Source organism: Pteronotus mesoamericanus, unplaced genomic scaffold (assembly GCF_021234165.1).
Source record: "Pteronotus mesoamericanus isolate MK-2021 breed Mesoamerican mustached bat unplaced genomic scaffold, CSHL_Meso_final contig_186, whole genome shotgun sequence".
In the NCBI taxonomy this organism is placed as follows: Eukaryota; Metazoa; Chordata; class Mammalia; order Chiroptera; family Mormoopidae; genus Pteronotus; species Pteronotus mesoamericanus.
In genome coordinates this window covers 142,989-211,413 of record NW_026555081.1, presented here as the reverse complement: position 1 = coordinate 211,413, position 68,425 = coordinate 142,989, and the positions used below count along the sequence as shown (strand labels likewise).

The window sequence follows — 68,425 nt, the reverse complement described above, 5'->3', positions numbered from 1 at the left end:
TTTGATGATTGAATATGGAGGGGAGGGAAGGAGGGATGGAGGGATGTTATTGTTTGGAAGAAGAGTCCCCTCCATAAAAACATCAGGTAGCTGTTCCTCTGGGGTCCTTTCTTTTGTCTCTTTGTTCCACTACAACTTGTTTTTTGCATGGTTTACTACTTCTTTATCAGGGTGACACTTTTCAGTAACACTTTGCATTTCTCCCTGTTTCCCAAGCATTTCCTGGAATATCCCCCCTCCCTCCTCCTCTGAAGAGAGCCCCTCAGCTGTCTGTTGCTGTTCTGTCTGCAAGTCTGGGAGCTCCTCGGTGCTCAGCTCAGTGCTGTGGGCCTCCACCAACTCCTCCACATCATCACCATCCACCTCCAAGGCTGTGGACATGCCCAGAGACACAGTGTCCTCCACAACAGACACAGGCTCATCCTCAAAGCCCTCAGATTCTCTTTCAGCAACAGACTCAGGCCACACTTTCTCCCAGGCTGATTGCCTGGTCCTGGAAGACACTTCCCCCTGTGCCTTGTCTGTGGGTCTCAAGCAAGTGAGGATATGAAAGCGTTCCTTACAGAACTCCCTCAGGGTTAAAGTAGTTTCAGAGGTCACCTCAAAACATCTCTGACACAGTGCCTTTGTGTAGAGCTTCTTAAAATTAGAAATGGCCTGCTGGTCCCTGGGCTGGCTGAGAGGAGTTGTGTTAGGTGGCAGGACCTAGCAGTGATGAAGCAGTACTCCTGTGCCAAATGGGCCTCCCAGCCCAGAGGGTGGGCAGGAGCACTGCCCATTACAGGAAGTGCCCTGAATGATAATTGTTTTTCCTGGAGGTATTTCTTCACACTTGGAGCAAACATTTCATGAATCCACTCAATAAAAAATTTCCTGCTTACCCAACCTTTGCTATTCACCCTCCACCTCCCATTCATGTTTTTTTTTTTTTTTTTTCCTATAACATTGTTTTTCTTGATAACTCATGGGTTTTCATAATGGTGGATGAGTAGAGGCTTCAATTTAAAGTCCCCACTCGCATTCCCTCACAGCAGTGTCAGCTTGTCCCTCACTGGCTTCTGTTCTAGCAGTGACTTCTCCTCCTGTGTGATCTAGGTCCTCTTTGGCCATTTCTTCCAGAAGAGGCCTGTCTCGTCACAGCTGAACACTTGTTGGGCAACAGATTCCTTAGTCTCTGTGTGTTCTTGAAATTCTGTCATGAAATTATCAGAGGCTACTTCTTAAAACTAGTAGCCTCCCCATGCCTCGGTACTCTATGAATGCCACTTCTCTCCTTAAATTGATCAAACCACCCCATGCTAGCCTTAAATGAATCACTCTCAGCACTCAGTCCAGGGAGGTCTTTCAGGAGGTCAACATGCAGCATCTGCGCTGTTTCACATATCATTGTCTCCGAAATGCTATCCCTGGCTAATTGCCTTTTGTTTATCCACATAAACAATAATTTTCCTACCTCTTCAGTTGCCCGTGATTGTTTCCTGAGCACTTTCACACCCTCAGTAACACCAGCACTCTTGGGGGCCTGTGTATGTTTTAAAATTGTGCTAATCATGGATTTTGCCACCCCATACTCGATGGCCAGATCAGACACGTGAACACCTCTATCATACTTTGCAATTATTTCTTTTAAAAGTTCTATTGTGTTCTCACAACTCTCCTTTTCACCTTGCTGCTCTCACTCACCTTCTTTGGACCCATGGTGACTTATTGTACATATTTTGTAATAACAAGCAGCAACAAAAGCAAAACAAAAAAACCATGAGAATATATTCACAGCTAATTTTCTGAGATGTTAACATGAGGTTTAGCGGTAAACTGACTCATACTTGCTCATTTATCCTTTGTTTCCTGAGAGACTCATGACTGATCATACAGTATCAGCATGAAAGGGTTGTTGGGCCAAGAACCAAAGTTTTGTCTGAAAACCAAGACTTTTTTTCTGTGAAGAACTTGGTTGAGAACAGGATTTTTCGAGGCGGTAGATGTTCGAAAAGCGGCGTTTGGTTGTACTCAGGGTTGGCTGAAGAGAGGATGGCACGGTCTGTTCCCCTTCGGTGTGCTCCCGCCCCATCCTTGGTCCACTGTCAGCCATAGTGTGTTGTGCTTGGGAACTTGCCCTGTCCTCACTTTGTTTACGGTTTCCTCCATTTCACATATGGTGGGAAGCAGGGACTATTCTCTCTTGTCAGAAACACTGGAGTGGTGGGTTAGACCAGGCCTCCTTGTTGTTCATTAGGAAGGCAGCTTAGTTCCTCCAGCCTAAAGGAGAGGGAACTGGGTTGAAGACCCCCAGGACTTCAGACCCAAGAGGGTTTGAGAAACAGGAACCACAGAAGGGAAGGTGTTTGCCCAGGCCACTTGGACTCTTGGCTGCAAACCTTGTTTGACAATAGCCTAAAGCAAAAGAACTACTACTACCTAGGGTAAACATTAAGGATTATAGCACATTAGCATTTACCTTGAGTCATTTCAGAGACTTTAGGAAATGTGCTCAAAGAAAGAGGAGAGGCCAGGCTTGAATGCTGGGAGACACTTACAGGGGCCAGGGGAAAGAGAACAAGGAAGCCTCCAGCAGGAGGGAGAAGAGACGGTATGACTTTGCTTCACCTCAGAGGAGGGAAGAGGCAAGGCATGAGTCAAACCCTTTTCGATTTTTTGTTTGATCATTCCTACCTTCTCAATTTTCAGATTATCCCTGCCTAGTGACATGTTGGAGAGTTGATCATAGTCTTTGCTACTACAAAGTTTATAAATTGTCTGCTGGGGGCCAGGCACTGTGCTAAGTGGTGGAGATGGTTCTCTGGTTGAAGGCTAGGGCTTGGTCTGATAAAAACTGCTGATGTGGTTTCTCTCTGAAAAATTCTAACAATGGTCCCTATCCTTAGGAGGCTCAAATCTAACCAGGGAGAGGACATACACTTCATAAAACCTCTCTAGTGGAACCAAATTTCACAAGTGGCGGGAGTTCAGTGTGGTCTGAGAGTAGCTCAAGGAACCCTGGGTCAGGTGGAACTTGGGCTGGGTCTCACGGGGTGGGTGGGATTTGGGTTGGTGGAGGGCAGAGGGGAGGGCAGTGCAGAGAACGAGCATGAAGCTAGTTGGATGGGGGTCTTTGAAGGCAGGGGTTGTTTATTATTTGTTTTTGTGTCCTGAACTTATATGGGGCCTGGCACTCTGGGAGTGTCCTATAAATGTTTGTTGAATTGAGTGATATTTTTGTAACACTTTAACTAGGCCTGATATGTTAGAAAGCATGTGAAAGTGCAGTTCATTACCAGAAAGAAATTTCTACTGACAAATGGTCATGCATACACGTGGAAACTGATGGGGGGTTCTTTACTTTTCCCTTTGAGTTGTGTCAGCCCAGTCCTGGGCTGCTGCAGGATCAGGGGGCCCCTCCTCAGACCTTCCTTCCTGTCCCTTCTGTCTGTTTACTCCTCTGCTTTCCGCCTGTTGTGGCTCCCACTCAGTTCACTCTGATTTTCCCCTCCATGGACTTGGGGTGGCCCGTAGGGTCCTATGTGCCACAGGAAGGGGCTTTGGATCCATGAAGTCCATTGATATTGACAAGGAAAAAAATTCTGAGATGTTTTCCATTAAAATTACAGCAGCCAGAGAGTAAGAGAAAGAGACAAAACAGTTAGCCTGTTAATAGCCATGGACCAGCTCTGACAAAAGACTACTCACATTCTTGTATATCTGTTGGAATTTAGGATTAATTTACAGGTGACTATTTCCAAGGTTATCCAAAAGGGAGAATAGCCGGGCACCAGTAAGCCTGAGGAGCCTCTGCTTATTTGCACATGAACTTTTCAATCTGCTGCCCACAGCCAGTCCACAAGAGAGGACACTTCTTCCTTTTGGGCTCTGCTGAGCCCACCCCAGAACTAGCCCAGCCCCTTTGTCTAGAGCTAATGTAAATCCTTACATCTTTCAAGGCTTAGATCTTTCTCCTTCCTACGTGGTGTATGAAAATGCTTGCAAAACTCAGGGATGGACATGTCTTTTTAAAACTGCCTGCTGCTGGTTTAGATTCCATGCCTGAAGACCAACCTCCTCTTCCACCTCCTCCTCCTCCTCCTCCTTTGCTAGCAATGGCAAACCCTTTCTTTAAAAGACTTTCAGCTATGGAATTGAAAGTATTTTTTTTGGTTTAACAATTTAAAACACCCCTAAGACAAACAAACCTTTCTCTTGTTAATATCGATAGCTACTTAAAGCCTATCTCGAAAACATTATTTGTGTCAACACAGTCTGATTTCCAAAGGCCTACATCCAGGAAGGAGGGAAGGGGAAAGTGGGGAAAAATACCATTCTGCTACGTTATTTGATTTTCCCCTCTACAGTGTACTTAGTGGACATCTAGAAATATTTGTTGATTGAGTCTATGGTTCATGTTGCTCTAATAACAGGAATTCATGCATACATTCTGAACATTTGAGTGCCCATGTTTTCTGGGTGATGGCTCCCAAGAGGAAGAAGCTGCAGGACTGTCTCTGAGGAACTCTCACTCTACACGTAGACCCATGGAGAGCTAATCCAACTGCTCCATTTTACAGAAATGGAAATTAAAGTGCAGGGAACAAAGTAGAAGCCACAGGACTAGCACTGGTTTCCTGGTTTCCTGACTCGCTAGAATTTCTGTTAGTTTGCAGCTGCCTGGGGGCTGCACGTGCAAGTGTGGCAAGCTCTACAGGAGAGGGAGGACTTCAGAATGAGGTGGCAGCCCACAAACACCTTGGATGAACAAGAAGCAGATGTCCAATCCAACCATGATTGCAAAAAGCACCGTCGGGGACAACTGCATTCTTTTTTTCCCTTTGAGCTTGAAATTATGAAAACTGAGCCCAGAAAACCAAAAGTGGACATTTTCACAAGGGATTTATCAGACGGGGCCAAAAATAGGCCTGTTTACCTCTCTCTAGGTATTTTTCACTGAACTATGCTGGTCTGGCTTTTAATTGGGTTCCCTCTATAACCTAGCGCTCATGGAGGGCATGGACCAGGTTTGATTCATCTTTGTCTCTCCAGTGCAAGCTACTTATTTCTTTAAAAAATGTGGACATCTACACAGGTATGGGGTGACTGAGCAGCACAGTAGAAAAAACCAGCATCCTCAAATCAGCTGATGCGGTGTTTGGCTTTCTAAATACAAGTGTAGTGCCCAGGGTGGGAAATGGCTGAGGGAAGATAGGAGATACTCATGGTGGTTGTTCACAAATATTGGAAAGTCTGTTGTGTGAAAAGGTATGAGACCTGTTTTGATGCCTGCAGAGAGCAGGACTAGGATTGTGAGTATTCATCAGACACTTTTTGGTTCAGGATGAGAAAGAACTGTCACAGTAAAGTAACTTTCACTGAAAAATTATCAGTTTACTGGCAGAGTTCAGAGAGGGGCTGGATGTCTGAAAATAAATCACAGTGATTTTTTTTTTTTTGTAACCCAAAGGTTACTAGGGCAGAGCTTGGTCTGGAACCTTGGCTTCCCACTAATATCACATTTTATTAGGTATTATAAAAACTGCCCTTTGAAAGGTGACGTAACTCCGGGATGCAGGCTGAGCTCTCTCTGACATTACTTCCAGGTATTGTGGGTGGTTGTGATCCTCTAATCTGTAACTTGGACTTCATCCATTCTGCCAACCTTCCCGCCCCCCACCTTCGCCCTCACTGGTAAGAAGGCAAAATTTAAGTGCATTTACTAATTATGGCCACAAGGTGGCAGCACTGCCTCACTGATGTTTCCTAAGAACTCCACGGGTGTGGGGAAGTCTGAGTCGTGCTTAGGACTGGGAAAATGGCATAGATGGCAAAAGCTACATTTTTTTCTTTTTTACGTCCCCTGTGAAGTGAAAGTTAAAGTGAATCTGAAACTATTACATTTTAGAACTTGGAGACACTTAGAGAAGTGTCTCAAATTTGAATGTGCTTACAGATTGCCTGAGGATCTTGTTTGAATACAGATCTGATTGGGGGGGGGCGGGGGGAGGGGGCAGGGGGAGGGGGGCGCGGGGCGGGGTCTTGAGATTTTTGCATTTCTAATACGTTTCTGGACAGTGCTGATGCTCCTTGCTGGTTGGTGGTTTACTACTTTGAGTAGTAAAGCTTTAGAGGTCATTTAGAGATTAATTCTCACTTCACCTGACTTACGAATGAAGAGAAACTGAAGTCTAGAGACAGAATGTGACTTGCCTAACGTAGTCATTTAAGTTTGTAACTTTCTGCATTTAAACCCAAGCTTCTGACTTAGTCCAGCTCTTGCTCCACTACATTGTGTGGCCTCCTTTATTCTTGTTAGTGGCATCTCTTTAGCTTAGGAACCCAGAACTCCCATTTTTTCCACCATCCCTTTTGGTTACTCAGAATCTGCAGTGGCTTCTCTATAACCACAAGATCGAGTTCAAATGTCTCGGATGAGTTTCCATGGCTGTACAACAAATTGCCTTACTTCAGTAAGCTTACCTAATGTTCCTGTTTTTTAACCGTCTTTCTTTTGTAACTGTCACCACTCCTTCCTGTCCTCTATACACATTGTGTTCGGGCCTCTCTCAGTGGTAATGGTAGTGGCATGGATTCTGGAGTTAGACATACCTACTTTCTAATATCAGGTCCACGACCGACCTTGGCAGGTTATTTCACCTTCTTGAGGATCAGTATCTTCCTCTGAAATAATCCATGTGGCCGGTGGCTGAGAGGGATAAATAGCATATGCAAGCCCACTCTCATTCCTGAAACCACCTGCAAAATCAATGTCTACTATGGCTCATGACACCTGGTTCCCTGTGCTTGTGTTTCTTCTTGTCTCTGTTTCCCTGAGACTTAACGTTTCAAAGGCCTAACCTGAATCCTGTCTCATGAAACCTTTCCTCTCCATTCTTGATCTAGTTGGACCCACTCTTCTATAAACTATTTTACCCATGTATTGGCATTTAATTATGTGCCAGCCTGCTTGGTGATACCTGTTCATAAGGCTTGAGGAATTATTGGCTGTGTAATAATTGAGGGAGAATTGAGTTGACTTTTAATTTTAATTTTATTCTTTTATTTTTTCTATCACCATTTATCCCCCCATACTCTCTCCCATCTTCATCCCCCTCCCCCCACAATCACCACACTGTTGTCCGTGTTCATGAATTCTTTCTCTCTCTTTTTTCTTTTTTGTTCAATCCCTCCACCCTCTCAGACCCCCTCGCCATTTACATTTTTTTTTTAAAAATCCTCACCTGAGGATATGCATATTGATTTTAGAGAGAGAGGAAGGGAAAGAGAGAGAGAGAGAAACACTGATTGGTTGCCTCCCATACACAGCCCTACCAGGGATCAAATCCAGCAGCCTTTTGTATGTGTCCTGACTGGGGACGGAACCCTGCAGCCTTTTGGTGTAGGAGACGACCCTCCCACCAACTGAGGCACTGGGCCAGGGTGAGTTAATTCTTTTTTTAGTACTCCCTGAGTGTTTTCCTTCTCTTTTGTCACATATTGCCTAGCAGCAGCTCCTCCTGCACCAGCAGCTCCAGATCCTGGTAGTTTGTGAATACTTTAGGGCCTGTTCTCTTCAGGCTCCTTCCTCCCTCCACATTTTGGTTAAATTGGTGTGCATGTTACCAGATGACCCCTCTGAGGCAGGGGCTGATGAAATCTCTTTATGGAAACCACAAATAAACAACACTAAGGAGGTTGAACACATTATCATTGCTTCAGCCTGGGGGCAGGAGATGTGTCCAACTTTCTATTTCGTAAAATTTACAGATAGGTCCTCACTCTGTTATTTCTGAAGAGACTGAGGACAAAAAGACTACGTGGGGAGGGAAAGGTTGTTTAAGGGAGATCACATACCTTTGACCTATGTTCTGTGATTTATTCAGTCAGCTGCACCTAGAAGTATTTATCTTTGCATGTGTGGTTGTATATTTTATCATATGATCTGTGATTCCCTCCCTCAGTGGCAATTAGGAGCTCATGTCAGGCTCATGACAGTAAAATGATATGGTGTGTGCATTCACTGCAACAAAGGTTTCTCCGAGGCGTGGAGCTGAGGTAGATCAGGAAGGCTAGACTCTTTAACTAGGGTCCTGCCTTCTCTTTTTATTGGACGGCAGTGTACTCACTCATCACTTTCTCAGTCAGGGGATTTTTGGCCTTTCCTTTTCCCTACCATGGGTTTACACCAAAGTCCAGATGTATTTATCTGTGTCTGAAACTGACTTTTTTTGAGAGGCTCAAGGAAGGGATTCCTTGCATATTTCCAGGATTTTAATCTTCATTGTCTAAGTGAAAATCATCATCACTGATGATTTTCAACCTTGGATGCTGGTTAGAATCACCTGCAGGGCATTTAAAACCTACCAATGCCTGTGCCTTATCTCCAGAGAGCCTGATTTGATTGGCCTATAATATGACCCAGGCACTGGCAGTTTAAAAAAGCTTCCAGGTAAAATAGTCATTTTAAGTGGAGAAACCTGAGCCAAGTGTTCAAAGTTAACATTGCCAGTAATGAGCATATCACGGGCCTCCTAATATGATGGACTGAGAAAGCACAGCATTCCCTCTGTGGTATTCTTGCTAAAAATGCGTTACCTAAGTTCAATCATGAGGAAATATTAGATAAGTCCAGCCTGAGGGTCATTCTACAAAATAACTGACCAATATTTTTAAGAAATGTTAAAGTCATGAAGGAAAAAGAAATCCCGAGGAACTGGCCCAGGTTACTGAGGAGGCGAGACAATTAAATGCAACGTGCAAGCCTAGACTGGGTCCTTGTCTGGAAGAAAGATCAGTGAGAAGGTCAGTAGAATTCGAGTAAGATCTGTAGATTAGCTCATGATATTATATTGATAATTTATTGACTTCAATTGTTGTATTGTGGTTATCTACAGCATTAATATTTGGGGAAGCTGGAAACTTTGAGTGTTTTTGGAACATTTTTGAATATCTGAAACTATGTTAAAATGAAAAGTTAAAAAAAGAAAAAGACAAGTAATTATTATAAGATAATTAAAGAATTGCCAGAGTTGAGAACCACTTCCCTAAGTCATCTTGCCTAATATTGGCAGAGTAAGCTTCTTGAAAATGCTATTTTGTCATGTTTCTGACTTTCTCAAAGCGTTTCAGTTACTCCTATTGCCTGCCAGATAAAGTTCAAGTCCTTCAGGCTGCCATTTAAAGCCGAAGCGTGGCTCTAGTCTGCTCCCTTAGTCTATGTGAACTGAACTGCATTTTACTTTCTTAGGTATGAGTTTATTCTAATTCTTTCCCTTCTTTCTATAATACCCTTGCCTTCCTGCTCAGCCTCCTGCTCAGTTTTCATTCTCGGGCCCATTTTAGGTTCTGACTTTTCACTGAAGCCTTTTATGAGGACTTCTGTTAGAAACAGTCTCTTTCCTGTTGTTGAAACCTGATAGGCAGGATGGTGTGGAGTGAAAGCAGGAGCCTGGAGAGGGACAGGTGGGGCTGCTACTGGGAGTGCATGCTTTCCCTCCACACCGTTTGGGAATGAGTCTAAATCCTTCTTCCATTTTTTACCAGTTCTTGGATAAGGGACAAATTAATTGAATTCTTGGAGTATTGGTTTCTCACTTGCAAAACAGAGATAAAGTACCTACTTCAAAGGTTACTGTGAGCATTAGATGAGGTGCAGACATAAAGGTCCCTACATACAGATGTTCCTCCTCCTCTTGTTTGTTTGTAGCCCAGTGGTCCCCCAAGGGATTGTGGGTGGCACAAAGGCTCTTGTCAAAATTTCCTGCAGAGCCTTTAAAAGATATATGTGTTTGATCATCATAATTAGACACTCTTGAATTTAGTGCTTGAGGTTTTAAGGTATTCAACTGAGATTTTTTTTCCTGGAACCCAACTCAGGAAATAAGTGACCTATGGATAGAGGAATATAACCCAATAGAGGGAGAATGAAGAGACAATAGATTTCTAAAGGAAAGTAAGCTGTGATGCTTTCCACATCCACCCCTTTGCTCTCAGTCATGGCTTTGAGGAAGTATGACTCCTTAAACCATAAACCATTCCCTGCCCAAGTGGTATATACATAGGTGAGTCAGGTCCCTTAGGAGTTGAACACTTTACTCCCTTTTCTGCTATATCCACCCACTAAGTATAGTGCTGGGGTTCAGTGGTTTGGCCCCAGGTCCTTGGCCTCTAAGTATGGGTTTAAGATCACAAGGCCAGGAGGGGCAGGCTGAGAAGGAAGTCAGATGCCAACATGCATGGAAAGAGACAGGTGATGGAGCTGCTATTGTTCAAAGGCCACAAATTCTGGGTGTGTTTTATGACTGTTTCTGATTTGGAATCTCCTCCCTTTTGTGACCATTCCAGGGACTCGCCTTCCTCCTGCTTCCTTCTCATGATGCTTTGTTTCCCTAGCACACTCCTTTTATGGCCAAAGAATGGCTATGCAAATAGTTGACAATTTAGTGAAAAGGACTTTTCATGGGAACTGGAATCAGACCCTGTTTATTCACAAAAGATATTCATGCTCATAAAAGCAATTATAAGGTTCAAAAAAACTTTTATGTCAGGATGTGCAATTGTGAGTGTGGTGTTAGGGAACAGGTGCACAAGTGAGGGTAAGACAGAAAACAAAATGCTGACTGTTTGTCAAATCCTGAAAATGGAGAGGGCAAAAATCATTCTGAAGGTGGATTTCATTCCAGGGACCTCAGAAATCTTAGTGTCCTCTGCCCAGATTAAATTATTAACATTTATTTGGATGGGAGATGAGGTTAAATTATGGACTTGTGTAATGTTGGGTAAATTACTTCTCTCAGCTTTTTAAAATATGTTAAAATGGGATGATAACACTTATGGCTTTGTGTGTGTGTGTGTGTGTGTGTGTGTGTGAACACTGTAGCTACATATAAGACCCTTAGGATAGTACCTGGCAAATAGTCAATGCTGAGTAAGTGTGAGCTATCATAATTATGGGACTAGGTAAATGTGCCCCCCTGGTCATTTTCTAACCAGGGTCCTGGCAGGCCAGCTGGAGATGAAAATGATAAGAGAAGGCTTAACATGCAGAAGCAGAAGGGTTGGATAGTAACTCATGAACAACATTCTGGAAAATGTCTTAATTCAAGAGCAGAAATACCCAGAGGGTGTGCAGCGTTCACAACAGTTATTTTCCCTGTGGGTCTGAGAATGGTTTTGCTGAAAGTCAAGCTGAAAACAGGCTTTAGGAGGTGTCATACAAATGACATTCTTGCTAAAGGAATTCCCTAATATGGCCCAGGCATTATTTTTGTCTGTGTACTATCCTTATCTACAAGGTATAAAAAGAAAGGATGAGGAAGCATGAAGTAAGAACATGAATGTTTAAATTAACAGGGCAGAATTGCAGCTGGCATGTATAAGTTACAAGAAACTATATATAAAATTTATATGAATGTAAAAAGACTTTGACCTCTCTAAATATATACAAGGTCTGTCTGGAAGAATCCAACCATTGTTAAAATAATGAGAATGGTTTGTACCACACATTGATGTAAACTGGCAGCCAAGGAAAGTAAACTGGAATGCACATGCATGAACAATGACAACTTCACTGCACTAGTCAGTGGGGGCAGTAGATGTTGTTGAGTGAGCATGGGTACTGTGTGGCCATTGCATTAAAAAATGACTGAATAAGTAGAGTGACGAATCTGCATCAGATTTTCTGTTAAGCCTGAACATTCCTCCATGGAAACTATTTGGATTATTCAGAAGGCTGCAGCTGTGGGCAACTGGTGATAGGCAGCTTCATCGTGACGATGTGCCCCTCGTGCATCACACCTCGTGCAGTGTTTTTTTGTGAAACCTCAGATCACTCAGGTGACCCAGGACATCTACGGTCCAAATTTGGCACCCTGTGACTTCTGGGTTTTCCCAAAAATAAAATCATACTTTGAAGGAGACTGAGCTGTCATTGTTCTGTGTACAGTGTTTCTTGTATTTTGTATCTTCTTCAGTAAATGTCTCTATTTTTCATAGGACATGGATGCATACTTTCTGGACAGACCTCGTATGGTGGGCTCCTTGAGTATATACCAGATTCTATCCCAAGAAGCGTTCAAGCAGAGTCACAGGAGATGGGTAGTACACCTTCTTTGCTAAATGGTGAGACAAAGTCACTGAAGAGAGAGGAGATGAAGGACATATGGGCAAGGCTGAGAGAAAATGGGATGGCAAAAGGAAAGGATTGAAAGGAATGTTTACTGAGGGCTCATCCTTTACCAGGCACTGTGTTTAATGCTTTATGTATCTTAACATACTCTTTACTGTCATTTCCTAGTGTAGTAAGAGTTATCCTTGATACAGATCGGAAAAAAGACTCTAAGGGAGGTGGAGTGACTGGTCCAGGGTCGTCCAACCAGTTAATGACAGAGCTTGTGTGTTTCACCTCAAAGCTTGTGCTCTTGCCTCTATATCAGAAGAAATGTGAAAGAGAGGGAAGGCAAAACAAGTTTTTGTTGTGGGTAATGTTTGGAAAAGATACCCAGGATAGAGGAGATAATGGATTCCTCCTAATATCCATCTCCTAATCCCTGAAACCTGTGAATGTTACTTTATGTGGCAAAAGGGACTTTGCAGATGTGATGAAGTTAAGTATTTTGAGATGGTAAGAGTGTCCCCAATTATCCAGGTGGGCTCAATGTAATCACAGGGGTGGAGACAGGAGAGTCAGGGTCGGAATGATAGAGCCTAAGAAGGACTCCATCTGCCGAAGCTGGTTTTGAAGATGGAAGGGGGCTGTGAACTAAGGAATGTGGGTGGTCCCTAGAAACTTGATCAGGTAAGGAAGCGGGATTTGCCCCTGAACATCCAGAAGGAGGGCCATCCTGCTGACACCTTGATTTTGGCCCAGTGAGACCCCATTTTGGACTCCTGACTTCCACAGCTATAAGAAGTGGGAAAAAAGTATATATTCTTTGCATTCCAGGAGTTATAGCCCGTCATCTAGAAAAAGAGACTGAAGGAAATATGCTCAAATGTTAAACAATGATTAAGTCTAGATTATAGGTGGAAAATGGAATCTAGGTGATAGTTGTTATCTTTTTTATATTTTATCTCAATTAAAAAAAATCCTCACCTGAGGATATGTTTATTGATTTTTTTAGAGAGAACAAGGGGGAGAGAGAAAAGAGAGTGAGAGAGAAACACCAATGGGTTGCTTCCTGAATGTGCCCTGGCTTGGGGAATTGAATCCAAAACCTAGGTATGTACCTTGACTGGGGATTGAACCCGCAACTTTTTGGTGTATGGGATGACACTGCAACCAACTGAGCCACCTGACCAGGGCACTGTATCTCAATATTTAAAAATTAAAAGTTACATATCATTACATCATGGTGTTGTAAGTAGAAGTATGTTCAATATATTGTGGAGCACAGAAGAGGGAACCATTTTGTTGCCTGTGGAGACACCTTCAAGATCTCTGAGATGCATGCCATTTATTTGCCAAAGGCACAGGGAAGGGGAAAGGAAGGATGTTACAAGTAGAGGAAAGCTTGTGCAGGGACAGGAAGGGAGAAACGACAGACTTTGTCCTGAGGGTAAGTGTGAGACTCTGCCCTTCATTTGAAATGGTCCATTACTTTAGTGGATCAAACTCAAAGGAACAAGTCTCTAGGCATCAAGGAATATGGCTAGAGATATTTTATGGGGCCAACCAAGACTTTCTGGCAATTTGGAATCAGAGTAGCTTCAGACTTCACAGCTGGGGAGAATGTGCTAGTGAAATATTTGTTGTTGAAGGTCTGGCCTTTTCTGCTTTTATCCTCCCTGTTTCTTGCAGCACTGAAGTGGGCAAGGCCCCAGACCCCTGTATTTTGCAAGAGGGTTTGTTTCCTTTGTGGAGAGGTGGATGTGTAGCTGAGTTTTGTGTTTTTCCCTTCACCAGTTAGGGGAATGGAAGAGTGGCTCCTTTTTTCTACCGACAGTTTCAGAGTGGAGCCATGTAGGTCTCGTCTTGTTTTCTCCACCCTCTAGGGAGCCACGCCTTTTCCTGGCCCTCCTAGACCCTGGGAGACTCAGAGGCTATACCGGAGCCCTATGTGAGGGAAAACAAAACAAAACAAAAACCAAAATCCAGGCATGAGTAAGAATGGTTGTAGATGCCTCTCTTTTCTTAAAGTATGTGTTCCTTTCTCCCTTCCCCCTCTCCATCCTGATATTTTAGGGCCACGTCTTGATCTCTGGGCACAAAACTGGTTTCCTTGCTCCTGCTATGGTTGGGTTCCACCCACCAAGACAATGGACCTATTTTTTCCTATAGTCAAAGGCTCTTGTGTTTGGCCCTAAGAGTTCCACCCTGAACTGGTGCCAAAGCTCACGACTTCCTGTTCTGTTCCTTCCAGGTCACCTTGGAATCTGCAGGCTTGTGGGTTGAGGTGGGGAGTCCTGAGTTGTGTCCAGGGACGGGGGAAAGTTGTGGGAATTCTGCTGAGCTTGGGAGAGTCTTCAATGCCTATTAGCATAAAAAAGGAGAGTTGTGGGCCAGGGTACCTGGGTCCTGGTGCTGGTGACTAAACTCTAACCTTGAAGTAGTAGATTTGTTTCTATAGGCCTTAGTCTTACCTGCTGCAAAATGAGGAGATTTGACTAGATTAACTCAAGCTCTACAGCTTGTATGCCCTGGATGTGCATTTTCTTTCCTCTTCCTCACTGGAACCTGCTTCATTCCTTCAAGGGCCCAAGAATCCACCATCAGATGCTAAGTTCAGATTTGAATGTTTAGATAAGATGCCTGTGGTCTAGCCAGGGGTAAATACTGTATGGGCGATGGGAAAAAGCTCTAGAAGGAGGCTGGGCTGGAGTGAGGGAGTGGTGGAGGCCAAGATGGGGAGGGGGCACAATCCGGAGCCTGGTCTGTGCAGTCTCCTCGGCCTGGTCTCCTCTCCTCATCACAAGGTGCAAGCTGAGTTCTGCTCTTCACCAACCTTTCCTCTGTTGATCAGAGTGACTTTTCAGGGCTTTGGCCAGATAGATATTCTTAGCCTGGGGGTGGGGATCACATATTAACTACTTATAAGTCTTTTGGAAAATGGGGGCTGCGAATCCACGAGGGGAGAGATGGGAAGGGGAGAAAGAAAGGAAGAGATCTGGAGAAAGATAATAGAGAAGAGCAGGCAACCAAACACATACTATGAAACACTTTAACATTCATTATGATACATAAAAACACAATGTAAATGTAAAGTTTTGTTGAGAACACTGTGGGGAAGGGGTGAACTAGAAGGGTAAAGGGGGAGAAGTGATTTAGAAGGATTTAGCTCACAGCTAGGTTACTAGGTCTGGAAATCTCCTGGGAAGGCTCCCAATAGCTTAAAAATTGTTTGACTTGTCAACTTCTTGGGAGTAATGAGTTGTATAACATATTGCATGTAAAATACTAATAGCCAACAAATATGGTATGCTTACTAATTATGGTACAACTGACACCTAATACAACTAATTGTGTACTAATAGAACAACAGATAGTCCACAAGTATTTTATGTTTACTACCTGCCAGGCACTTTAACTAGATTACTTCATTTGATTCTCACAACAACATATGAGGTGGGTACTTTTATTAGCCCCATTTTACAGATGATGGGATTAAGATGTAGTTATTTGCCCTGGCCCTTGCAGCTCCTGTGCTAGAGCCAGAATTTGAAGCCAGGTTGCCTGGAGGACTTGATAGCATGTGCCTTTAGCCACTGAGCAGTCCAGTGGGGAGATGATAAGGTTGCCTGCTCTGGGATGTTTGTCACAAATTGAGATCTATAGGTCTCACCTTGGACCAACTAAAAGTAGAATTTCTCAAATACTGATTGCAACTGACTGAGTTAGGGCTGGCTGTCTGGGTTCTGGAAGGTAATGGAATCTTGGCTTCTTTAGTGGCCTGTCCCTCTGAAATTGACAGTGTGATCTATGCTTTCTTTCTCTGGACCATCGGAGGGGCCCATTTCATTCTGAGAATGGATGAGATCATGCTGACATTTATGCTAGAGAACTCATTTTAAGGCAGTATCTTTTGTGCATTTTGTCCTTTCCTCCTTCATTTGCTTCTTTCCTTTTACACACTCTTCCTGCCCACTCCTCCCCAGGGGTGGGTTTCACTTCTCTGCTTGTCTCTGGGGTGGCTTATTACCTGGGTGGGTTGTGCTGTGGTTCTTCATAGGCCACACTCTCACATGGAGATGGAGCTTTCCATGAAGTTTAGCTTCTTCACCTTGATCTGTGTAAGAGAAGAGACAAACTGAGAGCAGCGGTGGGGATAGGGGAGTTGCAGCCTGGGGACTTCGGTGGGAATACCGTCCCCCACAGCAGTGGTCTGCTGTGCCAACGTAGGGGTCTTTATTTACTAGCAAGTTTGAAGGGCTGACCCAGTTAGACCCCCTACCTCAAGTGAGGACAATGGGGAGTTTTATACAGTTTGTTTTGTGGGATTGTTCATGCACTGTGGCCTCTGGGAGATCCAGAGGTGGGTGAGGGCCCTGGGCTGGGAGTGAGGGGACCTGGTTCTGTGTCAGGTAAGTGGCCGATTTCCTCTGTTACCATGAGAAAGTCACTCGCCTACTCTGGATTTGAGTTTTCTTATCAGCAGACTGTTGGATTTGGGTGAGATAGTTTTGTTTTGCTCTCAAGTTCGCATTCTATGATTAGTAGCAGGGAGGCAGGGGCAGGTGTGGCAGAGCCCTGCATGCTGCTTTTTTTTTGGGGGGGGGGGAGGTGTACAAATGAGCAGGGTGTGAGTTTTCTTCCAAATGAGCAGGGTGTGAGTTTTCTTTGTGCTTCCTCTTGCACAGCTCTGTGTTTCAGTGTTCTGAAGGTGCCTGCTGTGGGTGTGGTGAGGAGAGTCTCAACTGGAGGCCCTTGGGCCCTGCGGAGTGAGGGCCTGGTTGGTAGGCTCCCCGCCCTTGCACAGATTTCTCATGTTTTGGTGTGATGTGACTTCCTGTTCTACCTCCTCCACAATGTACCCCTGAGCAACAGATTCAGTTTCCGGAGTGGGCTTTTATTGTTTTGATAACTTTCCTGGCTGTTTCCTGCCTGTGGTTCCCTGAGACAAATAGCAGGAAATTGTTCCCACAGCCATTGGGGTCTCTCCTTCATGTTTTCCTCTTTCCCCATAAAATCTGACTTAACACACAGGCACAGAGACACATGTGGACGTTCCTAGCATTCATGTATGGTGAAGGGTGAGGTGGGGTTATATTCTTCATATCTTCTAGGGGCCCACATAACATATGTGAACCTGTGTGGTGTTTTCGTGTCTTGTATGTCTTTGTCACTTAAGAGTGTGGAGTGGGTGCTATGAATGTGCCTGAGTATATTACATGTGCCGAGGTGTGTGCCTGTGGGTCAGAGTGTGGGGTCAAGGGCAGTTGCTGCTGAGAGGAAGCAATTCAGGAGCTGAGTTTGCTTTCTTTATGTTTCTGCTTTTTATGCAATGTAGTGGTAACTTGTGTTGTCAGAGGGATGATTAGATAGGCGATAGAAATTTCCTTAATCCCATCTGAAACTCACTTCATTCTAGTCTTGGGTGTGTAAATACAAGGGTGTGGGGAGGTGGAGGATGAAACAAACACTGGACCTTCCAGAAAAGCCTGAGTTCAGTTTTCCGGAACTAGACGTTGATCATTTAGCTATCTCCACCCTTTGTGAGTAGGACCCAGGGGATTTGAGAGATTCTGTGGCACAGGCCTCATCCTGTTCTGGGAACATTGGAGACAAGTCGACAGGCAGGAAACATGTCAGATTTACGGCTTGTTTCTAACCAATATTTAGGCATTCTGACCTTTAAAAATAATTTAATTTCACTGTCACCTACCTACCAACTGCCAGGTACTAATAATGCAATTCTCCATCAAGGCTTTCTGTGTCTAATTCCCTCTGTACCCTAACTCTGTCTCACTGGTAAGTCTTTGGGGACTCTCAGGCAGGCGAGGTCAGATGCTGGATTGGCTGACGAAGGAGAGTGGGACGGGAGTGTAGCCCTGTACACTTTCTGACCCTGCTTTTCAGGAGCACAGTGAGCAGGAAGTAGGAAGCTGGGTTCCTTAGGAAATGCTGTGATAGGTAATGTGGTGGGGATGGCAACTCTGATCGTCCCTGGCTTGTCTCTCAGCCCTCACTGAGAGCACGCCCTCAAGCATTCTCAAAAATGGAGACAAGTTTCCAGACCCTTTGAGTCTGGAAACAGGGCTTGTGAGCTACTCTCAAGAACCTTAGCAGTGAGAAGGCAGGGTAATTTGAGGCCTTGCGGAATTGTCTCTAGGCAGCTACACTTGCTTCACTCCAGACCAGGAGGTTGGGCAACAGCTAAGGGTCAGGTAGAGAGAAAGATGGACAAAAATGCTTGGACTAACTGATGCCAAACATTTTTTCTGAGGCTCCCACACTAGCCTAACATCCCCTCTACCTTACCCAGGTGGGACTTCCCCTCTGTTGAAAACCCATTCTGCTCAGGCTTTATGATGCCCTTTTGTGATTTTTTTCCTTTTTCAATACTGCCTTTGATACTCATTTTAGCCTGATGTCACTTGTGTAAAATAACTGTAGGTAGGATGAGTGAAATTTTTCCAGACCCCCACATTCTCAGCGTTGGCTCTGGGCTTTGTAGATTTCTACTTCTCCAGGATGACTCTGGGAACTTTATTTTACCCTGGGTCCTATTGTAGTTCTTTCACCAGCCCAGCTGCTCCCTAAGTGTAGGAGAGAGACAGAGATAGAGGTAGAGATAATAGAGATAGAGATGGAGATGGAGATGCAGAGAGAGGGAGAAAACAGAGTGAGGTTTCAAGCACTGGGATGTGTCTAGTGTCCAGACCTGGATTTAAATCCACTCTTTGTCTTTTATTAATTGTGTGACTTTGCCAAGTGACTTAAGTTCTCTAAGATTCAGTTGCTTCATCTGTAAAATGGAGATAATACCCACATAATAGTTTAGCTAACATACATTGAACACTTTATACTTATTAATTCAGTTAATCTTCATAACATTTCTAGGAATTAAGTATTAGTGTAGTGGCCATTTTTCAGAAGAGGAAATTGAGGCACAGAGAAGTTAAGTAGCAGGTTCAAGTTAATGTACTTGTAAATGGTAGAGCTAGGATTCTGAACTTGGACAGTCTGACCCCAGAGCCTGTGTCCTTACCTACTGCACTAGCCTGTATAGTTCACAGAATATTAGCAAGGATTAATTGAGACAAACATTTAAAGCACTGGTATGGTGCTTGGCACATAGTAGGCACTCAATAAATGGTTGCTGTTACCACCAGAGCTAAGAAGTCTGCTTCCATGTGAGCATGCGGAAGATGTGGCCCCGGGTCAGGCAAGGCAGGACAGACGTGGGCCTGGGTTGGCTGCTATCCTAGCTCTGTTAGACAGGGCTTATTGGCAACAGCCTTTTGCCTGGCAAATCCCAAGAGGAACACACAGGAGCTGACACTGGGTGCCCATAGGGAGGAGCTCCCTTCCAGCGACAGATCTAGGAAGTAAAAACAGAAGTCTCCTACCATTGAAGTTCACACCACAAAGTCAGGAAACCAAGACAGATCAACTTAAGAAGCAGAAGCAAAAAAGAAAAGTCTCACAAATGATGGGAAGACAAAGAAATACCCCCCAGTCAAAGGGAAAGGAGAAATCCCCAGAAAGAGAACTGAATGAAATAGAGGCAAGTAAACTGTCAGATATTGAGTTCAAAACAACGATTCTAAGGAAGCTCAGTGAGCTCAGTTACAAATTACAAAAAACTACAGGGAAACTATGAGGAATTTACTGCAAACTATATCAGCATGAAAAGGGACATAGAAACTATCAATAAGAGATGAGAGGAAATGAAGAATACAATTTCTGAATTGAAGAACACAATAGAAGGAATCAAAAGCAGGCTAGATGAAGCTGAGACCGAATCAGCGAGCTGGAGGACAAGGTAGAAAAAAGCTCCCAGAAAGAGCAAGAAAATGACAAAAGACTCAAAAAGAATGAAGAGGCATTTAGGGAAATGCAGGACAATCTGAAATATAATAATATCCATATAATAGGGATACCAGAAGGAGAAGCGGATGAGGAAGGGATAGAGAACCTGTTTGAAAAAGTAATGATGGAAAACATCCTCATTTGAGGAGAGAAAAAGTCACACAAATCCAGGAAGCACAGAGGGTCCCATTCAAGAGGAACCCAATGAGGCCCACTCCAAGACACATAATCATTAAAATGACAAATATCAAAGACAAACAGAGAATCCTAAAGGCAGCAAGGGAGAAAGAGGTGATAACATTCAAGGGAGCCCCAATACGGCTAGCATCTGACTTCTCAACAGAAACCCTGCAAGTCAGAAGGGAGTGGGAAGAAATATTCCAAGTCATGAAAAGCAAAGACCTGCAACCAAGACTGCTCTACCCAACAAGGCTCTCAATTAAAATATGAAGGGAAATAAGGAGTTTCCCAGACAAAAGAAGGCTAAAGAAATACACCTCCACCAAACCAGCACTGCAAAATATACTAAAGGGACTGCTTTAAGATGAAGAAAAAGAGTCTATAAATACCCAATTCCTTTCACAGTTGCCAATATTTGATATTACCAATATTTTTTAATATGTATTACTGTGATTGTGACAATGATGTGCTATTTTAATTGTTCCTTTACTATTTGTTGAAACCTGTTTTTGTATATTTTGTGCCTATTTCTATTATTTTTAAAAAGCTTTAAATGACTTTTTGGTATTCTTTATCCATTTTTTGATTAAATATTTGTAGAATTTTTTCCCTAAAAAAACCCCCACAAACAAACCATCAACTCTTTTTTAGATGTGTTGTAAATACTTTCCTATTGTATTACTTGTCCTTTAACTTTTTTTTATATGCATATTACTATACAGTCTTAAATGTTTAATATAGTCATATTGTCAGTATTTTACTTTATAGCTTCTGGGTTTGAATATTTTACTGCAGGATAAGAAAAATATTAGTTTGTATTTTCTCCTAAAATTCCTTAAATGCTACCTAATGATTTTCAACTCACCTGAATATTTCTTTTATAACGTGTGAAATAGGACTCTCTATTTGTTTTATTTCAAGTAATAGTGGTCTATGCACCTTACTTGTTGAATAAGCCTTATTTTACCCATTGATTTGAAATATCAATTTAATCATATATCACCTTGTTAGATAGATATATGTATACATTTGTCTCTAGAATGTTCATTATATTTCATTGATCTACTAGATTATTTCTGTGCTGGTGTCATGTTGGTTTAATTGCTGAGACTTTATAATGGTTTTACATTTTTTCTATTTTATAATTAATTTTGACATTTAAAAAATAAATAAAATCAATCTGCATTTAAGAAAGAAAGAAAGAAAGATGGAACTCCTACCTTTTGTGACAACATGGATGGAACTGGAGAATATTAAGCTGAGTGAAATAAGCCAGTTGATGAAAGAAAAATACCATATGATCTCACCTATAAGTGGACTCTATTCAACAAAATCAACTAACAAACAAAATAAACCACAGGCATGGGAAACATGGAGCAGACTCAAAGTGACCAGAGGGGATGGGGAAAGAGGACAATGGTGGAAAGAAGGGGAAGGGACTCGACAAAGAACATGTATGAATGACCCATGGACATGGACAACAGAGCGGGGATTGACTGTGGGTATGGGGGATAGGGGTGGGATGGGTGGAGGTTGGTAAAGGGGGAAAAATTGAGACAACTGTAATAGAATAAACATGATTTTAAGTTAAAAAAACAAGTAAACATTGCCGAATTGTTTCCCCAAAACTTGTTAGAATTATCTGTACTACCATTTGCATTGTGTGAGTTAGGTAATTTTAAAATGGAAAAAGAAGCTGTTATTTATTTATTTATTTATTTATTTATTTATTTATATATTTATTTGGCAGTGGTAGACATGAGGAGGACCTCGGGAAGATGGAACCCTGGGGGAGTGGTTTAGGATCCTGAGAACCCAGATCTGTTATCCAAGGAAGTTCAGACTTAGGCACATTCTATAGAGAAGACTTCTCTGGTTAGGCCTTAGTTTTCCCTTGGCTGAAAATTTCTCTTTTTTAAAAAAATTCTTTAGTATTTTTTTTTTCTTATTTTTGTTGTTAATTCCCTCTGAAAAATTAGTATTGTTGGAACTAAGTAGTAAAGATTCATTCTTACCTAGCCCGCATAAGAAGCAACTCTAGAAACACGTGGTGGTGGCCATGGCCACACCCAAGCTAATAGTGCCTGTTGTATTGTCATTATGCTTTGTTCTTTATCTGAGCACACATTTAATTTGTCATGCTCCTCTGAAAGTAACTTAAGGACAAAATCTGTGTCCCCCCCCCCCCATGAATTTTAAACTATCTGGCAGGATATTACATACATTATAAGTACCAAGTAAATAGTTATTAAATGGAAGACTTTTCTGCATGTCTCACACATGGATTCCAGTAAATGTTGAATACCATTCATTCATTCATTCATTCATAGTAGATGATGATAGATATTTGTTTCATGAATTTGCAATTCATTGTTTGGACTTGAAATATGTTTCATGAAATATGCTGAAAATTTGATTAGATGCTGATTCTCCTTCGGAAACCTTTTAAATCTATAACCTAAAGGGTAATTGGGCATATTGAAGGCCTGAGAAGGAGAGAAACTCTAGGAGGTGGGAAGTTAGCAGAATGGGAAGTAAGTTTCTTCTCAGAAATAGTTAGTAGTTGAACTGAAACAATTTCAAAAGGATTCTGGACTGAAGGTAGTTACTTTGAAAGTTCCATGAGGGAGATTGGGAAGCCCTGGCTTTCCTTTACTATTGCCATTGTACAAATGGCTTTTGTTTCTCCTCATATTCTTTAAACTGCAATTATATTAGATGACTCACCATGTTTTTCTGATTTGTCTTTTGTTCTACTCCATAGAACAGGGCCTTGCAAATGTTAAATGAAAGATGTGGCTGAACTGTATTACTAATTTAGTATGATGGTTAATTTTGTGTGTCAACTTGATGGGTCATGGGTGCCCAGATATTTAGTTAAACATTATGCTGGGTGTTTTTGTGAAGGTGTTTTTTTAATAACAGTAACGTTTAAATTGGTAGACTGAGTAAAGCAGATTGCCCTCCCTAGTGTGGGTAGATCTCTTCAAATCAATTAAAGCTTGAATAAAATGAAAAGATTGACTCTGACTAAGAGATGATTCTTCCTGACTGACTGCTTCTGAGCTGGGACATCAGCTTTTCCTGCCTTTAGACTTGACCTAAAATATTGACTCCTCTTTAGCCTGCTGACCTTTGGACTGGAAATACACTGTGGCTCTCTTGGGTCTCTGGCTTGCTAACTCACTCTGCATGTCTTGGGACTTGTCAGCTTCTGTACTCCTGTGAGCCATTTTCTTATATCTGTCTATCTACCTATCTATCTATTCTCTCTCCTTCTCAATATACATTCATCCTTCTGGTTCTGGTTTTTTGGGAGAACCTTGACGTATGTGCTAGATTTTAGAAATATTCTAGAGAAAGAAAAAAGTTTTATCTACCTCCTAGAACCGGATAAACATGAGGCACACTTTAAAAATGATGCTTAACTTTGATACCTTTTCATTTTCTGAACTCTTTTCATCTGAACTCTTATCCTTTTTCCAAGATGTCAGGCACAGAGGACTTTGACGCTTCCATTAGACCACCACTGTAGTACTTGACCTAGGTCCACCCTATTCCTCACTTAAGCCCCAACTTTTCATTGCTTTTGAGTCCTCTTTCCAACCCTATCCCATCAAAGTTCCCAACTCATTGTGGTAGGTCGGAAGTAGGTGGTAGGGAAAAAGCAGTCTGACTATTCAAGTGATTGATGCATAGTTGAAAGCTGTCTAACCTCAGAATCATTTGCTAAATTAATTAGGTGAGGTATCAAGTAATTTAATAAAGTGGAGTAAAAATTTTAGGCAGAGTTGGGGAATATCTTTGAGTAATTACACAGTGGGCAAGAAAGATAGATTTTCTGGTAGTCAGTCTTAGGATCAGCTCCTTTTATGCACTTACTGTTTTGACAAATTCTTCCCTTTTCCATATCTGAAACCACAGCTCCTACTTTGGGAGCTGGGGCCAAGGGGGTGGAATGGGCAGAGGAGGGCAAAGGGGGGAGAATAGCAATAAAAAAATAACAAATAAGCACTCTTATGGAAGTAGCAATGGAGATTCTCTGCTGGTACAAGAAGAGAGAAACAGGACAAAGTAAGTATTTGCTTGTCTCCCTCAGAGCTTTATAAGTTACCAAATGCTTATGGTTTTGAAAGACCCATTTTAGAAGAACATAGACTGCTTTAGAGATGATGAGAAAATCAGTAGTTTTATTGTGGCTGTAGAGACAAGACCTGGAAGAAGAACAGATTTTAATGTTAGTATTAGAGGTCTCCTGTCTGAGAAGATGTCAGTTGGTAAGTCTACAGGGAAGCTGCTCTGGTTTAAAGTACTGGTTTACAATAAGCACTTAACATATTGTAAGATAGATCTTCCCTGCCAGGTTTCCTGTGAGAAGGAGGGGAGATCGGGACTATAAATACAGAGCTACAAACTCTCTGCATCTATTTTAATATTTAAATATATTTAGGTCTTTCTCAATTTAAAAAACTCCCTCTTTTGAACCTATTTCTCTTGCTGACTTCCACTCTGTCACTCACTTTCTTTTTATAGACAAACTTCTTTAAGGAGTTGTTTTTTAACCAGCATCTCTCCCAGCTACTCCTCAGCATCGTGGAGTTGATTGAACTCTCCCACCTGCAGCCCCTCATCATGCAACCCTAACTGCTTTAACCAAGGTCTTCAGTGGTGAAGTTGTCCTCAAATACAAATAAAACCCTTCTCACCCTTGTTTCACCTGATGTCAGAGCACTTGCCACTGCTGGCCACTGCTTCACTCTGGAACTGCTGTACGGCCCTCACTCTGTTGGCTTCCCATCAATCTGGCCATTCCTTTTCACTTTTCTTTACCACCTCTGATCTATCTATTCCACAAGTGCAGTGCTCTCTAGGGTTCTGTCCTATGTCTTCCTCCCTCCCTTTTATTCCTTCCTTCCTTTTATTGATTTTTAGAGAAAGGGAGGGAGGGAGGGAGAGGGAGAGAGACATTGATTTGTTGTTCCACTTATTTATGCATTCATTGGTTGATTCTTGTATGTACCCTGATCAGGGTTCGAACTCACAGCTTGGTGTACTGAGATGATGCTCTAACCAGCTGAGCTACCAGGCCAGGGCAGAAAACTACTGCAGTTCTTTAAATGCCCTGGCTTCCTGTTATATCTGGGCCCTTGTACTTATTCTGTCTCCCTAAAACATTCCTGTCATGCCTCTTATTTTCCTATACATTTCAGTTATCCTTCAGGACTTGGCTAATGCAGTACCTCTGCTGTAATCCTACTAAAACACCAACTCCAGATCATGCTCCTGAGGTACCCATCATGTACCCCTTTTGCAACACCATGCTCTCTGGAGACAGCCTCATGAATGTACTATAAACCTCTTGTAGGCAGGGACTCCGATTCTCATTGTTGCATTCCTGAGGCCTAGAAAAGGACCTGTCACACAGTAGATGTTCAGTAAATATTTGTGATATCAGTGAATGATTTACCATAGTTACTTTGAACACATTGCTCATTAAACCAATTGAGCAAGTGGTACAGAGCTGGTGGAGAGAGAGAGAGAGCAGAAATGAGGTTTGAGGTCTTGGTGTCAATTAAAAAAAAATTAAAGCAAAATTTCAGATTTTTCAGTTTTACAAACTAAGTATGGGTTGCAATAGGCTTATGGGGTAGTATAGCTAAATATAAAGTCCAGCCAGCTGACACAGCCCTTATCCAGGCCTTGAGATTCTTTTCTTTTTAATAATAGTTTTGTTGAAGTATAATTTATATACCATTCAATTTATCTATTTAAAGTATATAATTCAATGGTTTTTAGTATATTTACAGAATTATACAACCAGTACCACAATTAATTTTAGAACATTTTCACCACTTCAACAAGGAACTTTATACTCATTAACAATCACTTCTCATTCCCATCCCTCCTCCACATCTCCTCCCTCCATCCCCTAGAAGCCACTCATTTGCTTTTTATCTCTAATATTTCTTAAAAATGAAATCATATAACATGTGGTCTTTGTGTCTGGCTTCTTTCACTTAGCAAAATGTTTTCAAGATTCATCCACGTTGTATCATGTATCAGCCCTTCTTTTCTTTTTATTGACAAATAATATTCCTTTGTATACCCTGTTTTGTTTATTCATTCATCAGTTGTTGGACATTTGATTGTTTCTATTTCTTGGCTATTACAAAGAATGCTTCTTAACAATGTTTGTGTACAAGTTCTTGGGTGGACATATGTTTTAATTTCTCTTGGATACACACACACACACACACACACACACACACACACACCTGGGAGTGGAATTGCTGGGTCATATGGAAACCTTTGGATTCTTAAGAACAGAGGTTGCTTTAGAGAATAAGCTCACAAACACATAAAGTACTAATAACTCTTGTTCTTTCATTGAGTGATGGGCAAGTTTTACAGCTGTCTTTGAAGAATTGACATTAATCAAATTTCTTTGTCTAATGTAAAGTACCCAACAAATGTGCCAAGTCTAATTGTTTGTGTAGGGTGATAAAGCCCTTCTGGGTTGAAATGGAAGTGGGAGGATGTAGTGTCTGTTTCTGCCCGCTTCCTCTCCGTCTTCATCCCACCCCTGGACCAGAGGGCTGGCTGTCAGAGTTATCCAGGAAAGTGTTTCAGTTGGGGGAGTTGGCCTGTTAGCTGATTTTAGCTATAATTAAATCACTGCTTCCATCTTTGCATTTATGATAAGAATTTATTGTTTCTTTTGTATTGCTTTTCTCTTTGGTTCTTCTTCCTTCTCCTCCACATATCTCTGCCACCATATACACTCTTTGCGCCCCACTGTTCCCTTTTTCCTGAAACTCCTGGTTGTATCAACCTGTTTCTGGTTCCTATGTAAGTTAAGGCAACAAAGTTATGAGACTCAGATGAACAATAGGATTTCCTTTATAAATATATCATATCTAGATAAATATGAGCACCTTAAAAGTAGTTGTCCTGGGCAGCTATACATATATTCCAAAAGTTCTGTCATTAATTAAAATATTTTGGTCACTAATCATGTAAAGTTGTTCTCAAATCCAGTCTGAGCCGTAAACTAGTTTCACTTATAATCACGTTTTTCAGGGAGACCTGTATTTATTTGTCTTCCTGTTTCCAGTTCCCTTTTTTCTTTCTTGTTGTAGTTTAGGTTCAGATAGGGCTCCAAGTAAGAAGCCCAGGCAGCCATGGGGAGAAATTGGTGTGTTTTGCAAGACTTTGACCTTAAATGAAGCATGCTTAAAATAGCTTTTTAGTGCATTCTTCTCCATTTCTGCTTTGTGATCCCCTTACTGACCTGGCTTTTTATTTTTATTTTTATTTTTATTTTTATTTTTTTTCCGTCAAGTCCTAGGGCTGGGAACATAGCCTTGAATTGTCTTCCTCTCAGGAGAAACTTGGGAGAATAGGTTGGGAGAGGTACCTCAGAGGGCTCCGTTTCCTTCTGCTCCTGGGCAGCTAGTTAATGTTCTACTAGCAGTTCTCACTCTTGGGGAGACAAGGGTCATGTTCCAGCCCCACATTGCTGCTCAGGGCAGAGGGCACTTTGGACAGAGAGTTGTGATTCAAGAGAGCTCTGCCTCTGACCTTCCTACATCACCTTTAAAGTCAACAGCCACCTGATTTTGTGGCTTCTGGGTTTTTAGTCTCTGGATCTTCATATTCTCTTTTTCTTTGAGTCTGCCATGGGGGAAAAAGGAGGATGTTTCTTAGCATGGGAAAAGAAACCCTGAAGTTTGCAAAGCAAAAATTAACACAAAGCTGGGCTTCCTGCCTGTCAGGCCTCCCTCTCCTCCCCAGCAGTTTCTGAACCTCTCAAAACCTGGTAAGATGTTAGCTGACTATACAAATATGTCTACAGGGTTTCTTCGAAAACAGGGCTGTATTTTTCTGACTACCATCCTACCTGCTTTTCTCTTTTCAGAGGTTTCTATTTCTCACAAATGCCAATGAGGCCATGGGTCTTGAAATAGAGGTCACCCATTATTAGCTGCAGAATAAGTGATGCAGAGGCTGTTGAGAGAATGTAGCTGTCGGGAGTAAGAGAGAAAGGAAGCACTGGAACACCTGCCAGAGAGGGGACCAGAGAGCACCACTGCAGTATGTTTCTGAAGCAGAGTAGGGGAGGAGGTGGAAATAAGGAAGGAAGCTAGAGGAAGCCAAAGAGTTATAGGAATTGAGGGTATAATCCACAGTGGAATAAGGTAGTCCCTCCCCTGTTGCCTTAAAGAAGAGTTGCCTGGTGAGTGCCTATTACAGGCACAGCCTTAGACTAGGTCCTGGGGATGTAGAGATAAATAAGATACATTACTGGCTTTTGGAGTGTGCCGTCTAACAAAAAGATGAGCAACAAATAGATTAGATGAGATTTTCAAAATGTGTTGTATTGTGGGCTGAGATACTGCTGCCATTAATAACAGCTAACATTTATTGTTTACCTACCACCTTCTAAGCATTTTACACATGAATTAAGTCATTGACTCCTGACAACAATGCTATGATGTATGTATTCCAAAAATCCCCAATTTTATAAGTAAAGAATCTGGGACACAGAGACATTACTGTTAAGGCTGTCGGTGACGCGGGCTGTGAAAGAATTCACAAAGAGAAGAAAGTGCAGAGAGTAAAATTTTTATTCACTCTCCAAGAGAGGAGGGCACGGTGTGGGGAGATACACCAGTCTTGAGGGGTGGGAGTTTTGAGCTTTTACTGGATTACAGTTGGATTAAAAACAGGGTTGTAGGGGGTTGCTGTTGTGTGGTTCCTGGGCTGTTGGGGCCTTGAGGCTGCAGCTTGTTCCAAAGTTATCTTCTGCCTGTGGTTGTAGGGAGCAGTTAGTTCTGTTATTGCTTTCTAGTAATTTCCAGTCCTGGGGACATAAGTTCAGAATAGTAAAGTGGCAGTCATGTTCAGCAAGGTTGTAGGCCTGCTTGGCAAATGGCGCCGGTGCCACCATAGCGAATGGGGCTGGCTTTGTCCTTTTAATGACCAATAGCTCACCTGATGTCTCCCAGTAGGCACTCAGGAGCAGGAAATCTGGTGCAGGTGGCCTGGCTCTAAAGGTGTGCTCTTAAGGAGCATGGCCTCTAGTAAGTCATTCAGAGTATGTGGAAGCTCTGTCCCCCCACATCTGACTCTTCTGTATCTCCTGTCTGCCGTTTGCCTGGGGTACCCTTTCTTAAAGACTCTGGTCAGGGGTCTGACTCGCTCTGCCTGTCCCCGTCCTTGGAGCTTGACTAGGGTAACCTAACCTATACATAATAGCCTAGAACACACTAACTTTTCTTCAGAATTCATAACTTTGCTTAGATTTACCTGTAAACCTGTTAGGTAGCATAGGTAGTAAACCAAGGCAGGGAGGGGGAGGGAGACATGTCTTACTCACTAACTCTGCACCCCTAGCCTGGTTCGATAATATTGCCAGATGTTCCGAACATCATAAGAGCACCATGATAGCACAGGAGGAGGGGAGCCCTTGAAGTTCTGAACGTACCATTCTCACTCTCTGGGAAGGAAAGCCTTTGGGATGATGTATTCACCCCAAGGCCTAAAAGAGGGAAGAGTACAGGGTCATAGTCCCCAAAGAAAAAGCTCATAAAACAGTTTTGGTTGATTGCCTGCCTCTGGTCACTATCTGTTTTATGAGAGGGTCCACAGTACTCAAAGAAAAAGCCTGTAAATAACTTTAATTAACTACCTTCTGTCACGTTATCTGTTTTATAACAAGAAGAACAAATGTGGTCTGTAGTAAAATAAGAATTCTGGGTTAACAACCCTCCACACATGCCTAAGTTTAGGTGGTCACTTCCCTTCTTGGGGCGGGGGTCGGGGGGCGGAAATTGGTACCACCTTTACCCATCAATCAGTATGTAACTTCCTTGCCCCACCCCGCCAGCCACATGAGTCTTTAGGACAAAGGACCTGGTGCCTTGCCACCCTCACCTTGTCATTACCTGTGCCCCTCTCCCCCACCTTGGCAAGGCCCGTTCTCTTCCATGAGAGTGTGTCACTAATAACCTTTGCTTGAATGCTAATGGACTTGCTGATCTTTAATTTTTTACTGTTTTGGCAAAAAGAACTTTTTCCTGCAACCCACCAGATTTTATAAGTTTTGTGTACCATGTCCTGTAATTTGCTAAGAGTTTGATTGGCAGTCTGAGACTGAATTAGCTAAACTTCCTTCCATACCTACCCCACCCCTGACATTGATGGTTGCCAAAGCTGTTTTTCAGGAGCAAGCCCAGGATGGGGTGGGAGGTGGGAGGGTGTGGTGTCGGAGGCGGGCGTGGTGATCCAGTTGAAACCACTGGAGACTGGCTGAAGCAGCCAGTCTGATTACCCTTTTCTTATTATACCCTCATTATAATATTAAAATCTCCTGCTAGGGGGAAGAAAGATTTTCCTGTTTTTGAACATGCAGTGTATGTATGGTCATGTGTTGCATTGTGGGCTGAGACACTGCTACCATTACTAACAGCTAACAGTCATTGCTACAGCTGTTTTTCAGGACTGCGCATCCCCACCTATACCTCTGATGATGAAGCTCACTTCAATGTTTACACATGAGTTCCCTGAATTAACATGAATTCCATCCTTTCTTGGGGACACAGGGCTTTGGGAAATGACTCCAGTATGTCCTTGCTGGCTTGCAATAAAGTTCCTTCTCATAGAATCTTCTCAGAGTTGTCTCCTGGCTGGCTACTACTGAGTATTAGACCTGGTTTGGTATGGTAACACTAGCACTTTTTGTCTATTTTGTTTAACTACATAGTGTTCTATTTGTTGGAATATCTGACTCCTTGTGTTATAACCTTCTGGAGAACAAGGACTTTATTTTTTCTGGAAAATTTCAAATATTTGCAAAGATAAAGCTAATAAAATAATGAAGCTCATCGCATTCAGCAATTATTTCATGGCCAATCTTGTTTCATCTATATCCCCTTCCCCAAACTGGATTGTTTTGAAGCAAATCCTAGACATTTCATCTCTTAATACAGGGGTGGGCCAAAGTAGGTTTACAGCTGCGAGTACATCAAGCACAGAGTTTATTCTTGTATTATTATTAATTATTGTATTATTTTCCATATGAACAATTGTATACCTACTTTTGCCCATGCCTGCATTTCAGTTGTATTATTAACATAAAAGGACTTTTTAAAGAACATGACCATGCCCTGGCTGGTGTGGCTCAGTGGCTTGAGCATAGGCCTGCAAATTGAAAGATCACTGCAAATTGAAGGGTTGCTGGTTCAATTCCCAGTCAGGGCACATGCCTTGGTTGTCGGCCACGTCCCCAGTTGGGGGTGTGTGAGAGGCAACTGATCGATGTTTCTCTCCCTTTCTTTCTCACTTCCTTTCCCTCTCTCCAAAAGTAAATAAAATCTTTAAAAAAATAACCACAATGCTATTATCACACTAAAATTAATACATCCTCAATATCATACAATATTCAATGTTCAGATTTCTGCAGTTCTCATCATTTTTCCCTTCCCTTCCCACCCTCCCTTCCCTTCCATTTTTCTTTATGCCTTTATAACTCCTTGTATGGATATCTACTTTCAATTTATCTTGGGTAAATATGTAGGAGGGGGATTGCTGGACTGTATATTTAACTTTCTAAGAAAATGCCAAACTCTCTCCAGAGTGGTTGTTTCATTTTATATCTCCACCAGCAATACACAAGAATGCCAGTTGTTTCCCATGCTCACAACACTTGGTATCATTAATGTTTTTATGATATATGCCAATAATTTTTTGAGCACTGCTTGATGCCTCGCACAATGTATTATTCATGTTATGTTTATCTATGGAATGATCTCTCAACTCTCTAGTTTTTCAGTTCTATGTGAGTTTTATGTCATTGTTTTATAACAGGGAACATATGTGAGAATCACCTGGGAGTTTTTCAAAATATATAAGCCTTTGTTTCACTCCAGACACACTGTATCAACTTCTTCAGGGATGGTTTATAAGCTTATTATGTATGTTGAAAAAATTCCCTAGGTAATTCTGATTTATACTCCTGGCTAAAAATCACTTTTAGGCTCAAAAAACCTCTTTTAGTTTCTACTACCCATGATAGCAGAGGTTCTCCATCCTGGCTACATGTTAAAAAGTATCTAGAGAGCTTTACAAAATGACCAATGCCTGGGTCCCATCTCACACCAATTAAATTGAAATCTGTTGGTGAGGGCTGAGTAGCAGTTGTTTTTAAAATTCCCCATTCTAACGAGTAGCCATATTTCCCATTGGATTTCTCTGTGTCTACTCCCGTGGCATTTATCCTTTTCTATTTTTAAATTATAATAGATTTTCATGTCTTCTCTTGTCTTAGGTTCATGTTCCTTAAAGTAGGAACCTGGTCTTTCTCATTTCTGTCTTTTTCATGGGGTCTAACACTGAGACTTATAGCACAGTAGGTGCTTTATAGAAATTTCATGGACACATACATTTGTCACCAGGAAGAGCCTCAATCACAGGTAGGGTGTTTCCTGAATCTCAGGTGTACACGTTAATGCCATAGGTCCCTGTCCTCCCCGGGGCCCCAGGTGTTGCTTGTGGTTACCAGTGTGGGTAACTCCTCTGTGAATAACAGAAGGATCATTGCCCTGTGTGATGTGTTTTCAGGCATAGCATTGGGGCAAGGTAGTCTATGTGTGTATGGGGTAGAGGGGCAGGGATGGGTAAGGAGAGCAATCTAATTAGAATGGAGGAACTTTATTAGAGAGTAGTGGTAAAGAGGATAAGGACAATTAGTAGAGAGGAAGAAATTCGAACTTACCTGATAGGCCAAAGTAGGCCATCATAGATTCCTGAGTAGAAGAGTGAACCAGGTTTTAGGGAGGTAATGAGGTTGTTGTATGCAAGGCAGACTTCGGTAGACACCACAGACAAAAAGCCAAGCTGTACTGCTGGCAGTTGTTGAGAGCCTGGGTTATTTAGGTTTATGGGAATGGAGAGAAGGACACAACTTAGAGATGTTAAAAAAGAATCAACAGGCTTTGATGGTGTATTGAATCTGGGAAACAAAAAGCAAGGCCTGGGGAACAGTGGTGTCACTGGGACAAATGAGTGAGCTGTGGAGGAAAGCCACATCAAATGGGGAGTAATCTCAGAAGATATTTGGATGTGAGTGTCCTGAGGTCTGGGAAGCAGTCGGGGCTACAGATGGAGATGCAGGAGCCATCGGCACAGGGGCTGCTGAAGCTGGGGGAGAGGGTGGTGTAGAGGGAGCCAGCAGGGTCTGAGCACTGACTGGCGTGTGGGGGAGCAGTTCACGGGTGGGAGCAGGGAGACGACACTCGGGAAGTTTTTTGTGGTCTTAGATGTAAAAGTGAACAATGGGAGGAGAGTGAAAAGATCTTCAAATTTTGCCAAGAGGTGGATACTGATTTTATGCTGCTTCCAGCATCTTGGGGATGGAGGAGAAACTCAGTGATGAGAAAGGGGGAAGGGCGCATGCTTAAATCCCTTGGAAACGAAGGAAATGAGAAACAAGCCAATACTTCTTGGAATTAATAAATGAAGGTTATTCAGGTTAGAAGAGCTGTGACCCTATGAGGAGGCAGGAAGAAAGGACCTGGGCACAAGGAAGATAGAAGGTGCTAGAGAGATTTCTACCAGGATGGAACCCATGGACACTCCTGTGAGTGAAGCTCTGTTGCTGCATCTGATTCACATGAGCCTCCGGTGTGGGAGGTGTTATTTGTCCCTAATAAAGAGGCCAGGAAATTTTTTACTCATGAAATCATCTTCCTTCCCAGAGGAAAATAGGCAGTTTCTTCCAGGCAGGTTGCAGCCATGGGCTGTTGTTACTAGATAGACTCACTTTGTTAGCTGGTGCGCAGATGAATTTTGCTCATTCTCTGATCACTAGATCAAATATCTGTAGACTTGGAAATAGGCTTTGACTCCCAGTCCAACAATTTCTCTTCCTTCTACCTGTAAAGAAGATATTGTCTAAAGTGGTATCAGCTGTGAGGCAGCATTTGATGTCTGATATATAATTTTTTATTATAAATATAGAACACATTTTACAAATAATTTGAAAGTGGCGTTAGCCAGGCAAAATTAAATAACACAGAATAGCATGGATGAGGGGAAGTATATTTGGTTTGTGTCAGGGTTAGAAAACCCTGAAAGAGGTACCTGAGTACAGAGAATTCTCAACTCACCCTCCCTGAGGGGCCTCTTACACAGAGCATGAGATTGAGTAATCAATATTGAATGAATTCGTTGTCTCAACAGCCCCAAAGAGAGTCATCTGTGTAGAAGTCTGGGAGGGCAGTGCATCTGCCTCTCCCCCTGTTCTTCCTTTTTATTCTGATACGTTCCTCCCCTGGGAGGAAGTGAATTTCAGAGGCTGCTCAAGGAGCCTGGGGCCCAGTGTGATCCTCCTGTGTCCTTGCGAGAGTCAGCACCAGGGCAACTTTCTGGGTTGTAAGCAGTGTCAACAGCATGATTGACAGTGCTCGTTTCAGGGTGCCCGCTTCTCAAGGACCAAGTACACCTCCGCAGAGGCCAAGCTTCCCTGGGAAAGTGAGTGGGGCCGATGGACAGGACAGGCACAGGCAGAAACATGGAATCGAATGGTGGCGATGATCGGCCTGAAATGCCTGGAAACTGATTTAGACCCACTTCTAGCCGCGATCGAAGAACCAGATTCTGCTCTTCTATTTGGAGCCCCTGATGTAGCCGCCTTGAGGAACTCCTGGCCCAGGGGTCCTGAGGGATTCTGGTGGCTTCTTTCGCCTTAATGCCCTCAGATTGTTTTGCACAGCAAAGCCAAGTAAAGATAACCCCTTGCACATAAATAAGGAGTTAAAAAATTAAAATGGCGGAATGTCTCAGAAACAGGAAAAGCCCCAATACCTCAAATTGTACATTCTTTAATAATTAAATAATCTCTGAAAGGAATCTCTGATTCCTTTCTGAAATTTGCAGCAGATTATCTTAATGAGGAGCTGACTGTCCCCTAAAATTGCAACCTCCTCCCTCTGTAGGCATTTCCTTGAATAAAAGCACTTGAAGTTATTAAAACATACTATTATTAAAAATGCACAAAAGCAGTTTTTTTGGTGTGTTCTTGGAAGACAGCCTTGCCAAAGGGCTTAGGTGGCATCTAGCCAAGCGGCAAGCTGTTTAGGCTCTGGTCCTACAGGTAGACACCCTGACAGCAGGCAGAGGTATAGAATTTTTCTGCTGAGAACTGGTTACACATTTGTTTTCCAGTGTGTGGTGGGTTCTCACTGGGCTTTGGAGAGATAAGAGACGCTTTTACTTTTCCTCTCTCTTCTTCTCTGGCACATGTGTTTTAGTAGATAAGGACATAACTCTCAGGGTTATGGCCAATAGGACAAGGCTGAGGCGGAAAGGAATGACTATGCACTGTATAGGTAAGTTTAGAACAAGTCCAAGAAAAGGGGGAGGAGCAGGAGGTTCTGTCAACCCTCGCCCAAGGTCTGCTTTGCCAGATTTCAAAGACAGGGAAGGCTGGGCTTCCTACAGGCTCCCGGATGTACCTCTTCAACCGTGAAGGGAGGGGCTGTGCCCAGGAGGTGCACCTGGAGGTGCCTCTTGAGGAAGTGAAAGCGGGGGTGGAGAAAAAGGCTTCTTCTTTCCCTGAGAGTAAAGGGATCTCCTGGTTATGGGCACGAAAAGCTTGGAATAAGCCAGCAGTGCAGTGAGCAGGGCAGGTTGCATTACTTCTTTTTTACTTCTGAATAAATCATTTCTGTGGCTGTTGAGGATGGGGAGGCTGAAGTTGGTTTCTTTGATTCCTGGGCATTGAAGTTCAGGGAAGAATATGTAACTTCGGGGATCTGAAAGGCATGAGCAGCAGTTAAGTCAGTGTCATAGGTCAGGCCCTCACCTGGTCTGGTGTGGTTCAGCACCACCTGCTCTCACCCTTTTGAAACTTCTAGCCTTGGAGAACGGCTTTTATTACCCATTTTTTCTGCTTGCTGACATCCTTTGAATGAACGATCATTAGAAGACATTGACTATGGTATTCAAACAACGGAATACGATGACACAGCAATAAGAATGAACAACTATAAATGGTTACATCTATATGGGTGAATCTCACAAAACCATTTTAAATGAAAGAAACCAGACGCATATAAAGATATACTGTGTCTTTTCATGTAAGAGCATAAACAGGCAAAACTAGTGTAGTGTCCTGGAAGTCAGGATAGCAGTTACTCTTTGGAGGGAAGGGACTGGAAGTTAACATTTTGCAGGAGGATGACGTGTTTTGTTTCTTGATTTTCAGTGCTTCCTACAAGCATATGTTCAATTCATGATAATTTATACATTGTTAACATACACATGATTTAAGCACTTTTAAATATATATGTGCGCTCTATCAAAAGGCTAAATGAGAGAAACTCAGTAAAATTATTTTAAAATAAAAGAACTAAGACCTCAGACCCATTGGAATGGATGTTATTCTTTGACAGGAAGAGCAGGGTCGCCTGAAGGTAGAGGAGAGGGAATGACCTAGTGACTTCCCTGTGCAGGGCACGATGCTGGTGCTTTGCATTTGTTATCCCATTTCACTCCTTCAGCTTCTCTCTGAAGTAGGCAGCACGCCCATTTTACAGATGACAAAGTGGAGGATCAAAGAGGTTAGGTTACTTGCTTAAGGTCACAGAGGATTCCAACACAGGATAGGGATAACTCCAGAGCCCGCGTTCTTGCGTGAGGTAGACCATGGAAGTAATTAACCTATACACATTTGTTGCTGCATTGAGGAGCTCTGACCCAAACTCGGTCATGTTTGTGTCTTCATGAGTAACCCATTTTACACAGAGATATTTCCATGAGAAAATGAGCCAGTGAAACTGGCTGTGCTTACCTTGTTAGGTGAGTTGTCAGAATGGCCCTGACCTGGGGAAGTGAAAGAAGAGTTACCAATCCATGAAAATGCAAATCTGGCTTATGGTGGCACAGCCATCATGTTCCTAAACTGTTGTGATTTCCAGCTGAAGGAGGTGGCAGGTGGTGGGAGGGTGGTCCATGACCACTTGAGGAATGTATTTCCCTCAGAGCCTGCGATTTAGGCCCAGGGTGTTAGTAACAGGGCAGGGTGGTGAGGTGGCGGGAGTAGAGCCTCAGTCCACTTCTGAAGATTTATTCCAGTTCACAAGGCCTTGCTTTTTGCACAGGTGTGTTCCTTAGCACCAGGTGCTAGTGGCAAGGAGGGCATTGAGACCCACAGCACCCAGAGCACCACAAGATAGGGAAAGTCTTGCCAAAGGAAAGTGCCCGCATCCACAACAGAGGCAGGGAGGAAGGGGTGAGGTGGTAATGGCTCCTGGAAACATGCCCATCTTACTTAGGCCTCCCTGGATGGCTGAGTCTCACCCAGGGCTTGGTCTCAGTGGAATCTTTTGTGCCTAGAAGGGTGTGAGGACCCACATCAACCTAAAGTTGGGAAATGGAGATTTCAGAAGGTACTGGGTTTTTGGGAATCCAGGACTCCCTGCTAGGGCAGGGCAGGTGGTGGAACACACAGTCCTCACTGGGCGATGGCTTTACTTACTGTGGTTGGAGGCTGAGGGTTTGTGCTCTGTGACATCGTGCAGGTCGCTTGCCCTAAATAAATATCAGAGACTGTGACTGCTATTCGGAACCATAAGATCTTTGCTCCTTGAAGTAGGAAGGACACTGTCAGCAGATAATTCCTTGGGGCTCCTCAGTGCTTATTTATATCAGGGTCAGGACTGCCTCCCCCTCCTCAATGTACCCGCCACCCCTCTAGTGTGCACCGCTTCCCTGCTGACCTCACGCTCACATCGGTCCCTTCTTTATCAGCTGCTTCTGAGCCTGCTTTTACCCTGACATCTTTCCCTTTTCTAGGTAGATGATTTTTTTTCTCACTTTATTTATTGTTCAAGAGGCCTTTGGTTTCTGCTTTTTCTTAGTTTCTCTTCCTGTCCTGCCCCTCTCTTCTCCTTCTCTTCCTGTGACTGATAGAGCACACGACTCACTTTCTCCTGCTCTTTTCATTTTCATTTGTTTTCTTCTTGGACCTTGTTTCCCTGACTGGGGGACAAAGGGACATAACTGGGCCTGCCTCTTTAAACTAGATGGGGATGAGAATAACCGTGTGCTAGGGAGAGTGGGGTATAGGAAGCTTGAAGACCAGGAAAGAAGAGGCCACAGAGGTTAGTGCTGAGAAGCAGGATGACAGAGAGGAGGAGGAGCAGATCCAGGCCCAGAAACAGAGGGGAAGTCTCCATTTCTCTCCCAAGCATGGAGGTTAGCTTTGGAGAACATGGGACAAGAGGAAAGGCTATCATACCCTCCAGTCTTCCTGATACACAGAACATACACCAGGGCTGCTATCAGGGCTAGCCCGGCCAGGACTCCGATCACGATGCCGGCAATGGCTCCATCTGAGAGACCTCCTGGTGAATCTGTCATGGATAGGAAAGAGAAGAATGAATGAAGGTAACATTCTTTTATAGTGGGGTGCCCTGGGAAACAACTCTCAACCTGAAGAAGTCTCTACTTGTTCCTCCTAGGAATAAATTTTGTGTTGGGAGGTTTCTGTGTCGTCATTAACTGACTATATCCTTGTAATATTTTTCTCTCACTGTATTTGTACATTGTTGGTGAGACTTTCCTCAATTCCATCCTGGCCTTTCTGCACTCATTTTAAAAATATTTTTGAAGCTTTGGAAATGTGAGAAAGGCTGATTGCTATTTTTGTAAGTTGTAACTTTCCACCTTTTCATGGTTGCATGTTTTCCTGTGTACCAGGTGTGGCTGCCTTGAACATGTGCCGCTCAGGTTTCCTGTGGTGGGGATTCAGTTGATGGAAGGTAGCGAATTAACCACCTCCTTTGCACCAAGGCCACATTTCCCAAGGCTCCCAGCAGGGGTATGAAATAAGCTTGATTCTGTGAGAAACAGTTTCCTCCTGTGGGTGACTTAAGCTCAAGGTCTCCCTGTCAGCCTTGCAGATACTCTCTTTGAACTGCACTGCAACCTAACACTGTCTTGTTTTTCTCCTTCACAGGAATCAGATCTGCACCGTGGTCTGAAGATCCTGCCAGGCTCCTCCAGCTTCCATCCCACTTTCCTTCACAGGCATTTTTTCCAACAAATATTTTGTGTGTCTAATCCTATGTTGGCTATATCTCAGGGGATAAAAACTAACAAACTAGGCTTGACAGTTTGCACTCAACTCTTTTTTTTTCTTTTCCTATATTTAGTCAGTAACCATGTTCCAGTGATTTTTGTGTGCAATGCTCCTTCTACTCCCCAAATATAAATCACTTTGCATCTGTTTGTTTTTTTGTTTCTGTTGCCCATACTAGTGAACTCAAGACTAATGATTAATATTCATGTTGGCTTCTGTTAGGGGATGCTTATTATGTGCTAGGCTTTGTGCTAAATCCTTTACTTACATCTCACTTGATTAATATAATAATTCTGTCTGATAGATATTTTTACTTTACTGATGAAAAAAATTGAGGCTCTACAGTGGTGAAAAATTTACTCAAAGTCATATGGCTAGGAAGAGATGGATTGGATATTTGGCTCTAGGACTACTTGACTTCATTGAGGCTAATCAAAATAGTAATAATAACAGCTAACCCTTATGGAACATTTCTACTGTGTGTCGCATTTTGCTAAGGGGTTAACTGATTATTACATTAAATATTTAAAACAATATCATGAAACAAGAGCTCTTATTGTAATTTTCAGTTGTGGAATATGAGGCTCAGAGAAGTTAAGAACGTTGTGCAAGAAATTTGTAATCATAAATGCTTACTTTATAAAAGAAGAAAGATCTCAAATCAACAGCTTAACCTTACAACTTAAGGAACTAGAGAAAGAAGAACAAAATAAGGTGAAAGCTAGCAGAAGAAAAGGAATAATAAAGATTAGAGTGGAGATTAATCAAATACAGAATGGATAACAATAGAGAAAAATCAATGAAACCAAAAGTTTGTTTCTCGAAAAAAAAAAAAGATTAACAAATCAACAAACTTTTAAGTAGATTGACTAAGGAAAAAAGAGAAGATTTAAATCACTAAAATTAGCCCTCACTTGTGTGGCTCAATGGATTGAGTGCTGGCCTTCAAACCAGTGGCTGCAGGTTTGACATACCTTGGCTGCGGGCCAGGTCCCTAGTGTGGGGCTCACGAGAGGCAACTGCAAACAGATATTTCTCTCCCTCTCTTCCTCCCTCCCTTCCCCTCTCTCTAAAAATAAATAAATAAAATCTTTAAAAAAATAAATCATTAACATCAGACATGAAAGTGGGTGGGTACATTACTACCAATTCTATAGAACAAATAAGAATTATAATAGTACCGTGAATAACTGTATGCCAACAAATTGAATAACTTAGGTGAAATGAACAAATTCATAGAAAAACAAAACTGGCTGAGATGGAATCACAAAGAAATAGAAAATACGAATAGACCTATAAATAGTAAAGAGATTGGATCAGTATTAGAATTTGACAAAATTCAACATCCTTTCATGAAAAAATGCTCAAACTAGGAATAAAAGGAAACTACCTCAACATAATAAAGGCCATTTATGAAAAACCCACAGCTTACACCATTCTCAACTGTGCAAGACTGAAAGTTCTTTCTCTAAGGTCAGGCAGAAACAAAAGGTGCCTGCTTTTGCCCTTTCCACTCAAAACAGTATTGGAAGTTTGAACCAGCAATTACGCAAGAAAAAGAAATAAAAGGCATTTAAATTGTAAAGGAAAACATAAAATTATCTGTTTGCATATGATATGATCTTATATGTAGAAAACTCTAAAGATCCCACAAAAAAACTGTTAAAATTAATAAACAAATTCAACAAAGCTGTAGGGTACTAAATCAACATGTAAAAAATCCATTGTGTTTCTATATAAGAACAATGAACAATACAGAAAGGAAATTAAGAAATCCATTTACATTAGCATCAAAAAGATTAAAATATTTAGGAATTAACCAGGGAGGTAAAAGACATATACTGAACATCTACAAAAAACACTGCTGAGAAAAAAATAGACATAAATGGGAAGACATTCTGTGTTCATGGATTAGAAGACTTAATATTGCTGAGATGACAATACTGTCCAGAGTGATCTACAGATTCAGTGCAGTCCCTATCAATATCCCAATGACACTTTTGGGGCAAAAATAGAAAAATCTATCTTATAATTCATATTGAATTTCAAGAGACCCCAAATAGCCAAAGCAATCTGGAAAAAGAAGAACAAAGTTGGAGGATTCACACTTCATGATTTCAAATTTACTACAAAATTACAGTAATAAAAACGGTGTGGTGCCAGCATAAAGACAGGCATATAGACCAATAGAGTAGAAAGCCCAGAAATAACCCCTGCATATATGGTCAGATGACATTGACAAGAGCACCAAGACTATCCAACAGGGAAAGGACAGTCTTTACAAGAAATGGTAGTGGTGAAACTGGATATCCATCAAAAGAATGAATTTGATTTCTTATTTAACATGAAATACAAAAAATAAGCTAACAGTGAATTAAAGATCTAAGTGTGAGAGCTAAACCTAAAAAGCTCTTAGAAGAGAACATCAGGTGAAAGCTTTATGACATTGGGTTTGGCAATGATTTCCTGGATAGGAAACCAAATGCAAATGCAAAGAAGAGAAATAGATGAATTGGACTTTTATCAAAATTAAAAAATCTTGTGCATCAAAGGACACTATCAACAAAATGAAAAGGCAACAGACAGAATGGTAGAAAATATTTGTAAATCATATATCTGATAAGAGATTAACATCCAGAATAAATAAATATTACAACTCAACAGCAACAAAAAATCCAATTAAAAATGGCCAGAGAAACTGATTAGACATTTCTCCAAAGAAGACATACAAATGGACAATAAGTACATGAACAGATTAGATCACTAATCATTAGGAAAATGCAAATCAAAACCACAATGAGATACACTTAAGATGGCTATCACTAAAAACACACACAGACTCAATCCAAGCATCCAGAAAACAATGTTAGCAAGGATGGGGAAAAATTGGAATTTCTATACATTGCTGGCAGGAATATAACATGATGTAGCCACTGTCGAAAATAGTATGGCAGTTCACCAAAAAATTGAACAAAGAATTGCTATTTGATCAGGCAATTTGACTTCTGGGTATATACTCAAAAGAATTAAAAGCAGGGACTTGAAAAGACATTTCTACACTGTTGTTCACAACAGCATTACTCACAATAGGCAAAAGGTAGAAACAACCCAGAAATTCATGGACGGATGAATGATAAATGAATTATGATGTGTATATACAAGGGAATATTACTTAACCTTGAAAAGAGAACTTCTGGCCAAGATGGAGGCATAGGTAGATACACTTTGCCTCCTTGCACAACCAAAAGAAGGACAACAAATTTAAAAACAAAAAATAACCAGAACTGCCAGAAAATCGAACTGTATGGGGTCCGACAACCAAGGAGTTAAATGAGAAATATTCATCCAGGCTGGTAGGAGGGGCAGAGATGGGCAGCTGGGGTGGAGAGGATGCAAGGCAAGGTGGTGGCTGGAGGACCAGGCAGGCAGGCAAGGCAGTGGCTGGCAGACAGGGTGGTCCCACATTTGCATGCAGATAAATGGGAGGAACAGCTGGGGAGCAAGGCAGACCGCACAATCCAGGGTTCCAGTGCAGGAAAAGAAAGCCTCAAAACCTCTGGAGGTAAAAGTCTGAGAGGGTCGTGGTGGCACCAGAAACTCCCAGACTCACAGGAGAGTTGGTTGGAGAGACCCATGGGGTCCTAGAACATACACAAACCCATCCACCTGGGAATCAGCACCAGAGGGGCTCAGTTTGCTTGTGGGTAGCAGGGGAAGTGACTGAAAGCCAGCTGAGAGCCAAGCAAGTGGCATTGTTCCCTCTTGGACCTCCTCCCCCACACACAGCATCACAACGGAGTGACATAGGCTGCACCGCCCCCCCCCCCGCATCCCCCCGGCAAATACCTAAGACTCCGCCCCTCTCAACATAACAGGCGCAGAGACAAAAAAACATGGCACAAATGAAAGGAGAGATCAAAGCTCCAAAAGTAGAACTAAGTGATGAACAGATAGCCAACCTATCAGATGCACAGTTCAAAACACTGGTAATCTGGATGCTCACTGAATTGGTTGAGTATGGTCGCAAAATGGAGGAAAAAGTGAAGGCTATACAAAGTGAAATAAAAAAATATATACAAGGAACCAACAGTAAAGGGAAGGAAACCAGGACTCAATTCAACGATTGGGAGCAGAAGGAAGAGATAAACATTCAACCAGAATAGAATGAAGAAACAAGAATTCAAAAAAATGAGGAGAGGCTTAGGAACCTCTGGGACAACTTTAAACGTTCCAACATCTGAATCATAAGGGTGCCAGAAGGAGATGAAGAGGAAGAAATTGAAAACTTATTTCAAAAAATAATGAAGGAGAACTTCTCCAATCTGGCCAAGGAAATAGACTCTCAGGAGATCCAGGAAACTCAGAGAGTCCCAAAGAAGTTGGACCCCAGGAAGCACACACCAAGGCACGTCATAATTACATGCCTCAAGATTAAAGATAAGGAGGGAATCTTAAAAGCAGCAGGAAAAAGGAGACAGTTACCTGCAAAAGAGTTTCCATAAGACTCTCAGCTGATTTCTCAAAAGAAACCTTGCAGGCAAGAAGAGGCTAGGAAGAAGTTTTCAAAGTCATGACAGGCAAGGACCTATATCCAAGATTACTCTATCCAGCAAAGCTATCACTTAGAATGGAAGGGCAGATAAAGTGCTTCCCAGACAAGGTAAAGCTGAAGGAGTTCATCATCACCAAGCCCATTTTATTTGAAATGTTAAAGGGACTTACCTAAGAAAAAGAAGAAGATCAAAAACTATGAACAGTAAAATGACAACAAACAACTATTAACAAATGAACCTAAAAATAAACAAAAACAAACTAAGCAAACAACTAGAACAGGAACAGAATCACAGAAATGGAGATCAGAAGGGAGAGGGAGAGGGTGAGGGGAGAGTGGGGGAATAGGTACAGGGAATAAGCAGCATAAGTAGTAGGTACAAAATAGACAGGGGGAGGTTAAGAATAGAATAGGAAATGGAGAAGCCAAAGAACTTAATGATCCATGGACATGAACTCAGGGAGGGGGATGCTGGAGGGAGGGGTGGTGCAGGGTGGAGGGGAATAAAGGGGTGAAAAAATGGGACAACTGTAATAGCATAATCAATAAAATATACATTAAAAAAGGAATGAAATTGTGATATATGCTACTACATGATGAACCTTGAAGATACTATGATAAGTGAAATAAGCCATACCCAAAAGGACAAATATTATATGATTCCATTTATATGAAATACCTTGAACAGTCACATTCATAGAGATAGAAGTAGAGTGGTGGCTTACAGGGGTAGGTGGTGGGGGAGTGAGGAATTATTTAATGGACACAGTTTTATTGTAGTAAGATGAAAAAGTTCTGAAAATACATAGTGGTGATAGTTACACAACCACTGATATGAATGTACTAATGCCACTGAACTGCACACTTAAAGTAGTTAAAATGGTACATTTTATGTATATTTTATCACATAAAAATGGTAATAAAAAACCATGTGCAAGTTCACAGCAAATGCCACACCCAGGATAAGAAACAGTGTATGTGATTCAGAGACTGAGCTCTTAGCTGCTTTGTCATTCTGTAGTGCTCTCCTGATTGACATTCTGCCCCCGTGACTTATATCCATTTGGCACACCATTGGTAGAGCAATCATCCCAGGAAGATGTATGATGCGGCAAGGGGTCACTTACATTGAACATCCAGCCTGAGGGGCTCACTTTTGCTGGAGCTGACGGGGTTGGAGACCTCACACTGATAACCCCCAGCGTCCTCCCTCCGGACAGGCTCTATGGTGAGGGTGCTGTTGTCCTGGGACAGCTTCATCCTCTCTGTGAGCAGGAGACTCTGGTCATTGAAGAACCACCGGGTGGAGATCCCAGTGTCATTTGTGAGGCAGGTCAGGACCACAGTGTCCCTATGCTCTGTGACGGTGGTGTTGCTGGCTCGGACGGAGGGCTTCCCCACGGGCTCTGTGGAGAAACAGAGGAGGTGAGTGACTGAGAGTGGGCTCCTTCCCCAGGGATCTCAGCCACTCACAGTCCCTGGTGAGCTCTGATATGGTCACCAAAGGGTCCCCCTGACCTCTGCAGGATGAATAACTTTGTTCAGGTGACAATATGTAAGGAGAAGGCTAGTACCTCTAGATCACAGCAGGATGACCCCTGACCTGGTCCCCTGCATATCTGTAGCATCAGCACCAGGAAGCTCTTCTCAGCCCACATGTCCACAATCTTATCATTACGTGGAATTTTTCACCCACGGACTTTTGTGTGACTCTTTCTAGAGCTTTCTTTGACTTTCTAAATGATCAGGTGCCTCCCCCCCCCCCACCTTTAATATGGTGGCTATATCTAGAGGTGGGAAGGCATTTTTTTTTGTTAAATAATTTATAAGAGAGTGAGACTATCTCAACCATTCTTCACAACCTTAGAAACTGAAGAAATTCTAATCTAAAGAATTTCTCAATCTGAATAGGGCTTTCACTTCCTGGTCTATGGACTGCTTATCACAGAGAAGGAAATCGCGAGAGAGAAGCAGTCACAGTTGTTTTGTTTTAAAAAATTATTGATTTTAGTTATATAGAGAGAAATATCAACTTGTTGTTCCACTCATATTTGCAGTCATTGGTTGATTCTTGCATGTGCCCTACCAGTGATTGAATCCACAACCTTGGCGTATCAGTATGATGCTCTACCCAACTAAACTGATAAAAGCCTAGTACTTGTAGCCATCTCTGTAAACTACTTTTGGCACTGCTCCTTCTGTTCTATGACCTACTTGTCAAGTAAGCACCATCATTCAATGCTCTTCTTTGGAATATCACATACACTGGTGTCACACAGCGTTACACAGCTGGTGACTTCAGAGCCGGGATGCAGATCAGAGGTGTCCACTGCTCTGGTTTGCTTTCTTCCCACTCCCATGCAGCCTGGCCTGAGGGAAGCTCTGGTGTCAGTGGGTGGCAAAATTTGACCAGATTGAGGACAGGTTGCCCATACAACTCTTCCACAGGCCCCTGTCCCAGCACAGGTGGCAGCAGAGTCAGGCACCAGGTGAGCCTGGAGCAGAGCAGAGCAGAGAGCGGGGGTCTGTCCTGCCCTCCTTCCTTGGAGGGGGCTTCACCCTTCTATTTGGGGAAAAGGAGGTGAGCTTGATTCAAGGCCTCGTATGTTCCCTATAGCACATGGAGTAGGTCACAGAAAAGAAAGAGGTGACAGAAGGAATGAGTTAGTGACAGAAGAACTAACTTGGCCATGAGGCCCCTAGTTTTTCCTTCTCTGTGGAGCCTCCTCCAACACATGGGGCTTTCTGGGGCTGAGGGAACCTCCTCCTCACTTTCTGAGGCTGGACTCCAGCTCTGCCCTGAGAAATCAGAAGAGCCAGGGGAGGAGAGCTGACAGAGCTGTAGTGGGGGTTCAGGGGAGGAACTTGTGACTTGCTGCGTCCACGGCCACAGAATGGAGATAACATCCAGGCTCTTTTCTGAAAAGCAGACAGACCTCCACCCCAGAGCCTCGTGCCCATGGTCCAGGGGGCACTTACCAGACACTGTGATGTTCTTGACTGTGGTCCTATTGAGGCCAGTGACAGAGTTATGGGCATGGCAGGTGTAGGATCCACTGTTATTCACAGTGATGTTGGGGATAGAGAGCTCCTGTGTGAATAGCTGGGGTCTCCCATTGATAAGCCACAGATACTGTGCAGGAGGGTTAGAAGCCGCATGGCAGGAGAGCCTGAGGTTGGCCCCCAGTAGGTAATGGGAGTCTGAGGGGGAAATGGTGGGGGTGTCCGGACCATCTGGAGCAAACAGAGCAAAGACACACGTGATGTAATCAGAGGGAAGGGTTCTGTGTAAGGGCCACAGTGTCCCTCTCAGCTGGGCCCCAGCCTTGTTTTAAAAAGAAGTTCCAACCACAACCCCTGTGTTCACTGAGCCTGAGTCTGAGACATTAACCTGTTTGTCCCACCCCAAGGCCTGCCCAGATTTTCCTGGGACAGGAAGTCATGGTCAGCCTGGGTGTCCAGAGTGAGGGTCTGTGAACTGGGCCTGAGGGGGATGTAGCCTGGCCTCCGCCATGTGGATTTGGGTGGGAAACCTGGGCCAGGGAGGGACAGAAGTTACTCACAGAGAACATTCAGGGTGAATGGGTCACTGCGGCCGGCACTGACTGGGTTCCGGGTTTCACACTCATAGGGTCCTGTGTCATTCCTTGTGACACGGAGCAGAGTGAGAGTCCTATTGTCCTTCGACAGCTCCAGCCTGGCGCTCTCCTGGAGACTCAGACTGTCAATCAACCACAGGTAGGTGGTGTTCTGAGTGTGAGGCTCACACGTTAACATGGCAGGGTCCTTGTGCTCCTGGGGCTCGGAGTTGTTGCTTGTGATGCTGGGTTTGTGTAACTCCGCTGTGCAGGTAACAGAGAGAACATTGTCCTGTGTGGTACCTTTGATTCCTCCAAAGGCATCTTTAATCAGGGTGGACACCTCTCACCTCTCACCTCTCAGTCAACCTGAGGCTTTTAAAGAACAAGGCAGGTCTGTGTATCACACACAAACAAATGCATGAGGATCTGAGCACTCAGAGAATGCAAGGCCTCCAGCGCTGTGTCTGGGAGAAAGCTCAGGCTTTCCCAGGTGTCAGCTAAGTGTCTGGTTTGATCTTAGAAAGACATAGGCCTAGGAGTCAGAGACCATGGGACACCTGACCTGGTGCTTCACTGACCAGCTGACTGCCAGACCATCCCTTAGGGTCTCACCTGAATGTGTGGGTGAAGAGTCCCTTCAAGCTACACAGACCTACATTGCCAAGTCCACGGAAGCCTCACATTCCAGGCTTATCCTAGAGATGAGTCACGAAGGGCCATCCCATAGTCCTTAGACCTTGATGAGACTGGGCAGTGTAACCTGGGAGTTTGAGCAGAAACAATACATGGGGAGACCAGGAGCTGGTCTGGTGGTCAGTTCAGGACTCGGGCTGCAGGGCCATGAGGTGGGCAGTGTGTCCAGGAGTTCATTGGTGACTGACATGAGACAGTGACCCCAGAAAGGGCAGAGCAGAGTCCAGGAATGATTTAGACACGGGTGAGGGATGGTAGGAGCCGGCTGGCTTTGGCTGCAGAACCGGGCTCCCTGCCCTTGGTCTTTAGTGTCCCTTCTCCCACTGCAGCGGGCAGGGGTCCTCCCACAAACACTCGGACAACAGCAACTACAGAAGGCGTGACTTGTGGGAAGTGCTGGGGCTTGAACTTGCTGAAAATATGGCCCTCGCGGACCATTTGTGATTGGCCTTATGAGACAGAACTTTGAGTTAAATTGTGAAAGAATATGTGAAAATATTATTCATGCCAAACATCTAAGACTAGTTTCCGGAGGAATCTCTGTCTAGGGAACACTCAAGTTTTCAGACCAGTTCTTTAGTCCAACCAGGGTCATACTATGATCAAAGGAAGATGTTACAGTGGGTTTGAAATCAGTGACTCCCTGGGGGGAGAGAGCCTGTGAGTCCTGCTGAGAGGACAAAAGTGATCAGAGGGCACGGGTAGGTGTCTCTGTTGCATAAAGGGAGGAAGGATACCATATTGGTGGAAAAGATATGTGTTATGTCACTGCATTTAGGAAGAAGGTTCCTGTCACCAGTTCCTATGGACAGTCAGGGAAGTGGGGAGAAGCTCCCACACGAGCACGCGGCTATGCTCTTCCTTTTCTTTCTAACTCAGGAAACAAAACTGGAGTGTAATCAAATTCATTCAAATTGGATGGCATCTAAGAGAAAAGACAGAGGCAGGTGGACCTCACCATCTGAGAGGATTCCACCTATAGCAAAGGTGTCATCATCAGGACAAGCATGTGTGACACAGGCAGTGAACCATACAGATGGTACAGGGTTACCCGCCCCACCTTGAGAAGGTTCCGGGAGCCACTTGGAGGAATAGGAGCCTCACAGCAGGACACAGATGTGAGTCATGAGTGAGGTGTGAAGTGAGCCCATGAGCTTTTGGGACTGAGACATGTCCTTCGCCTTTGACTCCTGGTAGAGGCATATAGAGAGTAGATAGATGCTTTACATGTCCCTGTCATGTGGCCTGCTCCTTTTGTTGGCATCAGGGAGAGAAGGAGCCTGGGTGGGGGCACATCAGAAGCCCTTTCCCCTGGTGACCTGGGAACCTGGCTCATGATGGAAACGGGGCTGCTGCTCTGACTGGCTTCTGTGTCCTTTCCTAGTGCCCAGGGGGGTGGGCCTGGACACAGGTGTGAGCAGGAGAATCCAGGGAGACTGCAGGGTGGGGGAAGCAGAGCAGAGCAGGGCAGTGGGGCTGGAGTGAAGAGGAGGAAGATGAGGGACACGGAAGGAGCAGAGAGAGCCAGAAATGTGTCCTCGGTGCACAGTGAGGGTCACAGGTGACTTGAAAGATCCCAGGGACCACGAGCCAGGGCTGCCCCAGGGAAGGACCAGTGCAGCTGGGAGACCCCCCTAGTGGCTAAGCAGCCCCACAGTCACCTTGAGACTTTACTCATTGGCGGGGAGGGCGGGGGGGAGGGCGGGGGGAGGGGAGGTTTTAGGGGCAGGCGGTCAGGGGATGGAACATGGGTCTCAGCCCCTGGAGGGAGAGGGTATACAAGTGTGGCCAAAACCTCTTAGGGCTCTGCATCTGGGTTTTATTCTCTATAGAGATTATGAATCATTCATTCATTTGCCATAATTCTTTCATTCGCCATAATTCTTTCATCCTTCATCAGAAAAAGTTGGGTATTTGTTACATGTAGGTCTCTGAGCTGGTTGCAAGTGTAGAGTGGGGAGTGAGAAGACAAAGTCCTTTCCTGCATATCTGCTGGGTGTGATACCAGCACATCAAGAAACAAGCGATCTGCAGTACAGTCGAGGGCAGGGAGGTGTGCATCGGCCACCTGACGGGGAGGCCTGGGCGCCCCAGCACGGACTCTGATTGTTACTGCAGGATATGTGGTTCTGGAGTGAAAACAGATTAACCCTCCTTTTGCTTTCACTCCCCATGCCAGAATCTCTCCCTCTGAGCTGGCGACTAAGCCTGAACCTGAAGGTGTCAGGGTCTGCGTTTGCACGGCAAGGCCCTTGGAGTGGAGGAGAGGGGGGGCCGTGGCTGCAGACAGATCTTGGTGTGACTCAGATTGGACGGCCCTGGTCTGCGTGACTCTGAGAGAGTGTGCCCCCTGTCGCTCGGTCTCCCCTGAGTAAAACAGGAGAGGTGGTAAATGGTCTCAGGTTGCCAGGTTGCCTGTGAATGAACCTTAAATCTTTCCCAATGTCCTGGCTGAACTAAAGTTTGGAGCAGAGGGGCTGCCCAGCTAACGGCCTCTGTTATCCTTGGTGTCCCCGAGAGAGGACTCCCTGGCCTGCTCCCTGGTGGACGAGGCGCTGTGAGCAGCATCTTCTCTGTTGCTCCCTGAAGACGTGCTGACCTTCCTCTAGAGTCTCTTACGTCGCCCAGGACAGGTAGCTACTGGCCTGGGGGCCTTGTCCACATGTGCTCTCCACTCATAGTCTCAGGTGAAGGACCCCTCCCAGAGGTGGCCTTTGAGGCTGATCCCTGGCTGGTGACCAGCTCAAGAGTGACTCGTGCACCCAGGAAACCATTGCTCCAAGTCAGCCCTTCCCAGAACAACAAACTCAACCAGTCACGGGCGCCCCAACGTCCCTGGAGTCAGGATCCTGGGAGAGGGGTCTGGGGAGGGGCTGACCAGGCTGAGCTTCTCTGTGAAGATCCCAGGGGACCCTCAGTTCAGGCCCTGATTGAGCCGTGCAGGGTCTGTCTCAGGGTCATGGTCATGGGGAGGGGCCCAGGAAGCTGCACTGAGACTGGTCTCCCTCTGCTGAGCCTCTCCCATCAGGCTGGCCCTTCTCTCTGCGGTGGATGTCTGCAGGGCTGGAATCTGGGCAGGGAGCTCTGATCTTAGGAAGTTTGTCTCCACTGTGTGTGTCCCACTCTAAATGCCCAACCCCAGCCTGGGACATGATGCAGAGGGGGGCGGGGGCCGAGTCCAGGGCAGCCAGTCCTGTGTGTGAGGCAGAATTCACCCACCCGACACCCAGAGGCCACAGAGGGATCACTCACGGTACACACGGAGCTGTCCAGTTGCTCTGAGAGTTGATAAATGTTTTGTGATGATTTGTAGGGTATAGTATCCTGTGTCCTTCAGGGTGACGTTCTGTAACAGCAGGGTGCCATTGGGGTATATCGTCTCTCGACCGCTGTATGCAGGCCCCCGGGTAGTTTCTTGATTGTCTATTCTATATGATGCAATTTGCTTGCTGGTGTCCACATTTTCTGCTCTGAACCATTCATATTTTCCAAGATCCTCAGGCAGATTGTGGACAAGGAGAAGAACATCCTTCCCTTCAGCAGCATCGGGCGGCACTGACTCAATAGTGAATTGGGCAGTGGTGGGCGGGCTCCAGAAGGTGAAGAGTGAGCCTAGGAGGGAGGGAGAAATCAATCAGTTTGGGGGTCTAGATATTGGGAATATAGGGCCCTGGGTTCTGAGAAGTCTCTTCATCTCTCAGCCTCTGTGTGTGTGTGTGTGTGTGTGTGTGTGTGTGTGTGTGTCCCATGGTCAAGGTCAGCAGCACGGCCACCATTACTTCGGCACCTCTTTTATTTCTTCTGTTTTGAAAACTCTTCTCCAGGTGTCTGCCCGGCTCACCCCCTCAGGGCCCTCAGACCCCTGCTGACTCAGGGGCGACCTTGGGAAACACCTTCCCTGACCACCTCCTTAACAACACTCTCTTCACTCTCTGACCTGTCGCTGCTCTGTTCCCTTGGCCCTCACATCCAGATCTTTCCTGGTCTGTCGCCCCCTCCATGGAACACGACTCCGCGCAGGCAGGGGCTTGCCTGGCCTTGCTGCACCCCCAGTGCCTGCAACAGGCTGCGAGCACCTCTGGGTGAGCGAGCGAGTGACCCCAGGGTCCTGCACCTCCTGGGCTGTATTTGCTTCTTTCTCAGGTTGGTGGTAAGAAAAAAGTTTAGTGTCCTTGGTTTTTCCGGTGTCACACTGACATAAATTGTTATTGTTATCATCAGTTTTAAGAAGTTATTTCTTAGTGATGAACACCTTGTAAAACTTACTGTAGTCAAGGTTCTCCTGCCCCTGACCACTTCCAGATCATGAGATTTCCCTGTTGCTGAGCTCCCTCCCCCTCCTACTCTGCTCCCCTGTCCTCCTCCCTCGGGCCCAGACAGGAGCCCTCTGTCCCCTCTCAGAGCGCTGTCCTCCCCAGGGGACCCAGCCGATCTCCGTCTCCAACCTCCCGTCCACCCGCAGGGTTTGCCCCTCCTTACCGGCCAGCAGGAGTCCCTGCCAGGGAGCGCGCCCTCTGCGGGCGGGGACTGAGGGGGACCCCATGGCACCTGCCGCCTGCCTCCTGCTCTGTCCTTCCCTCTGTGACAGGGGCTTGGCTTCCAGAAATGCTCACGGGCACCGCTGTCCCGAGTGTGCGATCTGCAGTCTGTTTCCAGGTGTGGCGCCCGCTCGCTCGGGGTCCAGAGGCTCCCCAGTCACGTGGTCCGGGGCGGGGTCTGTGCCCAGGTCCTTCCCTCTCCCTTCCCCCATTCTGGCCTCCCCAGTTTCCTCCTTTTCCTTTATCTTCCGTTTAGATCTCAGACGCTGGGACCCTCTGAGGCCTCTGCCTTTGTCCGAAGCGATTCTGCACCCTCCATCCCCGACCCTCGTGCGCGCGCAGGCACCACCTGTCTGGACCCGCGCAAGCCTGGGACCGCGGGGCGGGGGCATTCCTCACAGCCTCACGTTGAGGGCGCAGGAGCCTCCCCTCCAGCCTCTCTTATCTCTTCGGGCTCCCCCCCCGCCCCAAAAGCAGGAGTCCGGGGGCGACATCAGGAAAACTTGTCACAGGGATGTCGCCCCGTTCGTTGTTCATCGGATCACCTGTGGAACTTGGTAAAGGTTGTGATGCCCAGGTGACTCCGTAGAAATGCTGCTTCACAGCTGTCCAGTAACGTGGATGCCCCGCCAGACTGAGACCCCGTGATGTGGGGGTGGGGCAGCCCCCCTCTCCTGTGCATAGGGAGGGCCCGCCCGCCCGTCCTGTTACAAATGCGGATTCTGAGTCGGCAGGTGCGCCGTGGGCCAGAGACTCTGCATCGGACAAGCTCTCAGGGAAGGCTGACCTTGCTGGCCTGTGGCGCTCATATTCTTTCCTTTATTTTTTCATTTACCAACTATTTATTGAGCTTATACTGCTTTCTGAGCCCCTTTTTGGAAAGTGGGCATTAATTAGCAGTGAACAAAACAAGTGAGAATCCAGTGCTTACTGATAAATCCATCAGAATGTTTCACTGGACATTTCTTGTAAACATCCCTATCTGTTGGGTAGAAAAGCTACAGGAGCGCGGGACCGCGCTTCCAGTAGCAAGGCTGGGGGCGGCCCCTTCCCTCCCCTGAGAGGACAGCGCTCTCTCCCCAGCTCTGGGCTCTGCTGTGTGCTGGTTTGGGATCTGTCAGCATCGCACGGAGGGCCCGTGGGCCCCAAACCTGGGATTATTTCTGTTTGTGACACTAAACCCAGCTGGTCCCTGGGTCTCCCCCAGGTCCTCAGATGCCCTGGGGAGGCTGGGTTTCCTCCCAGCAGGAAGGTCACAGAGGTGACTCTGGGGTGAGAGAGGGGCAAGCTGGGTGATGACTGGTGTCACCAGCCTGGCTTTTGCTTCTAAGGGCAGAGACCCAGGACTGGGTGTCTCCGAGGGACCTGAAGTTACTGGGTGTGGAGGGAGAGGTGTCGTGCGTGTCCTGGCAATAAAGACGCTGGTGGGCAGTCTGGTGGCTGTGGGCTCCCTGGTCCTCAGGGGGCAATTTCAGGGAGACCCTTGCCCTCCGTGCCTGAGGCTGAGCCTGTCCATGTGCTCCCTGACCGTGGGGGCGGCCTCTGTCCTCCGGAAGGACTTCGCTGTGGTCGCCCAGGCTTGCCCACAGGTGGTGCCCGGCAGGGAGTGGGGAGCAGCACCGGGGCCCCTGGCGGAGCAGGTGCTCCCAGGCCCCCAGAAGGAGCAGGCGGGGCAGAGCAGGCATGTGGGAGGGGCCTACAAAGGTCTGTGGTAGGGAAATCAGTCCCTTTTTCTACCTCTTTAGACAAAGCCAGGTTCTTGTGTTAGTTTCCAGGGTGTCGTCTGTGTGACTCAGTGTTGCCACCTGGAGGGTATGAAGGAGACCCGCGGCCACTGTCAAGGGGCGGCACCAGGGATGCTGACCAGGCTCCAGAGGGCAGGAGCGGACCCTGAACCCCTGGGAGAGATGGGCTCTGACCGCCAGGCTGAGCGGCCAGTGAGCTCAGCCCTGGTCTCTGGCTTCCCGACTCCGTCCCAGTGCAGCGTGAGCCCCATGAGGACAGGCATTGTCCAGGGGAGTCCTGATCCAGGGAGATGTGTTGTCTCAGGAGGAGCTCTTAGTCCCCGAGGTTTCGAAGGAGGGTCCAGGTGAGGGGTCTCTTGAGTGTTTCAGGAGAGGGATCAAGCCTGGGGGGCTGGTCCACAGATTGCCATGTGTGTCCCCACCGCAAGTCATCTGTGTCCCTGCCTGTCATCTGCTCGAGGCCTCCACACAGGGCCCAGGGGCTGGAGCAGCTCCACATGGAGACTCAGCCAGGGGATGGGGAGGCCCCTGTGCAACCCTCAGCCCCTCCGAGATGGAAGGAGCCCCGATCCTGGGTCCTCCTGTCCCATTCTGCGCGGGAAGCCCCCCCTTGTTCCCCAGGACACCACGGGCTGGCTGGCGAGATGTTTTCCGGGGACCACAGGCAGGTGTCCCCAGGGACCAGGGACCCTGAGGATGGGAAATCACCCCCCTGACTTATCTGTGGTCAGGACGGACTCCCTCCTTCCCTGGTGCTGACTCACCGGGGGTGGGGAATCCAGAGTTTGTACCAGGTCAGGTCTCTGAGAAGAGGAAGGACTCGGGCTGTCTGCCCAGCTCCCTCCCCAGGAGATGCCCTCACAGGGAAGAGCGGGGAGGACTGTGGTTTTCTGGGAATGAGGGAGGTTCCAACCCCCCACTCTTAAGAGGTCCTGGTCCTTGATGACTCTAGAAAGGGTGAAGGCCTGTCCCTGGGACAGCCTCGGGCACCAGTGACCTCTTCCTGTGCTGACACCCATGTCTGTGTGACTCTAAGGAACAGGCTCTGATCCCAGGTGTCCACAGAGGGAAGGACATAGGGGGCTCCGTGCTCATGGAGTTTACCTTATAACAGAGAGACTGTCACTCAGTGTAATCATGGAACTAAGGAGTTAATTATTGAGAGAAGGGCCGTCAAGGGCCAGTGTCCATGTCTGGAGCATGCCCTTGAGCCTCACAGGTCTGGGGATCACAGAGAGCCCTTCTGAGGAAGTGGCCTTCTGGCTGTGACTGGTGCGTGAGTGGGCATTCACCCCTGGAAGGACGTGGGGGGTGTGCTGAGAGCAGCTGCCTGCAGAGGGCCGGCCTTTGCTTGGCAGACACGTGACTGGATAGAGGAGCAGCCAGAGTCCCATGTGGGCAGCTTGGAGAGTGAGGGGGACTGTGGGCTGAGTGATGCTGGTGAGGGTCAAACTCGGCTGGTCTGTGGGTGCCGCTGCCAGGGAGGAGGTGAGGAAGGCAGGGGTTCAGCAGCCCCCTGGGGTGGCTCCTGACAGTGGAGCATATCTGCCGTCCTCTGATGGACAGGGATGGAAGTGTACCAGTCACCATGTTTATTTGACACCACTCCGTAGACATTTCCCGTGTGTCAAAGATATCATGTTTATGCTCCATCACATTCCAGGTCTGTGAGTCCACGTCTCTGTTCCTGTAAGTACACTGGCCCTGCCTCTTCCCTCAGTGAGATGTTACCAGGCTCATAGTTTGTTTGTCTCCAGCAAGTTACGCTGTGGGTGCCCCTGGGTGGAGTGGTGTGTGGGGCTGCAGGGCTGGGTGGTGGGTCTGTGGGCAGAAGGAGGCGCAGGGAACCAGGCGCGTCAGGAGGGGAAGGTGTGTGTCAGGGGAGCAGAGGGGGCAGGATGGACAAGTCATCGTCCCCTCTCACTCCCAGGGCCTGGCGCCCAGGAAGGGAACCCTGACCTGGGGACACACAGCGGCACACACTGCCCCCTGATCCTGACCAGGCAGTGGGAGCTGCTTCCTGTGCAGTTCCTCATGGCCTGGGCCTCACGTGGGCCCTGTGCCCGTGGCTGAGCTGTCGGGTGTTGAGGCCCCATGGGCCAGGGCCGTTGTTGGCGCTCTCTGTCCACAGAAGCTGTGAATGGTGAAGTCCTTGGTGCTGAGATTGCTTCATACACACAGTCCCACCCAGGGCCTAGGCAGAACCCCCAAAATGCTTGTGTGCCTCCCGTTTTCCCCTCCCCATTCCTGTGTGTTTTCCTTGCACCACCTTTTCCCTGGGCCTCAGTGGGCAGGTTCAGCCAGTGCTTCACCTGTTCCCGTTCCAGGCACTGCCCTTGTGGTTGCTGCCCCCTCACCATCTCTGGGCTCAGCAGCCTCTCACTTGTTCTGACCCCTGGCCCCAGTGAGGGAGGAAGGATGGATCTGAGGTAACGCTCTCCAAGGTTTGCCGTCTCTGGATAGCGTGAGAGTGAGGGACCCCTGTGTGCCAGTGGAGTCATTGTGGCATCTCCAGGTGGAAGCATTTTTCATTTAATAGAACTAAGCTTTTAGACCAACAGAGCACGATGTCTTGATGACAGGGAGCTGAATATTTGCTAGGGGATCATTAGAGGTACGAATGAGTGGTGCCACTCCTGTTTCCACCCGTTGATTCCTGGACCTGTGATCCCTGCCTCTAGAGGAAAGAGTATCCCATGTTCAGAGCATATACGGCTTCCTGGAGTACCTTCCTCCAGCCCTGCATGGTACGGTCACCTAACTGGTGCTGTTGCTGAGTTTCCAAAAGGCCACTTCACTTTTCTATCAAGCCAGCTGTTTCAGGATGGGAAGACCAGTGACCTGCACAGGCAGGGACCCACTGCTGCATTTCACTTGCTGTGAAGTGAGGCCCTCGACCAGAAGCAGGGCTGTGTGCAGCACCATGATGTAGGACAGGCCACCTATGAGTCAGTGGATGGCAGCTTTTGCAGCAGCATGTGTGCAGGGAAGGCAAATCTGTATCCAGAGTGAGTGTCTATTCCAATAAGACCAAAACGCTCCTGTTCCATGAGGGAAGTGGTCCAGGGTGATCAACTGCCACCAAGTAGCCTCTCATCAGCTGAGGACTGGTGCCTGTCAGGGGCCCAGTGTTGGTCTCTGAGCTGACAGATAGGTCACTTAGTGGTGTCCACAGCCCGGCTGGTGTTGGTGACTGGAAGTCCATGTTGCTGAGCCCGTGCATAACCTCCATCCCTGCTCCCATGGCCGCTTTGTTCTGAGCCCACCAAGTGGTGACAGGGGTTGTTTCCTATAGAACAGGTCATCCTGCCCACGTAATCCTTAAAACCCTCCTCCCCTGAGGCCAAGTGTGAGCATTCAGACAGGTCTATGCACACACTTCTTCCCCAGACATCCTTGTCATCCGTTTTCCAATCATGTTCACATCCCTGGCCATTCAGCCAAATCTTTGCCCACAGCTGGTGAATTGCTATCTAATCAATGCCTGGGCTTTTCTCCTCCAAGCAAAATGACAAGTTACTTTCACCGCCTGAAGCTCTGCCCACAGAGAGCATTTCCCTCCAACACTGCCCTTCAGGGCTGTCCCAGAAAGCTCCTGCCTTCCAGTGGTGCCTGCCTGTCATGCAGACCACCTGTAAGCCAGGCCCCAGTGTTCTCCTTCCCCACAGGTGTGGCTGTAGGGAGGACAGTGAAGCAGAAATTGGTGGGGGGGGGGGGATGTGGACGTTTAAGCTGCTTCTTCATGTAACTTACTTGTGCCTTCAGGGCCTGCTCAGGCTGCATGGTGCCACACCACTTCCACTGGACTAAGGAGCACCGCTGTGCACGCCCAGAGTCAGGGCTTGGTGTGCCTGTCGGCACCCAGCTCATGGTGGAACTAGAGTCCATTCAGAGCCTGTGTGCAGCAACCCCCAAAAGCTCTGACTATTGCCTTTTCCTGGGTGCACAGGTAGCTCAGGTTGCATGGTCACGTGGTGGCCCCTGGTCGAGCATTCAGAGTCTACAAAGGCCCATTTTCAAGCCCAAGACTGTTTTTCAAAAAGAGGGCAGTTGCCCTCAGAGGAGAGCAGGGCTTTGCTCAAAAACCCCAAGGGCTGCATCACTTATGTGGACTTGCCAAACCCACCTGACACTGACACCTCAGCACCATGGGATCTGCAGGGTCATATGGCCCAGATGGTGGAGCTGTTTGCTCAGTGTGGGCCTGCTGCAGGGCCTCCTCTTGTTCTGGGTGCCATTCAGAACTAGCAGTTTTGGGGTCACTTGGTAAGTGGGCCAGAGTAGGGCATCCAAATAAGGAATATGTTGCCTCAGAATTCAGAGAGGCCTCTAGACATGGTGCTTCCTGTAGGTGTAAGGGGACAGATGCAATGACTTACCCTTCACCTTAGAGGAGGTAGGTCAACATACTCATCCCTGGACATGTAGAAATTTCACTGAGGTAGAAGGATTTGTTTTAGATCTATTTCCCATGTTCTGGTATGCAAATGTCTTATCAAAAAGTCTAGAGTAGTTGCTACTTCTTGCTCACTAGGTCCAGTCAGAATGTTATCAGCATAATGGACTGGTGTGAGCTCATGTGAAGGAGGTGATTAAGATTCCTGTGAACTAAGTCATGACACAAGGCTGGAGACTTGATAGAGCCTTGGGCTAGGACAGTGAAGGTAAATGGCGGGCCTGTTGCTGAAAGCAAACTGACTGGTAGGTCTCCCCTAACAGATGTGGGGAAAAGTATTCACCAGATCAATAGCTGCATTACTAAACGCCAGAGGTGGTGTTGATTGGCTCAAACAATGAAACGACATGTGGAGTAGGACTTCCGGCCCATATAGAGGCATAAGTAGATACACATTGCTTCCTCGCACAACAAAAAGAAGGACAACAACAAATTTAAAAAGAAAAAATTACCAGAACTGCCAGAAAATCAAACTGTATGGAAGTCCAACAACCAAGGAGCTAAAGAAGAAATATTCATCCAGACCAGTAGGAGAGGCGGAGATGGGCAACTGGAGCAGAGGAGAGGCGCAGCAAGGCAGCGGCTGGCAGGCAGGGTGATCCCACGTTTGTATGCAGATAAACTGGGAGGAACAGCTGGGGAGCGAGACAGACCATGCAATCCAGGGTCCCAGTGCAGGAAAAGAAAGTCTCAAAACCCCTGGAGGTAAAAACCTGTGGGGGTTGCAGCAGCAGGAGCAACTCCCAGCCTCACAGGAGAGTATGTTGAAGAGACCCATGGGGTCCTAGAAAGTACACAAACCCACCCACCTGGGAATCAGCACCAGAAGGGCCCGATATGCTTATGGGTAGCCAGGGAAGTCACTGAAAGCCAGCCAAGGGCCAAGCAAGTGGTATTGTTTCCTCTTGGACCCCTCCTCTACACACAGAGTCACAACGCAGAGACCTGGGTTTCCCCACCCTGGCAAAAACCTAAGACTGCCCTTTCCAACCTAACAGGTGTGCTGAGACAAAGAAATATGGCCCAAATGAAAGGACAGATCAAAGCTCCAAAAGTAGAACTAAGTGATGAACAGATAGCCAACCTATCAGATGCACACAGTTCAAAACACTGGTAATCTGGATGCTCACTGAATTGGTTGAGTATGATAGCAAAATGGAGGAAAAAGTGAAGGCTACGCAAAGTGAAATAAAGAAAAATATGCAGGGAACCAACAGTAAAGGGAAGGAAACCAGGACTCAAATCAATGATTGGGAACAGAAGGAAGAGATAAACATTCAACCAGAACAGAATGAGAAAACAAGAATTCAAAAAAAAAAAAAAAAAATGAGGAGAGGCTTAGGAACCTCTGGGACAACTTTAAATGTTCCAACATCCAAATCATAGGGGTGCCAGGTGGAGAAGAGGAAGAGCAAGAAATTGAAAACTTACTTGAACAAATAATGAAGGAACACTTTCCCAATCTGGCCAAGGAAATAGACTTCCAGGAAGTCCAGGAAGATCAGAGTCCCAAAGATGTTGGGCCCAAGGAAGCACACACCAAGGCACGTCATAATTACATTACCAAAGATTAAAGATACGAAGAGAATCTTAAAAACAGCAAGAGAAAAGGAGACAGTTACCTACAAAGCAGTTCCCATAAGACTCTCAGCTGATTTTTCAAAAGAAACCTTGCAGGCAAGAAGGCGCTGGCAAGAAGTATTCAAAGTCATGAAAGACAAGGACCTACATTCAAAATTACTCTATCCAGCAAAGCTATCATTTAGAATAGAAAGGCAGATTAAGTGCTTCCCAGAGAAGGTCAAGTTAAAGGAGTTCATCATCACCAAGCCCTTATTATATGAAATGTTAAAGGGACTTATCTAAGAAAAAGAAGAAGATCAAAAACTATGAACAGTAAAATGGCAAAAAACTCACAACTAGTAACAAATGAACCTAAAAAGACAAAACCAAAACCAAAAACAAACTAAGCAAACAACTAGAACAGGAACAGAATCATAGAAATGGAGATCAGAGGGGAGGGGAAAGGGGAAGAATAGGGGTAAAGGGACAGGGAATAAGCAGCATAAATAGTAGGTAAAAAATAGGCAGAGGGAGGTTAAGAATAGTATAGGAAATGAAGAAGCCAAAGAACTTAAATGTATGATCCATGGACATGAACTAAGAGGGCAGGGGTACGCTGTGGGGAGCAGCGGTGCAGAGCAGAGGGGAATAAAGGGGAGAAAAATGCATAATCAATAAAACATATATTAAGAAAAGAAAAAAAGAAACCACATAAGGTACAACAGTTACAATTGGTTAATTTTATCATACTCTATAGTCACATGCCATATAGTGATATTTCAGTCAGCACTGAACTACATACACAACCATAGTCCCACAAGATCATAAAGGAGCTGGAAAATTCCTGCCTCCTAGTGATGTCATAGCTGTTGTAATGTTGGAGTGCAATGCATTACTCACGTGTTTGTGGTGATGCTGGTGCAGACAAACCTTCGCTGCCATCATATAGAAGTACAGCACATACAATTATGTACAGTGCATAATAATGACAATAAACACCTATGTTACTGTTTATGTATTTGCTGTAGTACACTTCTAATTGTTATTTTAGAGTGCGCACTTTCTACTTATAACAAAAATGTTTGCTATAAAACAGTATGTCTTGTTACACTGGCAACCGCCTTGTACACCTAGTGTTTTCTGTGTCTCCTGATTGCACTGTTCTCCCTTGTGCTTGGTTTAATCTCATCTTGTTTTTGTGCATTTTCCTGCTATACAGGCTTGTGGCCCAGGAGCAATAGGCTATACAGTATAGCCCAGGTGTGTAGTACTGTCTAGAATTGTGTAGTGCATGCTACAGTATTTGCATAAAGATGAAATTGCATAATGTCGCATTTCTCAGGGTGACGGATGACTATATTCTCATTCTCCAAGACCCGCCTCTTCTGCAAGATCAGAGCTGGACGGAGGTGTAGTGAGAAGCACAACCTGGAAACCTCCCCATCCTTGATGGTTGCATTGATCTTGGCACTCTTTCCAGAAATGTGGTATTGCTTTTCATTTATACTTTCCTGGCAGAGGCAGTTCTAGTGGCTTCCATTGGCCTTTCCCTCCACAACAGCCCTCACCCCATAGGTCAGGGGACCAACGTGGGGGTTCTGCCAGCTGTGGAGGACACATTTTCCAGTTACGCACTCCAGACCTGGGGAAATCACCACAGGGTGGGTGTGGGGACCACTGGGCCCCCAGAAGATGAACTGTAGCTGAAGTTCCATTGCTCACCTGACCCCCATAAGCTCCTACTCTGACTGGGGGGCCACTGTGTCATTTTAGGTTTCCTGCAATTAGTGTCAGTTCAGAGCCAATGTCCAGTGGTCCCCAAAAGGTCAGATTACTTCATTTTCCCCATTGTTGTGATACCTTGGTAAAAGGCTATATATAGGTCTCTTTGGGAAAGACTGGGAGAAAGAATAACAGTGTAAATTTCAGGTACTGTACTGGGGTATTTCCTCAAGGCGACCCAGGCTTCCTTTCATTCAAAGGGCTCTGGGTCTGTAAACTGGCTCACATCTGGGATCTGACTGAGGGGCCTTTAAAATGGCTAAAAAAGGAATTTTAGGTTCTGTGAATTTTGTTTTAAAACAATTAAAAAATTTAGGAGAGTAACCCATACATTATCTCATTAAAAACTTGCACTAAAACACAGTGGGAGTTTACGTAAATAGGCATTTCTTCATGCCCTTGGCGTGTGCATAGTAGTTACCTGGGAGCAGAAGCTGTGTCTAGCCATTTTATCCGCCTTTCCTCCCTTTATTCGCTCTCTGAACACTCACAGCCGTTTTCCTGTGAAGGCCCCTGTGGAGGAGCCAAGGGGCCATTGAGAAGCACAGTGAGTCCCATCTGGCCTGGGTCTTGGGAACTTAGGGATCCACAGGACACATGACATGAGCACAGGTAAGTGCCCCTGGACATTTCACAGCACCAAGGAGAGGAGTCGGGGGTGGGAGTCCAGAGGGGGCCCACTGTGTCCACCTGTGGAGGTTTGGGTGAACTTGTGGCAAGATGGCCAATGAAGGTGGCTGCAACGAAGAAGGAAAAACAGGTTCATGGGGACAGGGGAGGGGGCATTTCAGGAGGGGAGCATGCGTGCAGACATGGAGGCAAGAGTTAGTCTTTTTTAAATAATTTAATTTAACTTGTTTATTTTTAGGGAGAGGGAAAGGGAGGGAGAAAGTAAGGAAACAAAAAGTCGACATGAGAGAGAAACATTAATTGGTTGTCTCTTGCACATACCCCAACTGGACACTGAAGCTGCACCCCAGGCGTGTGCCTGACCGAGAATGGAGCTGGCGACCTTTCGCTTTGTGGGATGATGCCCAACCACCTGAGCCACACCTGTGCCGAGAGCAAGTTGTGATGGACCAGAGTCTTGAGCGCACAGTGTGTGTGGACTTGGGATGACGAGGAGCAGGTGAGAGGGAGGTCAGGGGAAGGTGAGGTGACACAGATGGTGGCTTTCTGAAGAGCTGATGTGTTTTGTGGGTGACTTTCCTCCTGAGCCTGGGCTGCAGGGGAGCAGGACGCTCAGGACACTGGGGAGGCGCTGAGAACTTACCTGCACCTTGTCCACTACCCGTGGCTGCCCCTTCCCTAATCATTTTTCTGTGGACGGCAGCTGGCCTGCAGTCTGCTTTCCTGGGTCCCTACCTGCACCTGCAAAGGGAGAAAGGCTGGGAGCTGCCCCGGGTCCCTCGGTTCCAGGGGCAGAGTGGGGACAGCCCAGAGCTTTCCTGGTGGGACAGGGGCTCCTGTGACTCTCACCCTTTCTCGTCAAAATTGTTCCCACTGCAATTCCTTTTTCCCAGGAAGCAGGAATGGGAGTCAAGGTAACTTAGACATAGCATTTTCTCTGCGCGCCCCAGGAAAGAAGGGGACCTGGGGTTGCAGGCGAATTTCTAAGAGAAAATTCCCATGAGCAGAAAAAGAGCAAATGGAGGAAGAAGACTCTTTGTTCAGATCCCTGCCTGGTGATCTGGGGTGGGTCACAGATGGCCCACGTTCTCTGGAGGCCCCTGCTCCCTCCGGGGAGGCCACAGAGCTTGGAAATAAACTTTAAACTTTTATAATTTCCCTCAGCTAGGGAAGTCATGACACCCTCACCCACCTCTCCCCCTCACTTCAGAGACCTTTGGAGATTCCTGTGTGTTTGGGCAGTATTTTGGCTCCATTGGTGACATAAGTAAGGCCTCCAGAACTTAGTGAGGAATGAGAGATGGTAAACATGGGAAAGGCTCAGGACTGTCCCACATAGCAAGGAATTTCCCACAAAAATGCCAATGTCAGCTTCCAAGAAGAAATGAATCTATTATTTCTGTTTATGTCCCATATCTTCAGCTGACATAGGATGTATTTGTTTACTTGTTTGTCTTCTGTCTCCACAATTTTTAGAAAGTGAGCTCCACGAGAGAAGTGACTGCTGTGTTTACAGCTGTATTTTCTGACTATGTAACTGGGAAAAACCATGAGACTGATGTTTGGGCAGTATTTAAAGATGCTTTGGATGGAAAGAGCAGAACATGGAAGTGTTCAAAGGACCTCTGCCCTGGTTGCTGATCTTCTGTTATCTGCCTGAAATATTATTTTATGTTTATTTAAATGACATTGTGCTACAAAGAAGGTCCACCTCTATTTTTTTATTCATTGTCATCATCTTTTAGATTTAGGCTTGCATAATATTTGGATCTAGTTCAGTGGTTCTCATCTGTACTGATTCTTCTCACCAGAGGTGTCTGGCTGTGTCTGGAGGTGTTTTTGGTTGTCAGGACTGTGGGTGAGCTGTTGGTGCCTCCTTGGTAGAGGCCAGGGACTCTGTCCAAAGCTGAAAACCCTTCTGCAGACCAAAGTCTTGCTTTACCCATTTAAACAAGAAAGAACGTGACCATCTCTATGATAATAAAACATCAGTCTCCTAATATTTGATGAGAACAACCCGGGCAAATGGGGCAGGTGGGGAAGGTGAGCCTCCTGGCGAGCCTGCGTCCCAGGGAGAAGGCAGGGAGCGGTGGGCAGCAGGGGCAGGGCCAGGGTTTTGTAGGAGTAACGTCCTCCAGTGTGGACAGGAGGACAGTCCATGTGCAAAGGGACCCTGCCTGGCCTCCCCTGGGGTCACACAGGGGCCTCGGGCCCCCAGCTTCCAGGTCGACAGGCCAGGAGCCCCCTGGGCCCCCCTACCTCCTGGAGGCTGGGCAGGAGCCTGGGGTGCTCACTACACAGAAGTGGACCAGGCCGAGGCAGCTGAGGCCTGAGCTGGGGCGGGGGGACGCGGACACAGGCCACGTCTGGGTGTGACGCCCTTGGGGCTGGCAAAGGTGGGGACTGAGGCGTTGAGAGGGGCGGGAGGGCCGGGCTGGGGGTGCTGCAGCTGTGACTGGATGGCATGACAGGGGCCCCCAGTCTTCTGCTGGGAGCCGCAGTGGATTCAATATGGGGGGAGCGGAGCGCCCGCAGGAAGTGCAGAGCAGGGGCTGGGCGGTTGGGAGCTCATGACTCCAAACAAAGGCCTTTGCTCCCAGGGAAGGACAGGGGTCTGGGAGCTTGGCCGCCCTGTCAGTGGGGGCTGTGGAGGCCCCCGTGGAGGCGCCCGTGGAGGCCCCAGGCCCATGGCCGTGGGATGCAGGGCCCTGCAGGGCGAGAGCAGCTGGGACTGGAGAGTTCGGAGGTTCCCAGAAGGGACCCAGCAGGTGGGTGTCCTCAGTGCAATACGGGTCCCTTGGTGGCCTCTGCTGCGGCCTCAGGTCAGGCCTGAGGCCCTGGGGTCCAGTCCTCACCCGGCGGAGGATCTGGGCCCCAGACGGGTGTGTCTGGGCGGCAGGTGGTCCGCAGACAAGGCCGGCAGGTATCTGGCAGTGCACCTCCTCCCAGACAGGGTCAGGCTTCTGTCGAGAGGCCCCCCTGGGCACAAGGAAGGGACCGCCCCACGTCTCATCTGGGGCTTTCTGGGGATGGCCAGCGCCCTGCCTCGGCCTCCGGCCCTCACCGTCGGGCTCTGGAAGGAGAGGGTTTCCTCGTCAAACCTCGGGGTCCCTTTCTCAGGGCCCGAGGGCTCAGCACGGTCTCGCGGGCGCTGAGGACCCGGAGCTCCTCCGATGGTGGGGGCCCCCCGCATCTGGGCGCCTGCTCTGAGCCTGCGGAGAGTCCCCTCTGTGCTCAGAAGAGCCGTCATGAGGTCCCGGCTCCACGCTCCGCTCTCGGTGCGGAGGTGACCCAACCCTCCGCCCGCGGAACCCTCCCGGCGCCGAATAGAGGGGCCAGCGACAGAATTGGAGCCATGCGTGGGAAAGCGTCCCCAAGCCTCGGTGACCGCCACGGCGGGCGATGGCAGTGCTAGCGCCACCGCATCTTGGCGGGTGGTTGTGGGGACCGGAAGGCACGGCGCCGGGGAGTCACGCGGGGTTCCACGCAGGCCCCGCCGTCCTGCTGAGGCCCTGGAGGAGCAGGCGGTGCCGTGGGCGCCTTGGAGCGGGATTCGGCCTCCGGAAGGTCCCCGCGCCCTTGGATGGGGCCTGAGTGAGGCGCGCGGGTGACGGCTGGCATCGCGCGGGTAGGATGGTGCTCAGGACACACCAGGCTGTGCCCGCGCGCACACGGAGACCGGAGGGCGCAGGGCACCCCAGTAACAGGGGTCAGGAGTTGCCTCTGGTCTGGTGTTTGATGTTTAAAGGGCGAAAGGATCACTTCTATCTGGTCACCGTCACTGCAGGTAGCCAGCCGCTTCAGGATGGCGGGAAGGCGCACTGACTGAAAGGGGTTCCCTTTCTGCAGTTCAGGGTGACAGCGAGAGCGGCGCACTGGAATGCGCTCTCAAGGACAAAGAAATAACTTACGTTTACCAGTGACTGGGACGCAGAGGCGTCTAGGTCACTACTGATGTCACTTTGCAAATTAGCTCTCACGGAAATGGCAACAGCTGCGAGCGAGTCCTGTTGCAGCTCAGGGATGTTGATTTTATGTAGACTCGCCTAAGATTTTCATTTTCCGTACGTTCATATAGATCATCTTCTGAGAACACGAATGCGATTCCTCTCTGTTCCCGTCTGTCACCCAGCCCTCTACACAGAGCGTCACGTCCCCCCAGAGCGGGACGCACTGAGTACTGTGTAAAACGAAAGGGGTCCAAACGCTGCTGGCAATGACGATGGCACTGAAGGTGCAGGTCTGTGCAGGGTGGGCGAAGGCGCCGGTTTTGGGGAACATTTCCCGCAAAAGAACACGCAGAAGGCACCTCGCGGACTGTGACGTGTCGGTGGAGGACACGAATAGAGGAAATTAGGTCTCACATCCAAGATTGGACAAGAAATTCTGTCTGGAGTCTGAAATTGGGGGGATGAATGGTGAGGACACTGCCAAGTCCCCCCGTCCCCTAAATGAGCGTCACCAAAAGTCCTGTGGTGCAGAGAGGGGCCCGGGGGTGGGGGCAGGGCTGACAGCCCCCAGGGGCTGTAGGTGAGACCAGACACTGGCTATTTTGGGGCCATAGATTCATATGTAAGGAATCATTGCCACAGCGTGTGATTCGGTAAATGGAGAGAGATTCTTATTATACAATTTCCTTCTTAATACGATGTGTCTTCCTAACGATAAAAATGACCGCACGTTTTGCTAAGGTGCGTAGGATGGCATGGCATATAGGTTTGGTATCACGTATTTTCTCTTCCCAGTGTCTACAGAATTTTCCTCACCCAGCTCTGCAGTATAACCCGGTGCTGCCATTCTGATTTGTGGTTACACCCTTTGACATCCAAGTCTTCTATTTGGTGGGCTACACGCAGCCATCAGGGAATCGCCCCTAAATATGCTTCCTCTTCAACCTGACTGTGCCCTTTGTCCCAGGTCAGCCCTAACTTCTCAACGATCCCATCCCTTTTGCGCCTCTCCTAGCAGGATCAATCCACTAGAGGGCGCGCCCGCTCCTCCCTGAGCTCAGGGGACCTTTTCCATGACCCGGCTCGAACAGATGCAAGTGTTTTTACTGCCACAGCTCCCAGCCCTCAAGACGCTTTAGATTTTCTCAGAGTGAAGCTCTTGGGACAGACATCATTGGAGGATGTGGCAGCATGGACTGGTGGCCAAAACCAACCCCGGGGTCCAAGTCAGTGTCGAGGGGGTTGGTTCGGGGAGAGTAGGTAAGAAAGGATAGGCACTCAGGCTCCAGATGTTCCTGCCCAAGGGGTGGTCACAGGGGACAACGGTCATGGGCCTGTGGCTGTGAAGGTTCTGTTACTTAGTGTCATTGCACATGGGCCTTAACTGGGCTGCGGTGAAATCTGTATTTCACACTAGGCCTTTCTCGTAAGAGGTGAGTTGTCTTGGATATTCCAAGAATCTTCCTATTTGAAGAATCAGGGGAAATGTGTTATTGGCTTTGGAGAGTCTTACGTTCCCATGAAAGCTGGAAAACCTCTGACTATTTAAAAAAAAAAAAAGTTGTGTCTACATGCCTTTTTGTAATGACGATGGCACTCAAGGTGCAGGTCTGTGCTGGGTGATGAGGGAGGTTCTCTCAGGCCGGAGGGAGCAGGTGGC

General features: G+C 46.1%; 1 protein-coding gene across 2 annotated transcripts; it reads right to left on the bottom strand.

Annotated features, from left to right (window-relative positions):
• Positions 1 to 34,120: 34,120 nt before the first annotated feature.
• Positions 34,121 to 52,769, bottom strand: CEACAM1 (CEA cell adhesion molecule 1). 2 transcript variants are annotated; one of them, XM_054567634.1, is made up of 9 exons: positions 52,581 to 52,769; positions 51,354 to 51,713; positions 47,391 to 47,669; positions 46,807 to 47,061; positions 44,955 to 45,233; positions 38,433 to 38,547; positions 37,671 to 37,723; positions 36,984 to 37,015; positions 34,121 to 35,946 (listed from the first exon to the last, which is right to left on the bottom strand). In XM_054567634.1, the coding sequence occupies exons 1-9, from the start codon at positions 52,642 to 52,644 to the stop codon at positions 35,827 to 35,829; spliced, it is 1,557 nt and encodes a 518-aa protein (XP_054423609.1). In that variant the 5' UTR covers positions 52,645 to 52,769; the 3' UTR covers positions 34,121 to 35,826. The 2 variants fall into 2 exon arrangements, with proteins under 2 accessions (XP_054423609.1, XP_054423610.1); XM_054567635.1 differs by lacking the exon at positions 37,671 to 37,723 and having other exon boundaries at positions 35,856 to 35,946.
• Positions 52,770 to 68,425: the final 15,656 nt, after the last annotated feature.

Excerpts from the sequence above, each read along its gene's own strand:
- CEACAM1 (XM_054567634.1), bottom strand. The coding sequence starts at position 52,644 with ATGGGGTCCCCCTCAGTCCCCGCCCGCAGAGGGCGCGCTCCCTGGCAG. Across the intron at positions 45,234-46,806 it reads CAAGAACATCACAGTGTCTG|AGCCCGTGGGGAAGCCCTCC; the intron begins GTAAGTGCCCCC and ends GTTTCTCCACAG. Across the intron at positions 35,947-36,983 it reads CTGACAACTCACCTAACAAG|ATCCCCGAAGTTACATATTC; the intron begins GTAAGCACAGCC and ends CATGCCTTTCAG.